Genomic DNA, 72,089 nt, shown 5'->3' on the forward strand with positions numbered 1-72,089 from the left:
ATCTTAATAAATTAGCCAGACATATTAATATGGTTAAATCATGCATAAATAAATTCGGTTCATAATATTAGGCATATTAATTGGCATATAATATATCATGCAATAAATATAAATAAAGGCGGTAAATAATAAACCTGAATAATATAAATCTGAAATAAAACTTGAATCTTGGAGTACTTGAACTTCCACCACAGGTTGGTTGGATTGTTCTTCAGAAATTATTCGGCGTAAATTAAACAAGGAAATAAAAACTGAATCTAACGTAAGGTTAGATCCGTTAAAGGTTCACAATAATTTCCGGTGTAGAAATTATTGTGAGAAAAGATGAACAAAAATTAAAAACAATTACTGGAAGAGTAAAATGCTGGAATGAAAATAATACTGAAAGCTATGGCTGGGACTAAGCATGGTCCAACCCTTTTTACGTGAACATCTTGTCCTTTATATAGTGCTACCTTGTAACTTCTGTTCCGTAAAACGTGGCCTTAAACTTCCTGAAGTGTAGCCCACTTTGACTTAGAGCGTGACATGAAAATAGGAGAATTGAAGAAGTCATTGAGACGTGTGTCTCAATTGATTCACAGCGTGGCCCTCAAAAGTAGGAGACGGGCGTCTCCATTTAGTGGGCCCTTGGAATGTTTTGATTGGAGAAGGACTTCTCAATCCGGCCCAAAATACGCATGCCGGTCGTCTCCATTATATATATATATATATATATATATATATATATATATATATATATATATATATATATATATATATATATATATATATATATATATAGGGAATGTATCAAGTAGGAGGGTTTTTAAATAAGAGATAAGAGCATTCAATGTTAACCATTAGATTAATCAAGAGAGAGAAATAATAATTATATTAATATTTTAATTAATAATTTAATTTCTCTCTCTTGATTAATCCAATCGTTAGGATTGAATGCTCTTATCTCTTATTTAAAAAATCCTCCTACTTGATACATCCCCTATATATATACATAAACAAAAATCCTCCTACTTGATACATCCCCTATATATATATATATATATATATATATATATATATATATATATATATATATATATATATATATATATATATATATATATATATATATATATATATATATATATATTATTTTCTTCATTTCTTCTTTCTTTGTGGTTTGGGCTTGCATCTTTCCACAATTGGGTCTTCTTTGCACCTCCTTTTCACTTCAGCACCCATTTTTCATCTTTTTGGCACAATTAGTAGTCATTTTATCTCCATTTCTTCTCCTTTTCACAAATAGTCCTCAAAACGAACATAAAACCTAAAACAATGAAAATACCAGCATAATACCAACATAAAACAACATAATTAAGATAAAATAGGGAAATAATATATGTAAATCAAGCCAAATATGTGATACATTTTCGCGTTATCAGAGACTGAATCCAAATAAGTGTACTTTTGGTGTGAGGTCTGGTAAGCTACTGGGTTTCGTTGTCGGCAGCAAAGGTATTGAGGTCGACCCTGCAAAAGTAAAAGCCATACAAGAAATGTCGGTTCCATGAAACGAGAAAGAAGTTAGAGGATTCTTGGGACGTTTAAACTACATTGCCAGGTTTATTTCCCATCTGACCGCTACTTGTGAGCCAATCTTCAAACTACTGAGGAAAGATCAAGCAGTGAAATGGAATGACCAATGTCAAGAAGCTTTTGACAAAATCAAGAAATATCTCCAAGAACCTCCGATTATGATACCACCTGTTGAAGGAAGACCTCTAATTATGTACTTAACAGTATTGGAGAACTCAATGGGGTGTGTACTGGGGCAACATGACGAGTCTGGTTGAAAAGAGCATGCAATATACTACCTTAGCAAAAAGTTTACCGACTGTGAAACAAGATACTCACTGCTCGAGAAAACTTGCTGTGCTTTGGCATGGGCTGCTCGCCGACTGAGACAGTATATGTTGAACCATACCACTTTGTTGATCTCTAGAATGGATCCTATCAAGTACGTGTTCGAGAAACCCGCCCTCTCAGGACGAATAGCAAGATGGCAGATGATATTAACAGAGTACGACATCCACTATACAACACAGAAGGCAATCAAAGGAACTGTGTTAGCAGATCATTTGGCCTAGCAAGCTGTAGACGACTATCAATCTATGAGTTTTGAATTTCCAGATGAAGATGTTATGCTTGTTACTTATTATAAACAACCTGGTCTGGATGAAGGACCTGAGCCAGGATCCCGATGGACTATGGTCTTTGACGGAGCTTCGAACGCACTTGGTAATGGTATTGGCGTTGTGATTATCTCTCCTGCAGGTGGACACACCCCGTTCACAGCAAGACTCTATTTCGACTGTACCAACAATATGGTTTAGTATGAAGCATGTATCTTAGGTCTCAGAGCTGCTATTGACTTAAGAGTTAAGTTCTTAGAAGTATATGGGGATTCAGCCCTAGTAATTAGTCAGATCAAAGGAGAATGGGACACGAAACACCCTAATCTCATGCCTTACAAAGATTTGGTGCTATCTTTGACTCCACACTTTGAAGAGATTACGTTTGAACATATTCCCCGAGAAGAGAATCAATTGGCAGACGCATTAGCTACTATGTCGTCCATGTTCAAGGTCAGATGGGACAACGAGGCTCCTATAGTTATTATTGGAAGACATGACGAACCAGCATACTGCTACGAGATAGTTACTGACGAGGCCGAAGAAAAGCCATGGTTTCATGAAGTAAAAAGATATCTTGAAGCTCAGGAATACCCTAAAGGGGCATCTATCAATGACAAGAAGTTCTTAAGGAGGTTTTCTTCCAAATTCTTCTTGAGCAATGGTACTCTATACAAGCGCAATCATGATTCAACCCTGCTTCGTTGTGTGAACAAGAAGGAAGCAGAAGAGATTATGGAAGACATGCATGACGGTATTTTTGGAACTCACTCTAGTGGACATACTATGGCTAAAAAGATCTTGAGAGCGGGTTACTACTGGTCCACTATGGAAACTGACTGCCATCCGCAATCCAGAACTTGTCACAAGTGCCAGATCTATGCCGACAAAGAACACGTACCTCCAGTTCCACTGAATGTTCTGACTGCTCCTTGGCCTTTTGCAATGTGGGGTATTGATATGATCGGGGAAATCCAACCTACTGCTTCCAATGGACATCGCTTCATCCTGGTGGCCATTGATTACTTCACCAAATGGGTAGAAGCTGCTTCATTCGCCTCCGTTACTAAGAATGTAGTGACTCGATTCATTAAGCACAACCTTATTTGTCGATATGGCATCCCCGAAAGGATTATCACAGACAACGGTACCAACCTAAACAACAAGATGATTACTGAGCTCTGTACACAGTTCAAGATCAAACACCACAATTCTTCTCCCTATAGACCAAAGATGAATGGCGTTGTGGAGGCCGCCAACAAGAATATAAAGAAGATTGTACAGAAAATGACTGTGACCTATAAGGATTGGCATGAGATGTTACCATCTGCTCTTCATGGTTACCGTACTTCTGCACGTACCTCAACTGGGGCAACCCCATTCTCACTAGTCTATGGCATGGAGGCTGTGTTACCGATTGAAGTTCAGATTCCGTCTCTGAGGATTATGAAAGATGTAGAGTTAGACGAAGACGAATGGATTCAGACTCGACTAGATCAAATAAACCTGATTGACGAGAAGAGGCTTGCGGCTGTTTGTCATGGACAATTATATCAAAAACGTATGATCAAGGCATTCAATAAGAGAGTCAAGCAACAAGCATACCAGACTGGTGACTTGGTTATAAAGAGAATTATTCTACCACAAGGTGATCCTAGGGGCAAGTGGTCACCCACATATGAAGGACCATTCGTGATCAAGAAAATATTCTCTAGAGGAGCAATGATACTCACTACTATGGATGGCGAAGACTTTCTGCATCCTGTGAACGCAGATATAGTCAAAAAATACTACGCATAAATACGACCCGCTAGGTCGACGTACCTAGGCAAAAGTAAGGGCATCCCGACGAACCAAAAGGGTTTGGGCAAAAGTTAGGGATATATATATATATATAAAATGTACACCCGGCAAGTTGAAAACCCAAAAGGGCGACTTGGGCAAAAAAGGGTATCCTGATAGGCTGAAAACCTGAAAGGGCGGCCTAGGCAAAAGTTAAGGATTAAAGCGAACGAATATGTCTTGTTCAGATCATCCATCATTCAATTCCATCAACAATATCAAGTTCAAAAGGCACGGACCAGTTCAATCATCTTTCTCCAACAAGCAAGGGATGAGATGCTCGAAGGCATATTAGCAATAGTAGAATTGAAACTCAATAGGATTGTTTCCACATAGCTATTTTTCTTTTTTTTTACTTCTGTACTTTTCTAAAAACACACAAATATTCTCTTATTATTCTGCCTATTCACGAATTTTCTTAATACAAGTTATCTTTCTTTATATTTTCTGAGTTTTTCTCTCTCTCTCTCTCTCTCTCTCTCTCTCTCTCTCTCTCTCTCTCTCGAATACACAGACGTCAAATGATAATTTTGAATGAACATATGCATATGAACATGATTATCATTTATCTTTCCTTTTGCAAAAAAATCCTATGATTAGTAAAAAGATAGGACAGGAAAATAGACAATGTCTAAAGTAATCCAGAAGTCCTCCCTCAGAGTCAATAATCTGAAGGAATCCCCACAGAGTAATCATTAAGAAGATATCTTCAACTGTTCTCGTCCCAACAAAGACTTAACTCCTCAACGGAAATCACGTCTTCAACACGGCCGGTTCTCCGACACTTGGCTCTCCCTCCAACATGGTTTATCAATATCTTTTATCCCCAGCCAGGGTACATCAAGTCACTGTTCATCCCCAAGCAGAAATCATAAATTCCCAGCTGTATATCTTCAAAACAAAACAACGACATCAGGATCCCGACCAGGATACTTCACATGATATGAATCAAGATCATACATCGCATACTTATCCATACATTTGCACATAGTTTCTCATGATAAGCTCATGCATAACACAAAGTTTCTCATTTATTTTGAGGGACTCATTACATAATACATGCATCATGACATTGCATAAAAACTGCTATACCTATTGCAGAATACAGGTACATACAATGATACAAATGAACGAAATTTCCAAATTTCCAAGATCTAATTCAGCTACTACGAACGGTAATGACACGATCATTCTCAAAGATCTAATTCAGTCACTACGAATGGTACTGGCACGATCAACTCTCAGAGATCTAATTCCATCATCAAGAGCGGTGTGGACACGATCAATTATCTCCTAAAGTCTAATTCAGTTACTACGAATGGTGCTGACACGACAAGAGATCTAATTCTATCATCACGAACGGTGTAGACACGATCATCTTCCCAAGATCTAATTTAGGTGCTACGAACGGTACTGACACGATCAACCTTCAAGAAATATAATTCTATCATCACGAACGGTGTAGACACGATCATCTTTCCAAGATCTAATTCAAGTATTACGAACGGTACTGACACGATCAACCTTCAAGAAATCTAATTCTATCATCACGAACGGTGTAGACACGATCATCTTTCCAAGATCTAATTCAAGTATTACAAACGGTACTGACACGATCAACCTTTAAGGGTCTAATTCTATCATCACGAACGATGTAGACACGATCATCTTTCCAAGATCTAATTCAAGTATTACGAATGGTGCTGACACGATCAACTCTCAAAGATCTAATTCATCTACTACGAACAGTAATGACACGATCAACATTCAAACAACCACTTCTTCAAGTTCAAATACATGACTTATCTTAATGCTCATCTGGATGGCATCTCTAAACCCATCCCCCAATGGTACAAATTTTTGGGTACTCTAGTGTTCAATTCTCTTCCACCTTCAGATACCGACTGGCATACAAACCACTCTACATCTTCAGGTTTAAGAAAATTGAACAGGGGCAGCTGTCATACCCCAAAATTTTCCCATACTATTTCTCTTATTCAAATTCAAAATCAAGGCACATGGCTCTAAAACACCCCTCCTAAACAAGGTCCGAGGAATTAGGGTTTTGTTGTTCTGAGGAAAAATCAATGGATCAAAGGCTCCTATGCATCTCACATGGTCTATGATATTCCAAACTATTTCCATGACAAAATTCAGGGCTCAATTCAAAAGATTGATTACTCAATTGCTCAAAAAAGTCAATAGTCGACTGATTTGACCTAAAAGTCAATTGTAGTCAAAGTACATTCAAAACTCCTGATTTTTTGTCAACATCCTTATTTTGAAGTATCATTCACCATTTGATCAAGGATTGATCATGGTTCATCAAGGAAAGATCAGAAATCAACAATTTCAAAAGTTTCTAAATTAGGGTTTTCATGGGAGAAAGTCAACTGAACTTTGACCAGCCATAACTCCTACATGGAACATCAGAAATTTCCCATCCAAAGCTAATTTTGGAGTAAATTGAATTCCCTACAATTTTGTCTCTTACATGCCAAGTCTAAAAATGCTTCATTTGAGAGATATGACTAAAAACATTATAGGTCCTTTTTGAAAGTCAACCAAAAGCAGTTTTTTGTCAAAGCCCATATCATCAAGATAAAATCCTCAAATGGAAAAAAGTTTCCAAAGTGGCTTGTAGAGGACATCTTGAGGTTTCCAAAAAGTCCTAGAACTCCTCCATATCTTGAAAATTGAAGGAGATATGCCTTGTCAAAGTTGGACAATTTTCTAGAGAAAAATGTGAAACAAAAGGGCTTCAAATTGATTTTTCTTGCAAAGGAGCCCAACTTTTTATGGCCCATTCTTGATCCACAAGTCATCCAAGGCTTCAAATTTAATTGCCACGAAAATATTATGAATATTTGATTTTATGTGAATTTTTTTTATTCATTTAAATCATATATTTAATCAATATTTGAAGAAAAATTGAAAAGATTAGATTCTCTTTTAATTTCAACCATAACCAATCATCAATAATATCCCATAATCATATAAATTTCGTGCAATTAAGTTTAAGAATGATTGAATCAAATATTGGATAAATTTAGTAAGAATTCCAAATCAAATTTTGCCAAATTGCCAATCATTGATTTAAAGGGATTCAGTCCATAATAGTTGACTTAAAAGCAAGCATTATAAATACATAGACCATTCAGATGTAAGGTTTCACGAAAATCTCTGTAGAAAGAACCCTAATCCGATCACCAAACTTCAAGAAAAAACTCAAATCGGTTTTGGAGATTGGAGGCGTTTCAAAGAGTTTCAAGCATTCCAATAGATTCCTTGGACAATTCTGAAGGTGTCCAGATCATTCACATCAAGTCATACGCTCAGAATCATCTTCCATTGCTTACGGTTTGTCAAAATTTAAATTGGATCGATTCTGTAAATTCATGCATCAATATTCAAATTCAATTGCATATATGTGTTTGCTATAATGTATTGATCGTTTCTGGAGTCTTAATTGCGTTTCTATGCACGTTTGAGCCAAACACCATTGTTAGGGTTCTTTAGCCTCAAATTAGGGATTCTAGCTACAGGTAAAATTAGGATCAATGGATGCCACGGTTAGATTCGTGAGGTCTGGACGATCCTGACCATGGCCTCGCGAAAAATTTATTTGTGTTCTAGGTGGTAATCGCTATTTGCAGGTAAAGAAGGCTACGAACGCCAGTCGTAGCAAAACCCTAGCTAATATTTGCAGGATTTTGGTGAGGAAGACGACACGTGTCGTCGTCTGATTGGCCCGGTTTCAAATAAAAGGGCGCGCAACATCTTTTGCATGTTTAGGGATCCGGTGCGTCTCGTCCCTGCTAGGCCACCATGCATCCTTTCCTGACAGCCATCAGATGTCATTAATATCTCATCCAATGGACCAAAGCCTGCAGGTGCATCATGGATCTCACGCGTGCGCCACATAGGATCAAAAGTTAAGATTTTTGCAAATTTTTTAATTTTTAATAACATGATCCCATATTTATTTTATTTAACATATATATATATATATATATATATATATATATATATATATATATATATATATATATATATATATATATATATATATATATATATATATATATATATATATGTTTATATAATAGTTTTTTTTTCATAAACTAGTTTTTTTACTAAAATTCTTTTTCTTTTACAAATAATATAATAAAACATTTATGTTAATTATTTTAATTATGTTATTAAATTGTTTTCTTTTATTCAAATAATTTTGTAAAATCATAATTAATTTATTTTAATTAATAAAAAAATTATGGTAAGGGCATATATATTATCGAAATTTATTTTTCCATCGATTTAATTAATTAGGTTGAAAAACCAATAATTAATTAAATCGATTATTTATTCTGTTAATTTTATTTAATTCGTACCCTAATCAGGGTTTACGAAGATCACTCCCTACACTGAAATTTTCTTGTTGTACCGTTTTTTTTCAGGGTTAGCACCAGGATTTCCCCCGACTACGAACCATATCAGATTAAAGCTAAGTCCCCGATTCTATTTCTTTTTTACATTTATTTTTGCCTTTTAATTTAATATATATCTTTGCCTTTAATTTTAAATAATTATTTTTGCCTTTTAATTTCAATTATTTATTTTTGCCTTTGTGATCAATGAACTGGCCATGCACTCACCCCTTTGTGTTTGTTTTTCCTTTTCCAATTTTTTCCAGGGATAACCAACCGTCAAAGCTCAATTAGTCGGTAACCCTAAAACTTAATTTATTTTTAATTTTTAATTATTACTTATGCCAAACCCTATTGGGGTTTAAATTTATTCCTTTTCTCCCCATCCCTATAATATTTTTGTATCTGCTCCGAGGTTGTATTGTGTGGCCTTGAAGGCACTTAAATCTGTCATATTATATTATTGTGTGGTTAGTAATCCTAGGGAGTGGTAACCCTGAATTGAATTAGAATCACCTAATTACAAGATAATATAATTGAATCTGATCACGTGATTGTTGCACCCACGCACCTTTTATGGTACCCCTCTTGTTGCCTGTTGCCTGTTGCCTTGTGTTTTAAAATGCAGAATAGCCAAGTCCCTCGAATACGAGGATACCTCAGCAATGTTGCCCTCAATTCATTCAAAGATCATAAGTCCCTAATGATGCTGCCTTCGATTCGCCAAATATGATCTCGTCCCTCGAAGTTGCCTACGAAGTGCTGAAGTATCCTCTGGTTGCCTAAACGAAAGGCTATTCTGATCCTTCCCTCAGACTATCTGCCTCCTCTATAGCTAGGGACAGTTTTGTGGCGAGCGATAATTCGACGACCCTTCAACCTCCAAATAAAAGGACTTCCTTACCCTCCAATGGTATGGACAACTCTGAAAGGCTAAAAGAATATTTTTCATCTAACCAGGTAATTTGCCCCTAATTGCTTTGCTCTGGTTTAAAAAATATTTTTCTTACACTTTTTCATAAACCTTCAAAAAGGCTACGCTCATTTACGAGCTAAAGTCCTTATTTCTTCTCCTTCTACATTTCTAAACTTTTGGTGTCAAAGAGCAAAGCAATTAAGAGCCCATGGAAAATCATGGATGCAAAGGGTGCCTTACACCTCCCCTTTGCATAAATTACCCCCCGAACTCAGTTTTTATTTAAAAGGTTTTTCCTGTTCTTTTAGCCTGTCTATTAATTTGGATAAAATAAAAGTCGGTGGCGACTCTTGCTTACCGCGATATTTCAATAAAGTCAGTTCACCGTATTACAACAGGTGAAGGACAACTTGACAGTTGAGACATTGCCTGTAAGGATTGAAGACCGGAAGCTGAAACAACTACGTGGTAAAGAGATAGCGTTAATCAGAGTAGCTTGGGGAGGACCGACAGGTGGAAATGTTACTTGGGAATTGGAGAGTCAGATGAAGGACTCATATCCGGAACTCTTTGTTTGAGGTATATTTTTTAGGACGGAAACTCTTTTAGTTGGGGAGAGTTGTAACACCCGTAATTTCATAAACATATTTAATTGAATTTTTAATTTAATTATTAGAATTTATGTAATTATTCGGTGATTAAATTAAAATTTGGAAGAATTATGGAATAATGAGTTAATGGGCCAGTGTTGTGGTTAGTAAGAGGGAGAGTGTTAAAACTAAGGCCTTACTAAAGTTATGTTATAATTTTCATAAAACAAGAGTTTTGGAAAAATGGAAACACAAGAGCATTTTGGGAGAAGCTGAATACGTAAAGAGCAGAGGAGGAGAAGAATCAATAAGGAAGAGAAATCTCAAGAATTGGCTAAGGTAAGGGGGGACTCTTCCAATTTACCTCTATTATCGGGTTGTAGGCGTTAGGATTAAGATTAGTATGCTATTGATTCGGTAGAGAAATGTATTCTAGGTTGGGGTTTTGAAAATTAGGTTCAATTTTGTAGATTATGTGTAATTACATGTTTTGTAATGATTGATGATGTTGGATATGTTGTTTTATTGATGATATAACATGTATTACCTGTGAATTGATTCTGTTTTTCGTGTACATTTGAAATGATTCGATTGGGTTGTGTTTGGGGAAAATAAGTTGCTGTCAAAAGTGATTTTTTTCTGTTGCAGGCTGATGTAACCCATTACGGTCGGGCTTGTAACTGGTTACGGTTGTGAAAAATGGGGTTTTTGGGCTGGTTACGAGTTCGTAACCGGTTACGGTGTTGTTCGTAACCGGTTACAGTCACGTAAAAATAATAGCGAATACAGTTACGTCAAGCGTAACCGATTACGGTTTCCTTGTAACCGGTTACACTGAAGCTGTTTTTGAAAAATTGTTGTTCGTAACCCGTTACGCTTTTTCAGTAACCCGTTACGCTATAGCTTTTGTGAAAAATAATTATTTTTAAAAATTCAAATCTTCCGTTTTGGGCGCTGAGTCAATAATTTTATTTCCTATATATCTAAATAATTCAAAGAGCATTAGCTCATTTTTATTTTATATAACCAATATTTTTAGAATGGTGAATTGTGATGGATGTGTTATACGTGCTATTGTGATGATGTAAATCCCCTGTTGTTGTGTTGGTTGATGTACTTGGTACATGATTATGAAATGGCGTTATTGTCGTATGTATTGTATGATGGGTTGAATTATGATAATGTTGTTCATATGATTGAAGTGGTGATTAGCATGTGATAGATGATGCATGCATTTCTTAATCATATGGTGGCTGAATCCCGATGTAGATGGATCAGTGGTCGCTAATTCCCATTGTGTGGAATTAGTGAGAGGAAGTAGTCGTATCCTTGATGATGGTGGATCAGTGAGGTGGGTGAAACTCATGATTGGTACCACATGCATATAGTTGCATTGCATTAGAGTATGAATTGTTATAACATGAATGGAAGGTTGTCCAATGTTATATTGCTGCATATGCTTATAGTTGTTTTGTGGATGCGTATATAATATGAATGTATTTGCTATTGGGTGAATATTATACTGTTGATGTTATATCGTTTATGAACTGATAACATTGTTTAATTGCGAATGAGACTCACCCTTACTGTTGATCATTTTTCAGATTGAAGTGTAGCGGTGCTTGCTTTGGTGAGGATAGCTTGTAGGTTGTCTCGTTAGTTAGAGTCGTATCATGCTCTGGTCTTGTAACACTGGGGAACATTTGCATTTAGAGTTGGATAATAACTCTTGTTTTGGTTTTGTTGTTGAATAATGTTGTTTATGCCTTGAATGGGGTAGGCGAAGGTTTTAAGTATTTAACTGATGAAGTATTCCGCTGTGTTTTAAACATGTTTTTAATTGTTCATGTTCCTCGAAATAGCATGACAGACGTTTTATTTTATTTGAAGTAATTGTAACGCTCTTAATTACATGGTTACTTTGAAAATATTATTTAAATTATCGGGGGTTTAGAAGTGTGTTACACCACATGTTCTTCGTCAGGACCTGAAGGGTTAAAAAACTGGACCTGGAGTTTTGGCATGATGGTCAATGAAGTTGTTGTATGTCGGCTTACGAGAGTCTCCGACATCAAACTTCAAAGGGATAGCTTCTGCGTCCTTATAGTTGAAAACACGGCCAATCGGTTTCAGGCCCGTAATGGTCGCAATATCCAGAAGGGTTGACGTGATCATACCACACTTAGTGTGAAAAGTATTGGTTGAGCCTTCCCAAAATTAAATGGCAGCAAGCAGCATGCCACAGGAGTAAGGTGGACCACAACACGATATTTGTAAAAGGGTGTGAATACCCAATTGCTTCCAAAGATCCAGCTTGCTTGCTTCTACACGCTTCATCCAAGCGCAAAACTTGGGGTAGTTCCTAGGAGGGGCAGTTCTGAAGTTTCTATCGACATAACCAAGAGAGAGAGAGGTTTTTGGAGAGAAACTAGAGGTTCCGTAAGATGGCTGGTAGGGAAGAAAGCACGTTTCTTTGTAGAAATTGCAGGTCGAGGATCCTCTGGGAGTGGACTTAGAAAGGCTAAAGGCTTGTTATTAAGAAAGAAGGGGATCAATACCTGAGATTGCTAGATTTTGGTTTTCTTTTCAATGAAGGGAGGTTCAAGAACATACCCTTTGCCATTAACAAGAAGAGGTTGTTGGAGTTCTGCAGCAGAAAAAATAGGTGAGAGACTTGCCATTTCTGAAAGAAGATGAAGATTTGAAGGTTTGAGGATTTGGAGGAAAAAATTGCTTGTCTGGTTTTTAAAGCAAAAGAAATGGCGGAAAGACTAGAATAAGGGAGAAGAAGAGTTTATAAAGGGTAAAAAAACCCTAATTATGGAGAAGGAAAAATAAAAGAAAAAGAAAAGAAAATAAGTGGAAAAACGTTAGAGTTCCTTTTGACAGCGGGTAAAAACCCACGTCCCCACATCTGTAGCCACGTGGAACGAAGTGGTGGTCAGGGGGATGCCACGTTTCCCACTCATAAGAAAGAGTAATAATGACATGACGTCAGCGACATGGAGCGAACAATTGCGCCATTAAGAAGGTGGAGCGAACAGTTGCGCCATTAAGAAGAAGAGGAAACGAGTAAATGAAGGACGGGGTCGACATCTCAAAGATGCCATTATCTCACCAAGGTCGACATTTAAAAATGGCATCACTGGGGGGCATTTTGTTAGCGCAAAAATCTAGTAAGGTATGTTGATGACGCAATTAATGGAAAAGTCTCATAGATCAAGGGTTTGAGCCTTACAAAATGGACCTATAAGGGAGTTTAGAAAGATGGAGAAGAATTCAAAGGTTCAAGTTGCCAAAAAGGGAAAAGTCGACGCAACCTAGAAAATGGGTCGATCCTTGTTCTGTCGACCATATGGAAAGTTAAGACTTACAAGAATTTGTGATTAAGTTTACGCTAAGGGATAACGTCGAAAAGAAGACTTGAGCGGGCTAATTTGAAATTCAAACTCCAGCGGTTAGCGAAGTAGTGGTTCCTAAAATGAGCGCTAGAAACATAAGGGACGGTTACTTGGATCTTGCAGCCAGTCGTTTGGCTTATGGGCAGTTACTTTGCAGTTATGTAGCCCATAGTCAGTTATTTTATTGTATTATAAATAGGAGATCCCACAAGGGGTTCTGGGTGTTCACTTGTACTGAAATCACTTGTAAAAACTTCACATTCCCAACGCGAGGAAGCAAAGAGTTTCAAGAGTGCTAATGTACGTGAATCACCATTGTTATCTAAATGCAATTTCCTTATTTATCAGTCGTTCCTCTTGAACATTTTATTTTACTTTCATTTACGTTTGAATTATCTTTTTACTTCATCGCATACGCCGTCGACTGTGATTCTGTTACGATAATGGAATTCACTATAGATGCTTACATTGTGTATCTTTTCTAAATGTTATAGCATGCTGTTGGTCACGAGTCACCTTCAGTTGATAACATTCATAACCTTTTTGTGGAAAACTTTGCTTGTTTAAACTCTTTGTAGGAAACCGATTTCTCTTAGAGTCAAGTCTGTGTCGAGTTGAACAAGCCAAATCTTAGTTGCATTAGCACGTGTCTTAGAATCAACTAGTCAATTCTGCAAGTGACCCTTAGTTTGTAGGCTTTGGGAGGACTAGCGGTTGTTTACCAATTTCCACAGTAAACACTATTCTTCTAGCCTATCAATTTTGTTTACACTATTATCTAATGTATCTAAAACAACTAATGTAGCTTAAACAACTAACTATAAATAAAAAATAGAAAGATATATAATTTCTAAAAACTTACCAAATCAAATTGAATATACGAGTTATGAGATGCAGAAAGGAGGAGTTAGAACTCCGACAGTAGAAGTTTGCTACGAAGATAAGTTTGAATGTGACAGAGAGCTCAAAAGCTTGAGAAGAGGAAAAGAACTTTATTTTGTCAAAAATGAACAAGAAGGAAGTGAGAAAGACAGTTTAACGCGAGATATGAAAGAAAAGCGTCCAGAGATGCATCTCCAGACCACCACTAATTTTTAAATAAATAGTATTTACAAAAATACATATTCAAACACATTTTTTACACATACGAGATGTATTTTCATATTGAATTTTAGCATAATAGATATGTCTCTTCAATTTAGTATGTAGAATAACTTAAATTAAAATAAAATAGGCTTAATTGCAATTTTGGTCCCCTTATTTTCTTTTTTTTTAGTTTTGGTCCCTCTATTTTAAAATCCGGAATTTTAGTCCTATTTTAAGTTTTTTTTTGGATTTTAGTCCCCCAGCCCATTTAAATGTCATTTTGCATGACGTGGCAGTTGAATTGATGATGTGGCGTTACGTAAGTAGTAAAAAACAATTTCCACATCATTTATAATTATTTTTTATTTAAATAATATATAAAATATAAATTTAAAAATTAAAATAAACTAAAATAAAATAAATTAAATTAAATTAAATGATCATAAATGTTCTATTAAAATTAGTTTAATTTGTTTTCTAAATTAAATTAAAATTGTTTTACTCTTATCTTCTTCCTTCCAAATTCATTCATGTTAATTTTTTTTCCAGATTTTTTTACAAAACAAGCAAAAATAATCACGTACCAAATTAAAAATACTAGCTTAAAATTTATATTTTATTTTATTTTTTAAACCAAAACACACAAACAAACACAATAATCTAGTAACATGAAGATTAACCTATCAAACTTGAAGAATAAAAAGTTGAAAATTCCATGGAGTGATAACACTGTTGGGTGTTCCAGGGAAGAATTTTAGATAAGGATTTTAACAACCAATCAGTAAAAAAAAGGAAAAAAAAACTTAAAACTCACCTAGAAGAAGAAGACAACCAGATCTCAGATCTGAACTAGGTATAAACATCTTTGGAGTCAAATCCCAAGATTACCAAAAACTCTAAAATTAAAGAAATCAATTTAGTAAAAGAAGAAAAAAAACTGGTAGAATGTCCAAAAAAATCGTTTTAAATTCCATCGTTAACAACTCAATTGCCCCCAATAATTTCCGCTTTCATAAACGCTTCACTTTCCACCATTAACGATTACATCGCTTTTCTGTCTCATGACGAAAACTCATTCTTCATTCTCCCCTGAGAAATCCACTTACCATATCCTTCTTACCCAATCTTGCAAATCTATTGATTCCACTTTTCCCCCAACTTATCAAACACTACATTTATTTATAGGATATCAAAATCTGGTCGGGTCAAAGAAGCTAAGAAGTTGTTATGTGTTATGGCGGAAAAGGGTCATTTCCTTGATAAGGTGACTTATATGTCTCTGATGAATGGGATGTGCAGGAACGGTGAGGCATTGGCTGCATTGGCATTGTTGGAAGAAATGGAAATGAAGAGATGGAAAAGAAAAAAGAAATCCTATAGAATGTCCAAAAAAACACTACAAATCTGGGAACAAAGAAAATGTTTGCAGATTGAAGAATTAAATTATTAAGTTTTTATTAATATTATTAAGTTTTTATTATTATTATTTTAATGAAATATTATTATTATTAACTAAAATGACTTGATTTAAATTTGTTCATTATGGAAATGACAAGTCATCACTATCCATGGCCATGTCACTAAAAATTAGTCTAAAATGGGGAGGGGGACTAAAATTCAAAAACAAAATTAAAAAAGGGACCAAAATTTAGGATTTTAAAATAAGGGGATCAAAACTCAAAAAATGAGAAAATAGGGGGACTAAAGTTGCAATTAAGCCAATAAAATATGTGTGTAACACATTTTTGAAAGTATTTTTTTTTTTCACGCTAGTGTGGGGTGCAGGTCAGGTGGCACGTCCATGATACCTTTGTCAAAATTTCATCACAAATTCACGTGTCAAACCCGACCCACATAACATGCCCGACCCGTTAGAATTTCATCGTTTCCTTTGGTGAAGGGTTTTAGCTTCCATTTTTCAAACACCTCTGAAAAGTCGAAAACCCCAAGGCGAACCCTACCACCATGGTTCGCTTCTCCAGGTCCTCCGCTCACCGCCTTCTCTACGCACTATGCTCCCCCTCCACCACCACCACAGTCTCTCCATCCCCAACCGGCTCCCTCATCGGCGGCACTTTCCACCTCCGACACTTCTCAGCCGGAAACGTGGCCCGTGCCAAGGCAGCGTCAGTCAACAAGGAGCCTTGGTGGATGGAGTCAATGGAAATGATTCGCAACATCGGTATCTCGGCACACATCGATTCCGGGAAGACGACTTTGACGGAGCGGGTACTGTTCTACACTGGTCGGATCCACGAGATCCATGAGGTGAGAGGGAAGGATGGCGTTGGTGCTAAGATGGATTCCATGGCGTTGGAGAGAGAGAAGGGAATCACTATTCAGTCTGCTGCTACTCATTGCACTTGGAAGGACTATAAGGTAATTCGTACTTGATTTGTAACTATCTATTTTCAGTTTGTATTGCTAAATTCTAGTTGATTCCAAATGAAGTAAAGTAGAGTGTGAATTTTGAAGGATTTCGCTTTTCATTCCTTGCTAGAATGTATGAAAATCTTAAACTGGGAGAAATGAGAACTATGAGGTTTTAGTTAAGTTCAGGTTGAATTTGAATTTGGAAGTGTAGTGAGTTTTTATTTTTGAAGGTTTAGGATTCAATAAAATCGTTGGTGTGCAATATTGTTTTTTTGTATAAATTGGGGCGGGGTCATCCCGGCATAAAATTGTGGGAGAATAATCATCAAGAGAACCAAATGGATGGTTAAACTCTTCCTCAATTGTTTTAAGTTTCTTGCTGCTGCTGTGACTCAGTTGAACTCGAACTTGATATGTTACCACAAAGGCATGATATGTGAGATTATGACTGTTCTATTTTTACTATTTATACTATATAAATATAAATTTGGTCATCCTTGCACCCAATTGTAGATACCAATCACCAAGAGAACCATATGAATGACTAAACTCTTCCTCAAGTCAATAGTTTTAAGTTGCATGCTTCTTTTTTTATCTGAATTTGAACTCGAGACTACAGAGGCAGAATATATGAGTGTTCAGTTGTTGCTATTACTATTATTATTATTATTATTATTATTATTATTATTATTATTATTATTATTATTATTATTATTACTATGATTATTATTGTCAATAACAAAAATGATTAATGGTTGTAGTAGTGGGTCTTTGGGAGCTTGTATTTCGATAAACAACTTAATAAGTGCTCACACAGTAAGCATTTATCTTGTGTAAGGGATTGTAAATAAGCTATTCCTACAATCAAATAGAGACATATCAATTAACGCTTATCTTATACGAGATTTCGAAAAATAAGCTGAAAATAGTTTATGGGCATATCACAAGCTATAGTAGAATCTATTCCCACTCGAAAATGCCCTTACTTCATAAGATAGGATTATTAATCTCTTTGAAATGTTTCCATTGTTATTTTAAAATCTAGGGTAATAGGAATTGGGAATTGAATGCTGAGTAATTGCCTTTTACTTGTTTGAGGGAGGAATTTGAGATTTGAGTGCTATACTGTTATCTTAGTCAGTGTAAGTTACTTTTGGTGATTATTCGTCATCATAGAAGAAGGATAAAAATTGAAGATATTTTCTGTTTTTATTTTAGTTACGCGCGACTGAAATGGGCAAGTTAAATAAATACTACTTATTTTTCCTGTTTGCAGTATCAACTGGAAGTTACAACTTACATTGATATAATCTTCAAACTGCTTTCAATATTGATTTTATCTTGTGGTTATTTACATTAAAACTTCTGCAAAATGTTTTGTTGCAGATTAACATAATTGACACACCTGGTCATGTTGATTTCACCATTGAGGTTGAAAGGGCTTTGCGTGTCCTTGATGGTGCCATTCTTGTGTTTTGTAGTGTTGGTGGGGTGCAAAGTCAGTCCATTACTGTTGATCGGCAAATGAGAAGATATGAGGTTCCAAGACTTGCATTTATTAACAAGCTTGATCGAATGGGAGCAGATCCATGGAAAGTAATAAATCAGGTGTGAATGAGATTTATAGAGGTCAGCTAAGATAATATGTTTTACAGTTATAAATTATAAACCCATCTACGCAAATTTGGTTATCTTGAAAAGAGGTGTCCAATGGCATTTTGGAGGGCAGCTATAAAATTTGTTATTTTACTTGACAACTTTTACTATTTATTTATTTATTAATTATTGATTAACAAAATTCTTTTTCATTCTTATTTTTGAATTGAATGTTTTCCATTTCTGATACCAATTTGTTTTATTTTTCAGGCTAGATCTAAGCTTCGGCATCATAATGCTGCAGTTCAAATTCCAATAGGTTTGGAAGATGATTTTAAGGGACTTGTTGATCTTGTAAAGCTAAAGGCCTATTATTTTCATGGTTCAAATGGGTCTGTTTTTAAAATTCTCCATTATTTTTTCCAAAGATTACGTCTGCCATATTTCTTCAGCTTACTAAAACATTGCTTATTGCAGCGAAAAAATTGTCATTGAAGAGGTGCCTTCAGATATGGAAGCCTTGGTGGCTGAAAAAAGACGCGAACTAATAGAAACTGTATCAGAGGTTGATGATATACTCGCTGAAGCGTTTCTGAGTGATGAACCCATTTCAGATGCTGATCTTGAGGTGAGTAGGTAGCAGTTTTTCATATTCCTGAGTTTTGTATGACAATTATTTGGTTTATGGGACATGCATCATATCATACTATCCTAGTTCTAACAATTAGTTTCTTGGTCTGTTCTCTGAATGTGTTGCGGACCATTTGGGTTGGGCATTCTAGATGTACATAAAGAAATGATATAGACAAGTCAGATTGTAATGGTCTCATTTTAACCGAAAATTGTTTGGCATAGTTCCCATTTTCCTTTGATTCACAAATCTGCCAAGGAAACTGCTCATATGCATGATTTTTTATGAAAATTGTAAGAATGGCACATCAGTTGATGCTTTTTTATGGTTTATTTTGATTAAAAAGGGCCTGTAACTAAAGTTTAGCATCAGTTGGTTTCTGCCTATCTTGATTCCTTGTAGGAATATCCTTGGTTTACTTGTTTGATATGGAGTGATCCTTATGGTCCTCCCTACTTTTCAAACCTTGATTCTTCACCAGCAGCCAATAAGCAGTAATTGGCTGCACTGACCAAATGTTCATATGTGATTAAGGAGATAATGATCAAACGGACGTTGACAGTGAACTAGAGGCAGAGCTAGAGGTAGACATGTTTGTTTTGATGCAGATAGGGCTCATTTTGGTTAAGGTCGGGCTAGTTGGTGACTTCTGTTGTTTATTTGGGTGGTCATCAGAGTCGGTTGGCGTAGTCTGAAAATCTCAGCCAGTGGCAGTGCAGCCGTTTGCATGGTCCTGGCAGGGGATAGAGCACTGAAATCACCGGTGAAGTACAATGGTGTGATGGACTATTAAATCACTGACGCCATATATATAATCAGGAAAGGATTTGAGATTAACCTGTATCTAATTGGTCCATATTATAATAACTAAATGTTTACATTACATTACTAACTAGAAGGGGAATCATCTCCTATGTTGCGCTTTTAATGGAGCTAATCATCTATAGTTCAGTAACAACTAGTAATTATGATTATACTTATGCTTACATCTAGCATATTTTCTATTAGGCCTCCACCCGCTTGCCTCTATCCACATATATTTTAATATAGTTTATATTTTCTGGTTATTATGTTTGTGTAGGGAGCAATTCGTAGAGCTACCATAGCACAAAAATTTATACCAGTATTCATGGGTAGTGCTTTCAAAAACAAGGTAATCATTGAACTCACCTTCCATTTTTAACTTCTCATATAAATTCATACTGCATAATAAACTTCTTTGTTCCTCCCATTCGGTAATGATGTATGCATAATAATATTATTCCATCAATTTGTGACTTAATGGTATGTCTTAGAATTGTAGTTGAGCCTAACACGACTCTATGAAACCGGCTTATAAGTGAGGATATATTGTCCGATGCGTGACTCTTAAAACACCCTCTCATGTCCAACACTATTGGTCTTGGTGCGTGGATATAACTGACATGTTGGAGCACAACAACAGATCTTCAATAATAATCTTCTGCAATATTCATATCTGGTCCTTGTATATTACTTAATGTACCATTTCTCTAATATAATCCCTTTAATAAGCAGTCCTCTCCCTAAATTATTATTTCACACACATGCATTCTCACATTGGCATGCCCAATCACATTTTTCAGTATGATCAAAACTTGCACATTCTAGATATAATGCATACTGTTTAGTTGTTTGAATCATCACTTCTCGTATATATTTAATCCTCCACTATTGATACAGGGAGTACAGTCACTTCTGGACGGAGTACTTAGTTATTTGCCATGTCCAATTGAAGTTAGTAATAATGCTCTTGACCAATCTAAGAGCGAGGAGAAGGTACCTGATTCATAAAAAGTTAATCCCTGTTTTACTTTGATGTTGTTTTTCTGTCATGATTATTGAAAACTTCGAATTGAATTTTAAAGCCAAAGTTTTGAATAATGAATTATAGGATTCTCTATTAAAATTAATAGTATAAAAATTGCTTTGAATGTGTGTTCTTCATAAAAAAAAGGAATCATTCAGAAAATCTAAAATATTTTTTCTTGGAGACAATTTCTGCAATGAAATCATATATGATTATGGAAATTGTCTTGGTTGTTTGCTGCAAACTCATGATCTAAATAGATTACAATCATAATAAATTGTGATGCTAGTGTTTCAGATATTGTTGTTGCCTTATTATATTTATTTTTAGGCAAGTAAAAAAGAAGTTACTGGTTATTTTATGTCTTTACTTATATAGATTGAGCTGACTGGAAGTCCTGATGGGCCCCTCGTAGCTTTGGCTTTCAAATTGGAGGAAAATAAGTTTGGGCAGTTATCATATCTAAGGTAACTCTCATTTTTGGAGATGGTTGATTTCAAATTTGTGGCAACTTTTCAGTATATTTCACATATGTTAATGAGTTGATTATTTGGTTGAAGAATTTATGAGGGCGTCATTCGGAAGGGGGATTTTGTGACTAATGTTAACTCTGGCAAGAAGACCAAGGTAAGTTTAAGGTCTTTCGGTGCTCTAGTTTGATTGCATTTGTCTTTGTTCATATTTATGTTTTTCCTTTCCAGGGTAGATAGATAACTCAATAACTGATTTATTTACGAGTTTCGGTGAAAAACCTTATATAATAATGTTTGATCCAACTCTACAGTTTTTTCTTCAATAATTTAGTCTAATATTCATGAAAATTCTATTAGTTCATCATGGATTCCAATCTCCAAGTCTAAGTGAATGGATTCAAGAATGGAATAATAGTACTGAGATATAAAGAAAATGAATCTTGTGGTGCTGAATGAAATCTGTATAGAAAAGGGGACACTTCTCCTCCCATGAGTTTCTGATAGAACACATGTTTCTGATGCAATTGGTTTATGGAAATGAAGCAGTCCTTGCTTCAAAAGTAATTAAGATGTTCAGGATATTGGATGCTAGTGAACACGGTTGAATTGCCCATATTTGATGGTTCTGATCCAATGCGTGGGGATGATAACAATGGAAACACATCTGTATTGTTGAATATAAAGCTGGCTAGTATGAGTATGAAGGGTCACACAATTCTTTAATTCAATTCAACCTACCAAGTGACAGAGGATGGCCTAACACAGGAAAAATTTAAATAAGCTCTGATTGCATTTGATGCTTTGGGTGCAAATAAATTCAGAATTTTTTTAAGGGCTCTTGAATTCTGAATAATATTGGGGATGTATCGAGCTATTTAATTTGTTTCCCCTTTTTCTTCGAAACAAAGATTATTCTGTTTTGTCCTAACAGGATCTTTCAAGCTACTGTCCTACTAACAGTATGGACAACTTTTTTAGAAACTTATCATCCTACATAAATGCTATCTTTAACCAGACATCTGACCATGCTCGTCCTGCATGTACACATAGTCTCATATGAGGATGTTTTGGGTTGTCATTTGGTATCCTTTCCTCTTCATCTTGAACTTTTTTTTGTTTATCTGAAGGCAAGTAAACATGAAAACCTAAAACAGTACCACAAATACTGGAATTAGTTTTAGTTTTTATTAGTTGGATGTGAGGCTTGATACATAATTAATAATTAATGCAGTGCTATTCCTAAGTAAGATCATTGCCATCTCCCTGCATTTTGTATGACATTTCGAGACTAGAAAATATATCCTGAGATATTAAGTTGTGAATAAAGTAATTGCACCAATTCATTTAAATTGACGTTTCTAAACCTTATGGGCTGAATACAATTATTACTTATAATTACTAATATACATTACTTACAACACTTTTCTCAAACTAGTGAATGAATATCTATTGTTCTAAGCTTGCAATGAGTTGGTTGTAACATTATGTTAGTAATCCCTTTGTTAACACATCTGCTACCTGATGCCATAAAGGAATGTAGGTTGTAGTTATCAAGTCGCTATCTAACTTCTCTCTCATAAAATGTCAATTTATCTCGATATGTTTTTCTCCTGTCATGTTGAACATGATTATTAGCAATAGTGGTGGCCTATTTATTGTCGCAACAATTTCATAAAGACTTCACACTTTATATTTAAATCTTTAAGTACGATTTTCATCTACAATAGCTCTAAATTTTTTTGTGCCATAGCTCTAAATTCTGCTTCAGCCTTTAGTCGAGAGCTACTGCACGTTGCTTCTTACTCCTCCAAGTAATAAGGTTCCTACATAGAAAAACACAGATGTGGACCTATTGTTATTCTCTGAACCTGCATAATCAGCATAACTATACACCACTATAGTTTGACTTCCACCTCTTTTAAACAAAAGTCCTTTCCTTGGAGTGGCTATGTGTGAAAAATAGAAATCAGAGTGTTCTGAATGTGCTTGAGTGAGTAAAGCACTCAGCATCCATAATATTTATACACTATATAATTAATTACATATTATGTTTACAAGGAGAAATAAATAATAGTCCAACTTCCTAAATGCATGAATCTAAATATACATGAACCTAAAACTTAAATGCTCTTTTTAATGGAAAACATACAATGTATTTTTTCTATTTCCAACACTCCCCCTCAAGCTGGTGAATAAGTATTCTCCATTCCCAGCTTGGATATAATTCGTTCAAAATTTGAGCAACTCAATCCTTTAGTGAGAATATCCGCAAGTTGCCCATGTGAGGACACATATGGGGTGCAAATCAGCCCACTGTCAAGCTTCTCCTTAATGAAGTGTCTATCAACCTCAATATGCTTAGTTCGATCATGTTGAACTGGATTATGTGCTATACTGATAGCTGACTTATTATCACAGTAGAGCTTCATGGGTCCTTCCCATTTGATTTTCAAATCTTCTAAAATAATTTTAAGCCAAAGTAATTCACAAATGCCTTGTGCCATGGCTCGAAATTCAGCTTCAGCACTAGAACGTGCTACTACATTTTGCTTCTTACTCCTCCAAGTTACAAGATTTCCTCCAAGAAAGGTGCAATACCCTGTAGTGGATCTTCTATCAACAATTGATCCTGCATAGTCTGCATCAGTGTATGCCTCAAGTGTTGTATTTCCATTTCTTTTGAACAAAATTCCTCTTCCTGGAGTTCCCTTAAGATACTGCAGGATTCTATGAACTGCTTGTAAATGGATCTCTTTAGGACATGAACTGACTAACCATGCTTACAGCATATGCAGTATCAGGTCTAGTGTGAGACAAGTAAATTAATCTCCCAACTAGACGTTGATACATTTCTTTATCTACTGCAACATCTTCTTCTGTATTACCCAATTTAAGATTTGGATCCATAGGAACGCTCGCTGGTTTACACGCTGTTTTTCCTGTCTCTTTGAGTAAATCTGTAATGTATTTTTGTTGTGATATAAAAATGCCTTTTCGGGAATGTGCCACCTCGATTCCCAAGAAGTACTTCAGCTTTCCAAGAGCTTTTATTTCAAACTCCTTAGCCAAACAATGACTCAAGATCTGTTGCTCCTTCCAATCATCTCCAGTCATTATAATGTCATCCACATATACTAACAAAACTGTTACTCCCCCTTGTGGCGAGTGTTTGATGAACAAGGTGTGATCCCCTTGACTTTGCTTGTACCCCAAGGATGTCATAACCTTAGTGAATCTTCCAAACCATGCTCGAGGTGATTGCTTTAGGCCATATAACGCCTTTTTCAACCTGCAAACTGTATTGTCAGACACATTTTTTTCATACCCTGGTGGTACCTGCATATAAATCTCCTCCTCAAGTTCCCCATGTAGGAAAGCATTCTTCACATCAAATTGTTGTAAATTCCAACCATAATTGGCAGCAAGTGACAAAATTACTCTCACTGTATTCATCTTTGCAACCGGTGCAAACGTCTCTGAGTAGTCAATTCCATAGGTTTGTGTAAACCCTTTGGCAACCAACCTGGCTTTATATCTTTCGATTGATCCATCAGCCTTATATTTTACCGTGTACACCCATTTGCATCCAACTGGCCTCTTTCCTTCTGGTAAAGTCACTATCTCCCACGTTCCATTCTTCTTCAGTGCGTCCATCTCAATATTCATGGCTTGCTTCCATTTTTCATCAGACAATGCCTCAGAAACATTAGTAGGTATGGAAGTAGCGTTAAGGTTTGTAAGGAAGGCTCTATGGGTAGGTGAGAATTTTTTAAAAGAAAGATAGTTTGAAAGGGGATATAAAGGTTGTTTGGTGCATTTTCTGGTACCTTTCCTAATAGCAATTGGAAGGTCTAGGTCATCATCTGTTGTTTGGGTCATAATTTTATCCTGCAATTCAGAAGAATTAATTACCTCATTTGAAGGAGTCGAGTCAGACTCTTGAACTTGTGTCGATTCAGGAACGGCCTTTGACTTTCTCATGTAAACCAGATTCTTTCCATATCTCACATCCACTTCAGGTTCACGTTCAACTACTGGTATATTTGATTGATTTGACTCAACTCCCAGTTCTTCAGGCTCAGATGGGTTTGGTACAAGTGTGTTTAACTCAAGACCAGAAAGATCGGGTCTATTTGACTCGAAACTGGAAGAATTAGGTGGATTTGACTCGAGACCAGGGAGATTGAGTGTATTTGAGTCATGACCAGATGTATTTGACTTAATACTAGACAAATTGAGTGTATTTGACTCGAGACCAGAAAGATCAAGACTTTCAAGCTTATCTTCCTTAAAACTCTCCCCCTGAAGATAAGGTTGAGTGAAGTACGGTTCCTCTTCATGGAAGGTTACATCCCGCGACACAAAGAATCTTTTAGATGGAGGATGAAAACACTTATATCCCTTTTGAGTAGAGGAATAACCGACAAAAACACATCTTAGGGCTTTAGGATCGAGTTTTTTCCTATCTTGACCATGCACATGGACAAATGAGACACACCCAAAGATTCGAGGTTTGAGATTACTACTTGTTGACAAATTTGGATAGAAGGAAGAAAGAACATCCATAGGACTCTTGAACCCTAATACTCTAGAGGGTAATCGATTAATAAGATATGTGCTAGTGAGAACGGCCTCCCCCCATAAATATTTGGGAACATTTTTATGAAACAATAGTGCTCGGGTTTGGTCTAATAGATGCCCATTTTTTCTTTCTGCGATTCCATTTTGTTGTGGTGTTTTAACACAAGAAGACTCATGGATAACTCCCTCTTTTTGACAGAAAGAAATAAGAACATGATTGAAGTACTCTTTTCCATTATCAGACCTAAGTCTTTTAATGTTTACTCCAAATTGATTTTTAATCATGTAGAAAAATTTTGGAAAAACAGTACTGACGTCAGACTTGTTTTGGAGTAAAAATACCCAAGTAACCCGGATACAATCATCTATAAAAGTCACAAACCACCTAGCACCTGTTACATTTGGATTAGTAGAAGGACCCCAAACATCTGAATGAACAAGATAGAAAGGGGAAAGACTTCTTTTGTTGTTTAATGGAAATGGTAGACGCTTATGTTTAGCAAACTCGCACACATCACAATGAAGACTTTCAATATCTACCTTATTGAATAAAGACGGAAACAAAACTTTAATGACTCCAAAAGAAGGATGACCTAATCGACAATGAAAAAGAAAGATTTTTTCCTTTTTGGAGAGTATTGACTCTGACATAAATGAGTGAGACAAGTGGACATTTGTACAGTGACCTGGTTCTTCAAGATAGTAAAGGCCATTCCTTTCTCTAGCACGTCCAATCGTCTTTCCCGAGTCCTTATCCTGAAATATACAACAATCATTAAAAAAAGTCACACTACAGGATAAATCATTTGTAAGTTTTTGTATGGAGACAAGGTTCATGGATAGCTTCGGAACATGGAGAACCCTTTTTAAGGTTATAGAATGATTTATTTGAATATCTCCAAAGCCAACTACAGTTACAAGAGTACCATCAGCAGTAGAAATTTTTTTATTACTGGGACAAGGGGAATATGTGGAGAACTGTTTTGAAGAGGGTGTCATGTGGTCTGTGGCTCCTGAATCTAATATCCAAAATAAATGAGAAGGTGTTTCTGAGACATGAAATCCAAATGAGAGTGGAAGCTTACCAGAATACACCACACTACAATTACTTGATGATTTTTCCATACCAGAAAATGCAGGGACAGCGGCTGGAACAGCAAACAGTGGCTGGAACTTGCAGACAGTTGCTGGAACTGTGCAGACAGCGGCTGGAACGGTGTAGACAGCGGCTGAAAAATGTGCAGAGTTGTACCAACAGCTGCAGAAAACTGTATGAAACAGTACGGACGGCTGCCGGAAAAGTATAGATAGCGTTTAATTGAATAAAACTTGACAGCATGTGTTGCCCAGTCAAGATTTATGGGTTCTGACAGCATAAAAATGCCCGGTCAGATTTCTAAACACTGATATTAGCGGAAGTAGAGTCCCCTAGATTAGGAGCTCTGATACCATGTGAAAAATAGAAATCAGAGTGTTCTGAATGTGCTTGAGTGAGTAAAGCACTCAGCATCCATAATATTTATACACTATATAATTAATTACATATTATGTTTACAAGGAGAAATAAATAATAGTCCAACTTCCTAAATGCATGAATCTAAATATACATGAACCTAAAACTTAAATGCTCTTTTTAATGGAAAACATACAATGTATTTTTTCTATTTCCAACACTATGAGATGTAGAACATAGTTGAAAGTTTGCAAATCTCACACTCTTGGTTCATGAATGAATTTACTCAGTGTACTAACTACATAAGGAAAATTTGGCCTAGTGTGTGCCAAGTAAATTAACTTATCCACTAGTCTTTGATTTTGAACCTTGTCAACTTTGACACTTTCCTCCTCAAAACTCATTTTAGATTTTGTTCAATGGGAACATTCCCAAGTTGCATCCAAGCTTGTCTGTTTTCCTATCAAAGACCAAGCACTTAATTTCTTAAAGATAAAAATTCTTTGCTTTAAATGAGGCACTTCAATTTTCAAAAAATAATTGAGTTGCTCAAAGTTCTTCATCTCCAACTCTGTTGATAAATTCTCCTAGAGCAGCTGTGTCTCAGTCAAATCATCTCATGTAACAATAATGTCATCAATTTCATTTAGAAACACGGTCTGTTTTTCAACTTGTGAATGTTTGAAGAAAGCGGCGTGTTCTCTTTGGCTTTGCATTATAGGCCAAGCTCACCATTACATATGTGAATCTTCCAAACCACTTCAAGGGGAATGCTTTAGTCCATATAAGGCCTTCCTCGATCGACACACCTTGTTTGCTCCACCTCTAAACTCTAAAACCAAAACCTAAGAGAATTCCCATATACTCTTCCTTTAAATCTTCAAGCAAGAATGCATTTTTTACATCAAAATGGTGTAGTTCCTATTTAGAGTTAACAGCAGGAGATAATAATATTCAAACAATATTTTTCTTTGCCACTAGAGCAAATGTCTTCTCATAGTCAATGCCATATATATACCCTCCGGTCACATTTATAAGCAACAAAAGTGTTTTAATTCTTGGTCACTATTATAAGCAAAAGTCAATTATTAATAAACCATTTAATGTTGTAATTTCTAATATACCTGTTGAAATACAAGAGACTAAGACACATTTGAATAAACCGTGTGTTTTGTAACGCACTACGGAGACTTTATTATATATAGAGAGATTACAACTAAGTATATGATATAGTCAATGTGGGACTATTCTATATACAAATATTCTTAACACTATATATTTACAAATATCAACACTCCCCCTCAAGCTTGAGCATATAAGTCAAATGCACCAAGCTTGCCACATATATAATTAGTTCTGAGATTTCGTAGGGATTTTGTAAACACATCTACTAATTGATCATTGGAGTTGACAAAGTTTGTGACAATGTCGCCTGATTCAATCTTCTCTCTGACAAAGTGACAGTCTATCTCAATGTGTTTGGTCCTCTCATGGAAGACTGGATCTGAAGCAATGTGCAATGCAACTTGATTATCACAAAGTGTCATTGGTCTTGCTTCTTCAATTTGAAGTTCTTTGAGCAACTATTTTAACCAAATGAGTTCACATGTAGCCATTGCCATGGCCCTATACTCTGCCTCGGTGCTTGATCTTGCAACTACATTTTGTTTCTTACTTTTCCAGGATATAACGTTTCCTCCAACAAGTACACAATACCCAGAGGTGGATCGTCTATCAATGGCTGACCCTGCCCAATCAGCATCGGAGTATCCAACTATCTGAGTATGTCCTTTATCTTCATACACAAGGCCTTTTCCTGGAGCACATTTGATGTATCTTAGAATCCGGACAACAACATCCATGTGTTCTTGGCAAGGAGAATTTAAGAATTGGCTTACCACACTAACTGCAAAAGAAATGTCGGGACGAGTGACTGTGAGATAATTCAACTTTCCAACCAATCTCCTATACCTTCGTGAGTCAGATAGGGGCTCCCCCTGATTGGGTAGGAGTTTGACACTTGGATCCATAGGAGTATCAGCTGGTTTAGCGTTCAACAAATCTGTTTCTTCCAAAATATCCATAGCATATTTTCGCTGAGAAATCACTAAACCATCTTTAGATTGGGCTACCTCAATACCTAAGAAATAACGGAGTTTACCAAGATCTTTTGTCTGAAATTGATTCGAGAGATGTTGTTTTAACTGGAGTATTCCTTGCTGATCACTGCCAGTTATGACAATATCATCCACATATACAACAAGATAGATACACCCTTGGGCAGAGTGACGATAAAACACAGAATGATCAGCTTCACTACGGACCATACTAAACTGTTGTACTACGGTGTTGAATCTGCCAAACCAAGCTCTCGGAGATTGCTTAAGACCATAAAGAGACCTGTGTAGCCTACAAACCATATTTGAGGACTCCCCCTGAGCAACAAACCCAGGTGGTTGCTCCATATATACTTCCTCTTCCAGATCACCATGTAAAAAGGCATTTTTGATGTCAAGTTGACGAAGAGGCCAATGTCGAATGGCTGCAATGGCTAGAAGAAGTCTAATAGATGCCATCTTGGCTACGGGCGAGAAGGTATCACTATAATCCAATCCAAAAATTTGAGTGTATCCTTTTGCTACCAAGCGAGCTTTAAATCGATCAATCTTACCATCTGGACCAACCTTCACTGTATAAAGCCAACGACAACCTACTAAAGATTTTTCAGGGGGTAGAGGAACCAGTTCCCAAGTACCACTGCTTTGAAGAGCACACATTTCGTCAATTATTGCTTGCCTCCACTCAGGGTGAGATAATGCTTCACCTGGAGTATTAGGAATAGAAACAGAAGACAAAGAAGACAAACAAGTATACTGCAAAGGGGAAAGACGATGATAACATAAATCAATATAATGTGGAGAAGGATTTCGTGTTTCACGTATACTTTTTCGAAGAGCAATCGGAAGATCAGACTCAGGTTGCGGGATCGGATCCAATGATGGCGAAGGTGTCGGAGGAGAGTCTGCAATGACCTCAGGGACAATTAGTGTATCAGGGATAGGTATTGCCTCAGGGATAGGTGTGACAGACGTGGGTTGACGATGCTGATATGTTTGAAGAGGGCGAGAAGTGGGGGGGTCAACCGTAGGGCTAGAATGATCGGGAATAATTGGAAACGGGATTGCCGGAAGAGGTGTGGGAGTACTGTCCTGAAGGGGTTCCGGAGTTACTTGACTGGACTCGAAATATGGAGCAGACTCGAAGAAGGTAACATCGGCCGATACGAGGTATCGTTGTAGAGTATGTGAGTAGCAACGATAACCTTTTTGGGATCGATGATAACCAAGAAAGACACACTTTAGTGATCGAGCTGATAGTTTATCAAGACCAGGAGAGAGATTGTGTACAAAACATGTGGACCCGAAGACTCGGGGAGGAATTGGATGAAGTGGAGAATTGGGAAAAAGGATTGAATGAGGGATTCTATCGTTAAGGACAGATGAGGGCATGCGATTTATAAGGTAACAAATATCAACAATACCCTTGTATTTCATTTTCCAACATTTCATTAAATTTAATAAAGAGGACATTATAGTACATTTAATAAATGTTTTTGTAGAAATTCTAAAAAGTTAACTACACTTGATTGAATTTCTTAATAATCGTGAAAACAATTTTTGTTGCTTATAAATGTGACCGGAGGGTGTACGTCTGAGTGTATCTTTTTGTCACTTGTCTGACCTTGTATGTCATATGTCTTAGTTTATCTAAAAATATCTCCAATCTGGATTTTAACCACCAATACGAACTCAAAAGGCTTTGATCTACAAATTTTCTGAAGCGTGTGTTGACCAAAAACCAATGGAAGGTGGTACATGGATTACATGTGACAGGGATGGGAAAGCTGTCTAGCTGCGCGTGGGGCTGCTTACAGTGGAAAATTTCTGGGTCTTGGCCTGATATGGGACTACAAACCTTGTGTTGAGTCAGTATTCTGAGAAGGTCGAAGGACAGTGGTGATTTGGCAGTTGAAAGAATTGAACGCACCAAAGAAACCCAAAGAAACTGTATGGAAAGAGTAACAGAATTGTAGCAAGGCAAGGCAGAAAGGAACAAAGAGCGTATAAAAACACAATGAGGCTGCAGTGAAGGTTTATTAGAGGAATATTTAGAATAGAGTAAGTAAGATTGTAAGTCAGCTATTAGACTGACAGCTGGCAGTCACCCTAGGGTGTAACCTGCTATTATAAGTCACAGCTTGCATCATTTCTATTAAGGTTGCACAAAAATTACAAAGGCAGTCACATAAGCAAGAAATTTCTATGAAGGACAAAAAATAAACCTTAAAGATGGCGGCTAGGATTCATGCGGAAGCAAGATCCAAAATATTGGGAGCTCTGATACTATGTAGAATATATTTTGATGTATATTTCAAAGTTGTGAATAAAGTACACGCACTATTTCGCTTAAATTGATTATTCTAAATCTAATGGGCTTGATTAATGAACAAATACAATTATTACAAATATACATTATTTGCAACGGAGACTAATAATTTGTGGTTGAAGCTTTTGTTTTGTCAATGCAGATTTCTCGCTTGGGTCGGATGCATTCTAATGAATTGCAGGTTTGTTTTTAGGCTTTTTAACGTTGATCTTCCTGTATAATGAATACCTCCGGAAACTGCAATTTTAAAAAATAAGGAGTTAGAGTTATTGGTATTTCACAGGAAAGGGAAAACATGCACAGTTTTATCTCTTCTAAATTCATTTTGAAGATTTTTAATATTAATTTATTCTCTGCCATTTGTTAAACTTCTAATTGAACATTTTTCCTCTACAGGACATTCAGGAGGCCCATGCTGGCGAAATAATTGCTGTATTTGGTGTTGATTGTGCATCAGGTTCTTCTTTTCACATTGCTTGTGGAATATGCATTTTTAGAACTCTATATTTCTCTTTCTCATGCTTTTTTGCTGATTATATGTTTGCTAGAATCTTGTGGTGGTGGTTTAGATTTTTTAAAATGTTGCATAATAAGCCAAGGGGATGAGAGAGAACCGAAAAAATACAACAGCTGTACTTCAAAAGTCAAAACATAATAAGCAAATCAGGTTATAAATACAATAGTTCTAGCAAAACTTTCAGCTTGCTGGAAATAAATATTCACAATCCCTTTAACCACTCTCTTCCTCTTAGAATTTTGGGGTGAGCCTAACTCAACATTAGAAAACCAGCGTGGGACTTTATAACACACCCCTCAGTCTCACGCCCAACAAAATTGAGCTTGGTGCTTAAATATAAATGGTGGGTGGTTCGATAGCGAAAACATGATATCAGGTGGCCCAATGGATCTTGTAGTTATCATTCGTAAGTGAAAGCTTGCATGGGAATATTTGAGAAAGAATTCTGGGGAACTGAACTTGCTACTTTATTCTGATTCTCCGTCAACTTGTATCTTTTACAGGGTATATGCTGTTAGAGCTTAACTTGTCCTTTATTATCTCGACCTCAATTGTATGCTTTCTGTCTAGGTTTTGGAGATTGAACCCAAAGGTCATTATGAAGGACAATTAAATTAGATATAAATAAACATTTCAAAGTTGTTTGGCTCTAAGGTTTGAAATTTAGGATGATTAACACATTAATTACATGCTTAAGGATTAATATTAATATAAGTTCTGTGTAGTTCTTTCTGGGTTACTCTCCCTTTGTCCCTTATTATGATCCACTTAGAAAATTTATTGATATTAAGAAAAATAGTTATACAACAAATTTGTAAAAGTTATTTTTTTCTTTTCCGTAATTACATCTAACAACTAAGGATATAAGAGAGAAAAAACAAATTTAATTTTCGAAAATTAAATGGGGGTATTTTTGTATGAAAATTATTAATGCACGAGTAAGTTTGTTAAGGGTATTATATCAAGGGACAAACAAAAAATATGAATAAAGGGTCTTATGATTAGGGACAGAAAGAGTTTTAATAAAGATTTGTTGTTGGGTTGGGACAATCTCTTTGTTTCAAATTTATTTCCGCCTCTTCTCATATTTGTTATTATAATTTTATACTGACCATAATATATATTTTTTGAACATCAGGAGATACTTTTACTGATGGGTCGGTTAAATACACAATGACATCTATGAATGTTCCTGAACCTGTGATGTCTTTAGCTGTACAGCCTGTCTCAAAAGATTCTGGAGGGCAAGTGAGTAATCTCTTTTTTGTAACATGCCAACCATGCAGTCCCAGCTTGAAAAGTTGTATATTCCACAACTCAATTGACTTTATCCATGCATTGCTTATAGTTTTCAAAAGCTTTGAACCGCTTCCAAAGAGAGGATCCTACTTTCCGTGTTGGCTTGGACCCAGAGAGTGGGCAGGTTGTCCTTTTTCCTTAATAATCTTCCTCATTTAATCGACATAATTATTGTTCTTATATTAACATGAACATACTTTTGATTGTAGACAATCATTTCTGGAATGGGAGAACTGCACTTAGATATCTATGTTGAACGCATTAAGAGAGAGTACAAGGTACCATTTTACTCAACATGTATATTTTTTCCTATGCTGTTGATGCATGACAAATGTTTACATCTAAAATTTCTTTCTGTTAGAACTGGTATATATATTTGAATAAAGTAGGATAAGAACAGAATTTATACGATAATTCCTCTGCAGAATTGTCGTAAAACTGAGGATATAGATTTATTATAGCAATCACACATAAAAGCGAGTCTAGAGAGACTAGGATAGGAAAGTTACAAGTTTATGTCCTTCCAAGAAATTAGAGTCTTGGCATCTCCCTTCCAAGAATTAGAGAACTTGGTCTCTCCCTCCCAATACCCAATTGATAATTTTCCCCTTAACCTTTCCCTATTTATTTCTAAACATATACACACCATAAAAATTAATAATATGACTATAACTGCTACAGTTATTGTTATATTGTGCTACTCAACTGACTTTATCCCTCTCCTGTAGTATGTTGTTTGATGCAATGTCTAACTCATTCTTATATCTATACCTGCTAAGGTTGATGCTACAGTTGGAAAGCCCCGTGTGAACTTCAGAGAAACTGTTACTCAACGTGCTGAGTTTGATTATTTACATAAAAAGCAATCCGGAGGGCAAGGACAATATGGACGGGTGATTGGGTAAGTATCGATGAGCCATTCTTATTATATTCAAATAAGATTTAGTGTTTGATTCTGGTAATAAATTTTACAAAAAGTCAATATAAGTGACCAGTCCTGCTGATAGAAAGTGTCTTTCTGAGAAAATGATAAACAGTGACGGAAACTTCGACTGGAGTTTGAGATAAAATGAGAATGTTAGATTTTAGAAGATGAGGATATCTTAAACTATCTTGATATATTTATTTTAATTATCTCTTAGGGTCAGTTTCTTATTTTGGAATACCTCTTGAGATAGTTTCCGCACACTAGGCTCAATAGTAGTTTGAGGGATTTTATTGGAAAAACTCAAGTTGTTAACTACGAATAAGAGATAAATATTGCTTCTAGGGTAGACGAATTTTGTCATGCAGGTTTTCAAATAATCTTTAGGAATACAAAGTTGTAGCTTGTATTTGTCTTTTTCGTGTTTTTATAGAATGAGATCTTGCTGTTTGAAATCAGCTATATTCTTGAACATACAAATTTGGCTTATTCTGATTTAGAATATGTTAGGATTCTGAGCTAAAACTAGCACAGATGAAATTATTCATCCCTATAGTTTATTAAATAACAAAAGAAATAGGGTAGACGAGAGGGAATACTCTCCTTATACTGGTTTTCCAATCAAATCTATCAGTTAGCTAAAGATCCCGAAGGCATCATGGGAAATCTTTTTTCTAGAATTTCTGTACATATAAAGGCCTAAGGATGCCAAATAGAAAACTTCCCTGACAACCTAACTAACTAAACTGCCTATCTTAACTAATTCCTATTTTTCCTCCTTACTTTTGCACTTCTTCCTGTGGTATAGAGGTCTGGCTCTTGATTTATTAACATCATTCCTAACATCATGTATGTTATCTTATGTAAAATATTTATTATCATTCGCTTGGTAAGAAGCTAGTTGTGTAAATCTTCCAATACTCCTATTTCTTGATGACACATATTGTATTCAATATGAACACAGGTATATTGAACCACTTCCTGCTGAGTCGGGAACTAAGTTTGAATTTGAAAACATGCTTGTTGGCCAAGCTGTTCCATCAAATTTTATCCCTGCAATTGAGAAAGGTTTTAGAGAAGCTGCCAACTCGTGAGTGAAATTTTACTAGTTTCTTAATTTTGTTGTGTACAATTTTGGTGTGCAGTTGAACTTACTTTTTTGTATGGCAACCCTAACCCAATATTGCTCTTCACACAGTGGTGCCTTAATTGGACATCCAGTTGAAAATCTCCGAGTTGTTTTGACAGATGGTGCTGCTCATGCTGTTGATTCCAGCGAACTTGCCTTTAAGATGGCTTCTATCTATGCTTTTAGACAGGTTATTTTCATTCACCACTTATTTTTAATAAATTGCATTGCACATATTGTAGTTGTGTATTGATTCCATCACATCGGTATGATATGATGGCCTCATTCCCTAACAATTTGTGGTGCTGTCTTCTGTAACAGTGTTACACAGCTTCCAGACCAGTTATATTAGAACCTGTTATGCTTGTTGAGCTGAAAGTACCAACAGAATTTCAAGGAGCTGTTGCTGGTGACCTCAACAAGTGAGAATTTTTTACCTTTTTCTCCTTCTGGATATCATTTACTTATGGTAAATTTCAGAATTTTCTGACATACTTTTATTACAAATGACAGGAGAAAAGGTCTGATTGTTGGCAATGATCAGGACGGGGATGATTCTGTCCTTACAGCTCAAGTAAGTACATACCTAGCAGGTCTATTTGAACATTTTAAATATTATCGAAATTAGTTCCCATGGTTGATTTTGGTGGTATGAAATCAATTAGTTATGATTTGATTTGATGACACAATGACTAAAATTTGCCTAAATAAAATGTAATCTTGGAAACCTTAGTCATCTTCATTGTGGGCCCACATTTTCTGCTATTAACTGCAGCCTATAACACCTTCATTGTGTTGGGTGTGAGAGGTGTTAACATCCCACGTGACATCGACTAGCGATATGGCAAAAATAGTTTTTTAAGACTTAGGAAATCCTCATTTCTAGAACTAGCTTATGTAGTTGAGATAGGCCATTCTCTTCCCTAGAGCTAAGTTTATGTAGTTGAGTTAGACCATCCTCTTCTCTAGAGCCAGCTTATGTAAATGGGTTATGCATAGCCCAAATTCTAAGACATAACGTCTATCCTTTGTTAGTTATTGGGTCACCTGTATTGTTTCATGTTACCGGTGTTAATTGTAGGGCATCCCTAGAGCTAGCTTTCAAGATTGACTTACTTTTACTCTGAATTCCAAGATGTACGACAAAAAATTGTAGGTGTTCAAAAACTAAATTAGTTTTAAATTCTCTCTTCCCCTCCCCGTCTTTATACACTTGGTTGCAAAAGCTTAACATGCCAACAGGCAACTGGTTCAAAGTTTTTTTAGCAGAATTGGGTGGAGGTGCAGTTATGGCCGAGTTGATGTATTATTGTGTTTTTAACCTGTTTGCGAAATATAATGATGGTGGAAAATTGTTATTGATTGAAATTTACTGGTTATTGTGATTCCCCCTTGTTTATTTTTAAGGTTGATGTAGTTCTTACTTTAGCCATTACTTTTTACCAATTTAACATGGCTAATTTAGCTGTTGCTGTGTATTATTTCAGGTCCCTCTTAACAATATGTTTGGATATTCTACAGCTCTTCGTTCCATGACACAGGTGGATATCCTGCTACCCACTAACCATAGATATTTCATGTTTTGATGGCAATTTATATCTGGTTTTTGACTTTGTGCTGTTTTCTTTCTTTTTAATGACTGCAGGGAAAGGGTGAATTCACAATGGAATATAAGCAACATGCACCGGTTTCTCATGATGTACAAACCCAATTGATAAACGCATACAAGGGCACTCAGGCGGCTGAATGATCTGGCCTTGTTGAAAGTACACGGTCCTTCATTTTTTGGGAATACTTTATCTAGTAAAGGAATTGTGACAATAATATAGGGATATAGGTTTGGTTAATTTCTTACGGTCAACCAAATTGTGAAAGCAAATAAGAAGTTGCTATGATTGTGATAGTGTACGATAAAAGTAATGTTTAGATGAAATAGGCCTCAAAAAGATGTAAGTTTTCAATATTACATATTATTTAAACAAGAGAATACTACCTCAGTACTGCATTTATTTGTCATCTAAGACATGCTTTGATGACATTAAAAGAGAAAAATTAGAGAATGAGAGGCATAGGCTGAAATAATATCATACAAGTTCTTTTGAAATTGTTTAAGATTGACTTTTTAAGTTTATCTACTAATATAAATTTGTAAGACTTATATAGGATGTGTTTATGAGTTGGTTTTTAGAGGGTTCTAAATGAAATAACTTTGAAGGAAGGTCTATATTTAAATGTATATTTGATATTTTAAAAAGGTGAAATTATATGTTTGTCATTTTTTTAAATATCAAATATTATATCAAAATGTTAATGTAGTTCTTCAAAATATATATTTTTTAAAACATTGTAATAAGCTACTAATATTGGTGCTATATGATCAAGAGCGTTAATTACAGAACATTGTAAATAATTTCCATCCGTCTCAAAATAATTGTTAGAAAAAAAGTTGTCTCAAAATATTTGTCATTTTAAATTATTAATGCAATTTTATATTTAATTTTTCAATTGTACCCTCTAATAAATATTTAATTTATTGTTTTTTCACTTAACATTAATGTTAATTTGAATACATCAATAATTAACTAGGATAATTGGGTAAAGTAATTATTCTCTCTTTCATTTATTACTGTTTCTTAATTTGTGTAAAATGTTCAATTGTGACAAATAATATGAGACGGAGGGAGTAATAAATTTATTGTTTATTTTTAAATAATGTAAATAATGTTTATATATTATAGAACATTGTAAGTAGTGTTCACTTCCTTACAAGGATATTCAAATACACCAAACAACAACTAAGTCTTATCCTATTAGGTGGAGTCGTCTATATGGACCAACTTTCGCTATAATATTCTATCACTGATCATATTTCTGTTCAAATTATTAATCTCGATATCTTTCTTAATACTCTCATAATTTTTCTTGGGTCTTTCTCTTCCTCGAATTGTTTGCCTTCTTTTCACCTGGTTTACTTTCCTTGCTATAGCATCTACGGGTTTTCTCTCTATATGTGCAAATCACTTAAGCTTATTTTTCAATTTCTTCTCTACTATAGACTCTACTACGTCACTCTAATAATTTCATTTTTAATTTTATCTTGTCAAGTCTTACCACATGTCCACCACAATATTCTCATCTCTGCTACACTTACTTTATTCTCGTGTTGATTCTTAACAGCCTAACATTTTGTCCCGTATAAAATTGTAAGTCTTACCGCAGTCAATAAAACTTCTCTTTTAGTTTGAGCGGTACCTTCGCATCACACAAAACACCTGATGCATTTTTCCATTTCAACCATCCTGCTTGAATTCGATGATTTATATCCCTTTCTATCTTCTCCATCATCCCATATTACGAACCTAAGATATTTAAACTGTGTAACTTGAGGGATAATATTGTTTCCAACTTTCACCTATAGGTTAAAAACACTTCTTCTTTTCTTGAACTTACATTCTATATACCCCGTCTTACTTTTTCTCAGGCGAAAATCTTATGTTTCTAAAGCTCGTTTTCAAGTTTTCAACCTCTCATTTAAGTCCCCCTTTGCCCCTCTAAGAAAAACTATATCATCTGCAAAAAGCATGCAACTCGGTGCCATCTCTTGGATGTGTTTAACGAAAACATCCAAAATTAAGGTAAAAAGGTATGGGCTTAGGGTTAATCCTTAATGCAAACCAATTGTAATGAGAAAATCGTTTGTCTCTCCACCCTGTGTCCGAACACTAGCTGATATCCCTTCATACATATTTTGGATAACTCGAATATATGCAATCCTAACCCTTTTCTTCTATAGGGATTTCCACAAAATCTCTCAATGCATTCTATCATACGTCTTTTCCAAGTTGTAGCGGGAAAAAATTGAGATCAAAGCCATTGAATTGACTTGACTCATTATTTCAGTGAAAGTCCCCACCGCGTTTTATTGTTTCCCAAGGAAATGGGAAAAGAGCGAAATAAACCCAAAAGAAGTTTTTTAAATCAAAAACTAGAAAAAAGCAGAGATCTAAGGTACGAGTGTTGGTTATACAAGGGGAAAATATTAGCACCCCTCATATTTGTGGTACTCCACATGAACCTTTTTGAAAATCTGTATAAAAAAGAGAATTGTGTGCAAAAGAAAAAAGTTTTGTTTGATTTTAAAATATGTTCGGCAAGACATTACATCTTTTGCCTACATACCTCCTCAGTGCAATGGAGAAGTCAGAGTAAATGTAGTTCCACTTAAAGGGAAACAAAAGGTTTAAAACTGGATAGACACTTTATCATCATAGAAGAGAATACTCAGCCAATTATCTTGAACATGAGAACAAATGGACCTTTTTCATCACAAATGAAAGAAGGGCTCCAACTTGGATAAAATCAACAAGTATACCACTATCGGTTTCAAGTGGAAAGGGTTCCATCATATCAATCAATACCAAGACTGTGGGGTTTTACATCTCACCATAACAATTAATCATGTCTAAAATTTTGAGGAAAATCCACTAAGGGCAAAAGATATTTTTAAAGAATTTGCAAACATAAGAAGGTTTTGGGAAAAAGGGAGAAGATTTTGAAAATTTAAGAAGGGGGAAGGAGATAAAGGGACTATCCTAAAGCATAAAATAAAAGCTAAGGATAAGAAAAATCTAACCAAACAAGAAGCCAACACTTGACATTACGAGTCAATGTAGATTTCCCATCCTTTGGACTTAAACCATAACCAAGCAGGTACAATACCAACTATAGGATCCAGATGAACTTGACATCTTCATAGATAACTTGCACAAAGCCTTGGAGATACGCCATGAGAACTTGAGACACAAATTGGGCAGAGTAACAACTGTGTTCAAATGAATTCCTTATCACAATGCCTTGGAATTAACCATCAAGGACTTTCAAAGAATCACCTGCATACACAAAGATAAATAACCCAATGCCTTGGAGTAAACTCCAAGGACTTCCAGACAAACAAGCACAATACAGTCAAAGTATCAAAAATTCAAATGAAACTCCAAAGTGCCAGGGTCAATGTCCTAAATCTAAGTCCATAGGTTCATCCTCCAAGCTTAGGGTAAAGTAACCAAAGTCCAAATCCACATTAAATCTTGTGATTCAAGTTGATTATTAGTATTTTAAGCACAAAAGTAAAGTATAGTCCAAGTGGACAAAAGAAAAAGTACATACACATAAACATAGGTCCAAGTGGACGAAGGGAAAATAGACATAAACATAAAAATGATGATGAATGCTAGATGGTAAAGTATAAAGCATAAAAAATAAAGGCAAGATTATAAAAGGCATACAAATAAAAGTTAGAAGTTAGAAGTTAATTGTTAGTTGTTAGCTTGAATGATCAATAATGGACGACCAGTGAACTTAGGTCAAAGTTTATGAAAACTTGTCAGAAGATTGATAGAATCAAAGCTTCTACACAACAAGCTTTCAAAGTTTTTGAACCAATTGTCAAATAGTCGACAATCCTTGGGCTTGTAAACATAGGTTTAGGCCACGAATGATCATTCTCCAATATGTGACCAAAGAAAAAGAAAGGGGAAAAAGTATATTAGAACCATGGTATCAAGATGAATTTCTTTTGATTTTAATGGGATTCCATCTTCATGATGTGTTAACCCACATTTTGTGAATTAATACAAGTTTATTTTAGTATTTAGTTTAGTGTTATTTATGTTTGTTCATTTAGTTTCTCTGTTTATTTGCTGTTTTAATAAAATTAGTATGGAGTACATTAGGTGCTCCCTTTTTTTAGTTTAATCTTTATTTAATGTGCAAAATTTAACAATAGGCAAGTTGAGGCACAACTGGGCGAGTCTGCTGATGAGCCATGAGTGAGGAAGCTTGTTTTGAAAAGGAACAACATTGCAAGCTGGTACAATAGTGGAGAGAGTGGGAAGAAATATTGAATGGAGTGAAATCTCAAATGGCACTGAAAAAGATAGTGGAATGAATTCAAATTCATAGTGGAAGCAAACAGCGCTATAAGACACAAATATGGTAAAAAAGGATGCTGCGCGCCGCCTGCTTCTGCTGTCTCAGACTAAGCATTTCGCCTTGTCCCTCCACTACTGTCGGATAGTACAAATATTCTTATCTATGCTAGAGACGTTGAGGATTGAGTGTGCTAGATGATTTTCTTGATCCTAGGCCCATGATCCGAGAAAGTTGAGAAACCCTAATTCCTTGGCCTATATAAAACACTGAAAGCATCATTTGAAAGGATTCAACATTTGTTCCAAGTTCATACCTCCACAAGAGTGTTTGCAGAAGAGTGTTGTAATCTTCTCTCCTCACCCATCTTTGTGCTAGCTGATGAATACTGGTGCGACTGGAGTTTTCTCTTGAAGACCTAACCGTCTCAAGTTCTGCTCCAAGTTTCTCTTAAGTTGTTATCTTTTGTGCATTTCCTTGTCTTAAGATGTTTCCTTTGAGAACCATGTTCATTGTTTGTACTCGACTCACTATGAGCTAAACTTCTTTTAGTTGAGAAATGTGATATTAATATTATAAGTGTGTTTATGTTTTATGTTTGTGTGATTAGTTCTTGATTTATCATGTGTTTATATCTCCAATACTTATTTCTTACATTAATCACCTTAGAGATAGGTATAAGCTTGTTATTGTGAGAGATCTAACAACAAGTGTATTTCATGAATAAAAATGGTTGAAAGAGTATAATAGATATATTCGCTTGAATTAGTTTGCTAAGATATAAGGAAACTACAATCATTAAGGAAAATCAGAACTTTTAATAGACGTGTATTAGGGTTACAAGTGGAACTTAGATATTTGCTTTCCTTACCCTCTTATGCATGCCACTGATTGTTGTAGAAATACACTTTTAGATCCTTCTGACCTTGCATGTCACGACTTCACACATCATTAACACATGAACACATAGAAAAAATATTAATTGATCAAAACTCAACTATCTTTCTCTCAACACTCTTATGACACGTTATTCTCTTTGTCTATTTTAATTATTACAAGAAAGCTGGACTTAAAACCATCACCTATTGTTATTTTCCTACTTATTCTTAAAGTGAGAGAATAGTTTTAATACAAAGTCATATCTAAGTGGTAACACTCCCTGTGGGTACGATACTCTATACTTATTACTTTCTGCGATCAAAACGTGTATACTTTCATGTGACACCTTTAAAGATTTTAATCGAACAAGTTTCTGGCGCCGTTTTCGGGGATTGATTTTTACTACATTTATGTTTTTGTATTTGATTCTATTTGTTTTCATTTTAAGCATTTGTGTTTTTGACATTCTGCTGTAGTTTGGTGTCATGACAGGTGTTAAGCTATTGCATGCACTGATCGTTGTGCCTTATTCACATTGGATTTCTTGAACCTGAAAGAACATTCAGGGCGCTAAGAAGGCAAAGACGTGCTAGACGTATCCCAAAAGTGCCTGCAAAAGTTAATCTGACCGATATCGATCCACCGGATCCACCTCCACCAATACCAGAGGATTCAGACGAGGAGAAGCATATCCCAGTCATTGCAGAAAACATTGACATTATTGGTATTGCCAATGATAGGGCAAGGAACATTAGAGACTACGCTGTCTTTGACCCTACATCAATGAATATTGGCATTGTATTGCCAGAGATCACCGTAACTCAATTTGAATTCAAACCAATGATGTTCCAAATGCTGCAGACTACTGGCCAATATTCTGGATCTCCCAATGAAGACCCTCATCTGCACTTGAGGAAATTTCTAGATGTAGCTAGCAACTTCAAAATTCCAGGCATAACTGATGATGCCTTCAGGCTAAGGTTATTTTCGTACTCTCTAAGGGATAGAGCCAAGAGTTAGTTAAATTCCTTGGAGCCTAATTCCAATGCCACATGGAATGACTTGACTGGAAAGTTCTTAGCTAAGTACTTTCCTCCTTCCAAGAATGCAAAGATGAGAAACAAAATCACATCATTTAGGCAAGGAGATTAAGAATCCCTATTTGAGGCTTGTGAACGGTTCAAGGAGTTACTTAGGCAATGCCTTCACCATGGCATCCATATTTGCATCCAACTCGAGGCATTTTATAATCGGCTAGTTCCTTCTTCAAGGAACATGCTTGATGCATCTAGTGGAGGAGCGCTTTTGCCTAAATCCTATGAAGAAAGGTATCGATTGATTGAGAGTATCATGCCTAATACTTATCAATGACTTGTTTCAAGAGCTAATGTGAGCACAACTTAGAAAAGATGTGCTGGAGCTCATGAAGTTACCGAAACTGATGCGCTTTCTGCTCAAGTGGCACAAATTCATTAAATGATGAAGAATCTGATGACTCTAGAAGCGCCTAAGCCTAAACCAGTAAAGGTGGTTACCGTCGCATCAGAAGTTGCCTGTGTCTACTATGGAGGGGAACATTTGTTTGAAGAATGCATAACAAATCATGTTTCTGCTAACTATGTGGGCAACAACAACATGTACAACAAACCTTACATGTACAACAAACCTTACAACAACACTTACAACTCTGGATGGTGCAACCACCCAAAATTTTCATGGAGTAACAATCAAGGTCAACCGAGGCCTCAAGCTACTAAAGCAACTCAAGCACCACAAGTTCCTCTTAATTTTGTAGCACCGGCTCAAGGGAATAACCAATTGGAAAACATACTGAAATCATTCATTCAAGAGACCAAGAATCAGTTCTTAGCACAAGGAGTGAGCATAAAAAATATTGAAAATCAAGTGGGGCAAATTGCAACCGCTTTGAGTTCAAGACCACTATGGACACTTCCTAGATCGACTGAAACTCCTTATACATCTGGAGTAAAGAATGTAGATACTTGTATGGTTATCAAGCTAAGAAGTGGAAAGGAGTGTGAAACACCCACTAGCAAAAAAGCTGAGACTAGTGGAGTCATGCCTATTGAGGACAGCGCTGGAGAAGAAGATGTGTCTGTTAAGAAATCGATCTCAATAGAGACTAATGAAGAAAAAACTGATGGAACTGAACTTGGCAAGACTACTGGGTCAACTAAGCAACCTGAAGTCCAGACTTCAGTAGTCAAAGAGAAGAAATTTTTTCAAGAACGACCATCACCTCCTTTTCCTCAAAGGATTGGGAAGGAAAAAGAGGAGCAACAATTTGGAAAGTTCATGGAGATACTCAAGCAACTTCAAATCAACATACCTTTGATAGAAGTTATTGAACAAATGCTAAATTACGCCAACTTCATGAAGGATATGCTTACTAAAAGGAAGAGAGTGGGGGAGTTTTCCACTATTGCACTTACTCAATAATGTATCCAATTGGTGCGAGGAAAACTCCCTCCTAAGTTGAAGGATAATGGAAGTTTCACCATACCTTGCAACATTGGTGACTCATTTTATGAAAAAGTACTATGTGATTTAGGATCAAGCATTAATCTTATGTCCATATCCGTGTTCAAGAAGCTAGGGATAGGCGCAGCCAGGCCTACGACCATCACTTTGCAGCTGGCTGATAGAAGCATTTGCTATCCTCAAGGGAAGATTGAAGATGTTCTGGTCAGGGTTGACAAATTTGTATTTCCTATTGACTTCATCATAATGGACTTTGATGCTGATGAAGACATTCTCATTCTGTTGGGAAAACCTTTCCTTGCTATGGGAAGGACGTTAATTGGCGTGGAAAAAGGTGAACTCACCATGAGGGTAAATGGTCAACAAGTGGTATTTAATGTGCTCAATGCATTACAATACCCAAATGAAGAGGCTGCTGATTGTTCAATGATTTCCAACTGGGACAGAATTGTTCACAAGAGTTTGCTAAAGTTCACTGATGTCTTGACTTAAGAGCTAGGAAAAGTGAAAGAGATATTGTAAGAAGGAATCATGTATGGTCCTATGAATCAATTAGTCGTGAGGAAGGAACATATGGAAGTATTTGATTTAGAGGCTGACCAAAGGCCACACTCACCATCCATAGAGGTTCCTCCCGAGTTAGAACTGAAGCAACCTCCTGCTCATCTTCAATATGCATTCCTTGACGCAGGACACAAGTTTATTGTGATTGTGGCGACAACCTTGGCTGAAGAGCAGAAGAGCCATCTGTTGGATGTTTTAAAGAAGTATAAAAGGGATATTGCTTGGCAAATTGCAGACATTAAGGGTATCAACCCTACTGTTTGCATGCATAGAATCCTTTTGGAAGAAAATGCCAAGAATAGTATAGAGAGTCAAAGAAGGCTGAATCCCATTATGAAAGAAGTGGTCAAGAAGGAAATCATCAAATGGCTCGACGCTGGGATTATCTATCCTATTTCTGATAGCGTCTAGGTTAGTCCTGTCCAGTGTGTACCAAAGAAGGGAGGCATGACAGTTATCAGCAATGAAAAGAATGAGCTTATCCCCATAAGAATAGTCACCAGATGGAGGATTTGCATGGATTATTGGAAGCTGAATAAGGCCACAAGGAAATATCATTTTTCTTTACATTTCATTGATCAGATGTTGGATAGATTGGCGGGAAATAAGTACTCTTGCGTATTAAATGGCTACTCGGGCTACAACCAGATAGCTATTGCACCCGAAGATCAAAAAAAGATTACATTTACTTGTCCATACGACACATTTTCCTTTCGAAGAATGCCTTTTGGATTGTGCAATGCACCAACTACTTTCCAAATGTGCATGATGGCCATTTTTTCTGATATCATTGAGAATTCCATGGAAGTCTTCATGAATGACTTTTCTGTATTTGAGGAGTCATTTCAAAATTTCATAGACAACCTGGATATAGTCCTGACAAGATGTGAAGAGACCAATTTGGTGTTGAACTGCGAGAAGTGCCATTTCATGGTATAAGAAAGAATTGTGGTAGGGCATAAAATTTCAAAAAAGGGTTTGGAAGTGGATTAAGCTAACCTGTGAATTTAAAGGTAATTATGTTAGAACAAGATTCGTTCTGATCAATATTCTATGTTTTAATGATAACATTATATATGAATTTTGTATAAGACAATGTGGTACTCTAATCCTTTGCATTTTCCATTTCAGGAAATATATAAAGAGTATGCACAATTCAGCGCTAAGAAGCACTGACTCAGAAGGTTCTGGATGGCTGCATCAGAACATGCTCTGGCAAGACATCAGAAGATGGTCAAGCAGAATCAGAACATGGACTATGAAGCATCAGAAGAACATGAAGTCAGAAGCAGAAGCACGGAAGTTCTTATGGTATCACGCTCAAGCTCTTCAAAGTCAGAAGACAAGAAGATGCTCTGCACCAAGCTGTTGACTCTGATATTCAAACGTTGTTGTTCACAAACATGAGTCCAGAAGCAAGTACAAGATGACAGGCTATTAAGTCTAATCTCTGACTGACAAAAGGAACGTTAGAAGCTACAAAAGGCAAAGTCAGTAAAAGCAGCAAAAGCATGGCTCGAGGTAGTTGACAAAAGTGTGAAACATTAAATGCAAAGCTGTACTATTCACGCAATGCATTAATTGCAACCCAATAGTCATCTTCTCAAACACCTATAAATATGGAAGTTCTGATCAGAAGCAGCTAACCAACTCTTGCGCAAAATACCAAAACGCTGTCAAAATCAAAGCTCACGAACTTCATCTTCAACCTCACAAACTCTTGTAGTATTTAGTGAGTGTTAAGCTTAGAACTTAAGAGAAATATCATTGTTGTGATTATAGCTTTATAAGAAGAAATTCATACTCTTGTAAACTTTATTTTACATTGATTGAAAAAGGTTCCTAGAGTGATCGGTGTGATCAGTAGACGCTAGAAGACTTAGAGGTTATCTAAGTGGTGATTTCCTAGAGTGACCAAGTTGTGATCTGTATACTCAAGAAGACTTAGAAGTTATCTAAGTGGAAAACCATTGTAATCAGATTGATTAGTGGATTAAATCCTCAGTTGAGGTAAATCACTCTAAGGGGGTGGACTGGAGTAGTTTCGTTAACAACGAACCAGGATAAAAATAATTGTGTTCATTGTTTTTATCTTACAAGTTTTTAAAGTCACACTTATTCAAACCCCCCCTTTCTAAGTGTTTTTCTATCCTTCAATTGGCATCAAAGCGCCGGTTCTAGGTGCAAGCACTTAACCGTGTTAGATAAAAGATTAAGGGAGAAAAACACAAAGTCAATATGGTTGAAACAACTACATCTACTCCTACACCTGAACAGAACAACAATGGAAATGGAAGTAGTAGCTTCAATGGCTATAATAGACCACCAGTCTTTGATGGTGAAAATTTTGAATATTGGAAGGACAGACTCGAAAGTTACTTTCTTTGTCAAGATGGTGACTTATGGGATCTTGTCTTGTATGGTTACAGACATCCAGCAAATGCTCGTGGAGTAAAGATGTCAAGACAAGAAATGAGTGATGATCAAAAGAAGCAATTCAAAAACCATCACAAGTCAAGGACTATTCTGCTGAATTCTATTTCTCATGTTGAATATGAGAAAATAACAAACAGAGAAACTGCCTATGACATCTTTGAATCCTTGAAGATGACTCACGAAGGTAATGCCCAAGTCAAGGAGACAAAAGCTCTTGCTTTAATCCAGAAGTATGAAGCTTTCAAGATGGAGGAAGATGAAAACATTGAAGCAATGTTCTCAAGATTCCAGACTCTGACTGCTGGATTAAGAGTGCTTGACAAGGGATATACAAAGGCTGATCATGTCAAGAAGATCATCAGAAGCTTGCCCAGAAGATAGGGCCCAATGGTGACTGCATTCAAGATTGCTAAGAATCTGAATGAAGTCTCTCTTGAAGAGCTGATCAGCGCACTGAGGAGTATTGAAATAGAGCTGGATGCTAATGAACCTCAGAAGAAAGGTAAGTCAATTGCTTTAAAATCAAATAATAAAAAATGCACTAACGCTTTTCAGGCTAAAGAAGAAGATTCTGAAGAGTCAGAATCAGAGGAAGAAGAAGATGAAGTCTCTATGATCTCCAGAAGAGTAAATCAACTCTGGAAGAGCAAACATAGGAAGTTCAAGAACTTCAGAAGTTCCAAAAGGCCTGAAAGAGGAGAATCTTCTGGACACAGAAGATCTGACAAAAAGAAGGTGACATGCTTTGAATGCAAGGAGCCTGGACATTACAAGAATGAGTGTCCAAAGCTTCAGAGGGAAAAGCCCAAGAAGAAGTTTCAAAAGAAGAAAGGCCTTATGGATACTTGGGATGACTCAGATTCATCAGAATCAGAGTCAGACTCATAAGACGAACAGGCAAACATAGTGCTGATGGCTACTGTTGATGCTGAATCAGAATCTACATCAGAATCAGACTTAGACTCTGAAGAGGTATTTTCTGAACTTTCTAGAGATGAGCTAGTTTCCAGCCTACCTGAAATTTTGGAAATCAAGGCTAAACTTAGTATCAAATACAAAAAGCTGAGAAAGCTCTTTGCATCTGAAACTAAGAAGCTTGAAATAGAAAATGCTGAACTCAAAGAAAAAGTTTTAAAATTATCCAAAGATGCTGAGTCATCTTCTAGTTCATAAAAGTCTATTCCAAGTATGAACAATATTCTTAAGGAATATGACTTGAGTTTCAGGAAGTTTTTATCTAGAGGTATTGGAAGAAGTCAACTTGCCTCTATGATATATGCAGTTAGTAGAAACAAGAGAGTTAGCATAGGCTATGAGGGTGAAACCCCATACAAACTTGAATCTGTTGATGATATGAAAATCACATACAAACCTCTGTATGATCAATTCAAGTATGGCCACTCCCATGATATTAGGCTCACATCACATGCTAAGAGTTTCCACATTACACACACTAAGAAGCATGTGACACATACTAGAAAATATCATGTTGCTCAGAATAGGGAATATCATGCTGTACCTCTTGTTAATTTTCATGCTAAACCCAAGTTCAATCAGAACTTGAGGAGAACTAACAAGAAAGACCCAAGAAATTGTGGGTACCTAAGGAAAAGATCATCCCTGTTGTAGATATCCATGGCAGCCAAGAAGACAAAGCAAAACATGTCATGGTACTTGGACTCCGGGTGCTCGCGGCACATGACGGGAAAAAGGTCTATGTTCCAAGACCTGGTGCTTAAATCTGCTGGAGAAGTAAAGTTTGGAGGGAACCAGAAGGGCAAGATCATCGGCTCTGGAACCATAAGCATTGGTAACTCTCCCTCTATAACTAATGTTCTTCTAGTAGATGGATTAGCTCATAACTTATTGCCCATAAGTCAATTAAGTGACAATGGTTATGACATAATCTTCAATCAAAAGTCTTGTAAAGCTATAAGTCAGAAGGATGGCTCAAACCTATTTACAGGCAAGAGAAAGAACAACATTTACAAGATTGATCTTCAAGATCTTAAGAATCAGAAGGTCACTTGCCTTATGTCTGTTAGTTAAGAGCAATGGGTCTGGCACAGAAGATTAGGTCATGCTAGTTTGAGAAAGATTTCTCAGATTAACAAACTTAATCTGGTCAGAGGACTCCCTAATCTGAAATATAAATCATATGCTCTTTGCGAAGCATGTCAGAAAGGGAAGTTTTCCAAACCTGCATTCAAATATAAGAATGTTGTCTCTTCCTCTAGGCCGCTAGAACTTCTGCACATTGATCTGTTTGGCCCAGTCAAAACAGCATCTGTCAGAGGGAAGAAATATGGATTAGTCATCGTAGACGACTATAGCAGATGGACGTGGGTAAAGTTCTTGAAACACAAGGATGAGTCTCATACAGTGTTCTTTGACTTCTGCACTCAGATCCAATATGAGAAAGAGTGTAAAATCATAAAGGTCAGAAGTGATCATGGTGGCGAATTTGAGAACAAATTCTTTGAGATTTATTTCAAAGAAAATGGTATTGCCCATGATTTCTCTTGCCCTAGAACTCCACAGCAAAATGGAGTTGTAGAGCGAAAGAATATGACTCTACAAGAAATGGCCAGAACCATGATCAATGAAACCAATATGGCTAAGCATTTCTGGGCAGAAGCAATTAACACTGCATGCTATATTCAGAATAGAATCTTTATAAGACCTATTCTTAATAAGACTCCTTATGAATTGTGGAAGAACAGAAAGCCCAACATTTCTTATTTCCATACATTTGGATGTGAATGTTATATTCTGAACACTAAAGATCATCTACATAAGTTTGATTCTAAGGCACAGAAGTGTATCCTTCTTGGATATTCTGAACGCTCAAAAGGCTACAGAGTATACAATACTGAAACATTGATTGTTGAAGAATAAATCAATATCAGATTTGATGATAAGCTTGGTCTTGAAAAGCCAAAGCAGTTTGAGAATTTTGCAGATATTGAATGCTCTAACTCAGACTCTGAAGAACCCAGAAGCAAAGTGTTAGAAGATCAAGTTGCTGCTTCATTAGAGAATCTCATAATTTCTGAAGAGCCAACTATCAGAAGATCTTCTAGACTCAACTCTGCTCACTCAGAAGATGTTATCATTAGGAAGAAAGAAGATCCTATCAGAACAAGAGCATTCCTTAAGAACAATGCAGAATGTCAATTTGGTCTAGTATCACTTATTGAGCCAACTTTTGTTGATCAAGCTCTGGAAGATGCTGACTGGATAATTGCCATGCAAGAAGAACTAAATCAGTTTACAAGGAATGATGTATGGATCTTGTTCCAAGACCAAAAGGATTTAACATCATTGGAACTAAGTGGGTCTTTAGAAACAAGTTAAGCGAAAAAGGAGAAGTTGTAAGAAACAAAGCCAGACTGGTTGCTCAGGGCTATAGTCAGCAAGAAGGTATTGACTATACTGAAACCTTTGCACCAGTGGCCAGGTTAGAATCTATTCACTTATTAATTTCTTTTGCTACTCAACATAACATCACTCTGTATCAGATGGATGTTAAGAGTGCCTTCTTAAATGGTTATATAGATGAGGAAGTATATGTCCATCAACCTCCTGGTTTTGAAGACTCTAAGTCTCCAGAACATGTTTTCAAATTAAAGAAATCATTATATGGCCTGAAGCAAGCTCCCAGAGCTTGGTATGAAAGATTAAGTTTCCTTCTGGATAATGGTTTCACTAGAGGACAAGTGGATACAACACTCTTCTGTAAAACCTTTAAAAAGGATATTTTAATTTGCCAAATATATGTTGATGATATTATCTTTGGAACATTTAATGCTACACTTGGAAAGGAGTTTGCTAAATCTATGCAGGCTGAGTTTGAAATGAGCATGATGGGAGAACTCAAGTACTTCCTTGGGATCCAGATTAATCAAACTTTTGAAGGAACTTATGTTCATCAGACCAAGTATGTGAAAGAACTTCTGAAGAAGTTTAATCTTTCAGAAAGCAAAGTAGCAAAGACTCCTATGCATCCAACGTGTGTTCTAGGTAAGGATGAGGTAAGTAAGAAGGTAGATCAGAAGCTCTACAGAGGTATGATTGGATCTCTTCTATATCTTATTGCTTCTAGACTTGACATTTTATTCAGTGTTTGTCTGTGTGCAAGATTCCAATCAGATCCTAGAGAATCTCACTTAACTGCTGTTAAGAGAATTCTGAGGTATCTGAAAGGTACTACTAATGTTGGTTTAGTCTACAGAAGATCTGAAGAATACAACTTAGTAGGATTTTGTGATGCTGATTACGCTGGAGATAGAGTTGAAAGGAAAATTACTTCTGGAAGTTGTCAATTTCTTGGAAGTCATCTGATCTCCTGGTACAACAAGAAGCAAGCTACAATTGCCCTCTCTACAACAGAAGCAGAATATGTTGCTGCTGCTGGATGTAGTACACATATGCTCTGGATGAAGAGTCAGCTAGAAGATTATCAGATATATGAGAGTAACATTCCTATCTTCTGTGATAATACTTCTGCTATTTGTTTATCTAAGAATCCAATCTTACATTCCAAAGCTAAACATATTGAGATCAAACATCACTTCATTAGGGACTATGTTCAGAAGGGTGTTCTATCTTTAAAATTTGTTGATACAGACCATCAATGGGCTGATATCTTTACAAAACCCCTTGCTGAAGATAAGTTTAAGTTCATTCTGAAGAATATCAGTATGGATTTATGCCCAGAATGAAAGGATGAGAAGTTCTGATATATGGATTAGACTTGAAATGATTATTCATTTTTCTTATAAGAAGGAAGACCAGAGGGGAGACTCTGATTGAATGCTGGTGCGAAATAAACGCACTGAGCAGAGAGTTTCTTCAGGCATGTTTTGATTTCTCTCTTCTCGTATCTTCTCCTTCTCCCACTCTTTCTGATTTTTCGGTTTTCTTTGTTGCCGTATGCGGTTGTTCTTGTTGAGTATAGTAGAGCAATAAGAGACTTATGCTGAGAGATTGAGTGATGCTGAGAGAGTGTGGATTGATGAAGGCTAAGCTCAATTGAATGGAGCTTCAGAGGTTGAAGCTCATTCAATGGTGAACGGAGCGTGTGGTAAGGGTGAGGGAGATGAAGATGAAGGGAAGATTGAAGGAATTCTGAGATGAGAGAATGAGGATGAAGAATAGTGAAGTGATGAAGGTGGAGAATGGTGCGTGAAGGGTGAAAAATGGGTGTGGGAAGAGAAAAGATTGAAGGATGAAGATGAATTTGTGAGAGAATGACTTGAGGGTGAAAAACGGCGTGAAGATTTTGAATTGTGGAGGGAGATTGATTTATATAGAGTTCATGAGAGGATGTGAGCCATTGGATTGGAGGGCAGTTTGTTAGGAATTGAAGGGTGAAGATTGAGAGTTGGTTGGAAAGTTGGTTACAGTTAGTTATAGGTTTTATGAAGTTAGTTATGGAAGGTTAAAAATTAGTTAAAAGTAGTTGGGGAACTGTTATGACAGTTATTGGTTAGTAGAGAAACTGTTATACCCCTAGTGAAGTGTTTGTTATTGAGGTTAACTTTTAATATCAGCTGCTTTGAATTTGAATCCGAATTGTGACACTTGGTAGGAATAATGATTTGCATAACCAAGGTTACACACGTTAATTAAGTTCGAGTGACACCTTTAATATTCTCAGAATTTGGAAGATCAGAAGATCTCCATATGATCATAGATGTTTCTGACCGAAACATCTTTCAATAACTGAGGTGTTGAATAAAGAGAAAATGAAATATATTTCTTGTTTAAATCAGAATCTCATTTTGTCAGATTGTGACTAAAACAATTAAAACACTTCTAATTCTAATGAAATCTTACTCTGGACAAAGATCCATTTTCAGATTCTTCAGAATAAACAAAAATCTATCTTCAGCTAAGGGTTTTGTGAAGATATCAGCCCATTGATGGCATGTATCTATGAATTTTAAAGAAAGAATCTCTTTCTTAACATAGTCTCTGATAAAATTATGTTTTATCTCTATGTATTTTTCCCTAGAATGCAAGATAGAATTTTTACTTAAACAGATGGCAGCAGTATTATCACAAAAGATAGGGATGTTACTCTCATAAATTCTATAATCTTCCAGCTGACTATTCATCCATAGCATCTAAGTGCTGCACAGAGAGGGTGAGATGTATTCTACTTCTGCTGTTGAAAGAGAAATTGTTGATTGCCTCTTGCTTGACCGTGAGATCAAGTTGTTTCCCAAAAATTGTCAGTTTCCAGAAGTGCTCTTCCTTTCTAATATGTCTCCAGCATAATCTGCATCACAGAAACCAAAAAGAGTATACTATGATATTTTCTCATACATCAAGCCCAGGTTAGTGCTTCCTTTCAGATACCTAAGAATTCTCTTAACATTAGTTAGATGAGTTTCTCTAGGATGAGATTGGAAACATGCACACAAATGAACACTACATAAAATATCAAGTCTAGAAGCAGTTAGATAGAGAATATAGCCTATCATATCACGATATAGCGTCTGACACACCTTTCCACTTACCTCTTCTTTTTCTAGAATGCATGTTGGATGCATCAGAGTCTTTGTTAATTTGCAATCAATCATGTTGAACTTATTTAGAAGTTCTTTAGTGTACTTGCTCCGATGAATGTAAGTAGCTTCTAGTCTTTGGTCAATTTGAATTCCAAGAAAGAATTTCAATTCTCCCATCATACTCATTTCAAACTCAGCCTGCATCATCTTAGAAAATTCCCCGCAAAGGAAGGGATTAAAATAATCGAAAATGATATCATCACCATAAATTTGAACTATAAGAATGTCATTGTTGAAAGTTTTACAGAATATTATGGTAACAACCATACCTATGATGAATTTGTTTTCTAAAAGAAAACTACTCAATCTGTCATACCAAGCTCTTGGTGCTTTTTTCAGACCATAGAATGATTTCTTAAGTTTATAAACAATATCTGATTTTTCGGAGCTTTCAAATCTCGGAGGTTGTTTGACATATACGTCTTCAGATATGTAACCATTCAGAAATGCACTCTTAACATCCATATGATAAAGGATGATGTTATGGTTAACAGAGAAAGAAATTAATAAGTGAATTGCTTCTAACTTGGCGACTAGAGAAAAGGTTTCTGTATATTCTATCTCTTCTTGTTGAATATAATCTTGTGGAACCACTCGTGCCTTATTTCTGACAACTTCACCTTTCTCACTGAGCTTGTTTCTAAACACCCATCGTGTTCCAATGACGTAGATACCTTTAGCTTTCTGAACAAGATCCCAAACATCATTCTTTGTAAATTGGTTCAATTCTTCTTCCATTGCCACAATCCAGTCCTTGTCTAAAAGAGCTTCTTCAATAGATGTGGGCTCAATCAGAGATACCAATCCCAGAAGAGTTTCTTCAATCGGTTTGAAGGATATCTGGTTTTTGACAGGGGCATCTTTATTTCCCAATATCAATTCTTCAGGGTGTGAGGTTGCAATTCTGTTCTTCTTCTATTGTGGGGGATCAAATGAAATATTAACATCTTCAACTACAGAAGCTTCTGATTCTTTGACTTCTGACTCCTTCTCTATGGGTTTAGAAAAGGTTATCTCTAAATCTGCAAACTTTTCAACTAGCTTTTACTTTTCAGAGTCAAGATTATCATCGAATCTAACATGAATTGATTCTTCCACAATTCGTGTTTATGTGTTATAGATTTTGTAGCCTTTGAGCGCTTAGAGTATCCTAACAACAGACACTTTTGGGCTTTGGAATCGAATTTACTCAGATTTTCTTTAGTATTCAACATAAAACATATACATCCAAAAGGATGGAAATAAGAAATGTTGGGCTTTCTATTCTTCCACAATACATATGGAGTCTTTTCCAAAATAGGTCTTATAGAAGTCCTATTCTGAACATAACAAGTTGTATTCGCTGCTTCTGCCCAAAAGTGCTTAGCCATGTCAGTCTCTTGGATCATGGTGTGAGCCATCTCTTGCAAGGTTCTATTCTTTATTTCTACAACACCATTCTTTTGTGGAGTTCTAGGGCAAGAGAAATCATGTGATATTCCATTCTTGTCGAACAGAATCTCAAAATCTTTATTCTCAAATTCTCCACCATGATCTCTCATGACTTTGACTATCTTACAATTCTTTTCGTTTTGCACTTGAGAATAGAAGGTGGCAAACACATAGTGTGACTCATCCTTGTGCCTTAAGAATTTTACCCATGTCCATCTACTGTAATCATCAATAATGACTAGTCTATATTTCTTTCTATTGAGAGAAGCAGTCTTCACTGGTCCAAAGAGATCAACGTGAATGAGTTCTAATTGTCAAGAGGTAGAGACAACTTTCTTAAATTTAAAAGACGTTTTTGTAAGCTTGCCTTTCTGACATGCTTCACAAAGAGCATCTGAAGAAAACTTCAGATTGGGCAAGCCTCTGACTAATCCAAGCTTATTTAGTTGAGAAATTTTTCTCATACTAACATGGCCTAGACGTCTATGCCAGATCCATTGCTCTTCATTAACTAACATAAGAAATTTTACATTTTCATTTTTCAAGTCAGATAACCTTATTTTGTAAATGTTATTCTTCCTCTTACCATTGAACAGGACTGAGCCATCCTTGTGACTTAAAACCTTATAGGACGTTTGATTGAAAATGACCTCATAACCACTGTCACTGAGTTGACTAATTGACAATAGGTTATGCATCAGACCCTCAACAAAAAGAACAATTTTAATAGAAGGAACTTACCATTACCTACGGTTCTAGAGCCAATGATCTTCCCTTTCTGATTGCCTCCGAAACCAATGACTTTACCAGCTTTAAGTTCCAAATCTTGAAACATGATTGGTGTTTCAATGGCGCCATCTATCACACCCCAACTTTAGAATTTGTATTGTTTTGATGAATTGTTGTGGATAAATGTGAATTTCGATGTTTTGATGACGTTTGTTAAGGGTTAGAGGTATATGTCCTTGGGTTGAGAGGGTAAAACCTTGGATTAAGTGGTATGTTGAGTTGATTAATTAAATAGAGTTTAATTAGTAATACTATTGTTGGGTTAAATAAATAATCATTTATTTTTACTAATTAATGGAGTATTTTATTATTAGAGAATAATAATAATAATAATAATAATAATAATAATAATAATAATAATAGAAGTAATAGTATGGTATAGAGACTATGATGGTAAAGTAGTCATTTGTGAAGTGTAAGTGAGGGCAAGATGGGAAGACCATAGAAAGGTTCCAAGGGTTAACCTAAGGAAAAGAGTTAGTTGTTTCATTCTATACGATCAAAGTTTGGAGAAGAAGCAAAGGAAGCGAGAGCTAGGGCAAGAAGAGGAGAAAGAAGAACCAACCGTAGAAATTGGGAAGAGAATCAAGTTAGCCAATAACCTAAGGTAAGGGGAGTTATCGTAATTCTTATAATTGATATAAGGTTTAGATAATTGCAGGTTGGGTTTGTGTTTGGGATTTTATAATGAATTTGATGATATTGATGAACTACCATGAAGGATTGTTTGGTTTGTATGATCTATGTGATGTATGATATTGTTTATTGTTGTATTGGTGAATGATAACATGAACTAGGGTCAAATCCATCATGTTTATGGGTTTGAAGGTCTAGGTTTTGATGAAGATTGTTGGAAGTATGATGAACCTTGGTGTTTCTGTGTTAAGAATAATTAATCTCTGCTAGAATTAGGTTAATATGCCTTAAATCGCAGAAAAATAATGATTAAAATCAGTTTTTCAGTAAAGATTTGGGTCTGGTATGATGCAGGTCGCAAAGGGAAATTCTGCAAAATTGCAGAGCCCACTTAGCGCGGTGGAGCTTGCTTAGCGCGCTCTAGAAAATAGAAAAGATGGTCGAGGCAGAGAGGAGTCTGCTTAGCGCGGCCTAGTCGTGCTTAGCGCGGTCCCTGAAAAATGAAAATTATATTTTTGAAGATTGATTCCAGAATATGGTAACTTATATTTTATTAAAACTTTTGGGAATTTCTGGAATTTACTGTGCATGTTTGGGTAGGTTTATAGAGCATTTTGTATGTAAATCGACACGGTGAATTCTTATGTTTTGTGCTTGACTTTGGTGAATGTTGTGGTGTTGATTGATAACATGATTAATCGATCTCTGTGTGTTGTGTTTATCAAGATGTTTATGAAGTTTGTATAATTGGAAACAATTATGCTTTGATATAACATGATGTATGCTTTCTATGATAAATTGAAGTCGTTATGACAAGGATGATTATATGATAATATTTGTATGATGATGATTATATGATGATTTTTGTATGATGATGATATGATGATATTTGTATGATGATGATTATGTGATTGAGAATGTGTGATGTGTGAAACAAGTGATATTAAGCATTCCTTAATTCACACACATGCTATGTGGAATATGCGTTTTGTTGAGCTCCGGTTCCAAGTGGGAATCGATCCTATGGTGGGGATCTTGGAGGACGATGACTGAGTCATCAGTGATGAATTGGCACCACATGCATGAGTCAACGATGATGCATTGCATTCTTTGCGACATTGCATGATTTAATGATGTTTGATTAATTGTGAATTGAATAATGTTGATTTACTGTGATTTGAACGATGCTTGATTAACTGTGAAGTGAATGATGAATTAAATGGTGTATATGATTGAATAATATGATGATGCTGTGAATAGGTGATGATGTGTAGGTGGGAGTAAGTATGTGTATATGTAGGATATGTCGTATTGGCATATGTGTGACTGGTTGATTGTATACCACTACTATATTCATTCCTTATGTCTTTTATAATAATTATAAAATACTCACCCTTTCTGTTTGAATGTTGCCTCTACGTGGGTAACGCACAGGTAATCAGGAATAGTCCGTTGAAGCTTAGAGGATAGATTCATGGAGTCTTTTAGCGTTTTAATTAGAGTTAAGGGAGTCTTGCTCTGATACGTAACATCAGGGTTGGGAACGTTGAATTTGAACTATATGTTCTTTGTTGGCATGTTGTATTGAGATGTTTTACTTTGTTTAAAGATATTCTAAGCATGGTTTATGCGTTATGAAGTGTGATGACATTTTACTTGAAGTATTAAATAAGGATGTTTTTAAGATTAGAGTTCCGCTGCGATGTTTGAAGTTCTTTATAACACTATCAATGAATAAAATGGTTTAATTTTTGAGAACCCGTGTTACGGGGCAGGATTAGTTGTTATGTGAAGTTCTATGAAAATGTGACACCCTTGTTGGTGATTCTTATTTGATTTTAATTAATATTATATTGCGAATATTCCTTGTGGGTTAGAAGGGTGTTACATTAGTGGTATTAGAGCAAGTCGGTCTGTCCGGCCAAGTTTTCTAATGTTGTCTGTTCCTTGGTACTTGAGTGTTTTTATAACTATTCATCTGCAGGAGTGGGTTTGAAACAAGTAGAGGAGAAGAGTTTGCTTATTTGAGATGGTTCTGTTGAAAAGTGTTGGTTCGGTGTGCCGCTGATTGCAAGAATGCAAGTGTTGTTTAACCAAACTTGTTTCCGAGCCTGAGGAGAGTACGTATTTGTGATTCTTGTCTATCAGACAAGTTGGGATATCTTTGAGGGGGAGTGATCAGGTATCGTTGATGTTTGCTTCTCGAAGGATAGAAAACAATGTGACGGCTAGTGGTATGGCAGTGAATACTAACCAACAGGTCTCTTGAGGCACAATCAAACAACTATTTGAATAAGAGTTTATTTACAGTATAAATGCTTCTACATAAGCTGAATGTAAACGATATATTTCAAATTCTAGACTTAAGAGAATAAAGCTATGAAAAGTCTTTCAAGAATGGATATGATCGTGAATTAGCCGCTTTCTATTGAGTCTTCAAGCCTTTTATATAGCCAATATAATAGTATATCCGTTGGAGGACAGTTCTGGAATTTCCAAAAGTTTGGCGGCTTGAATGTAGTGGGAGACAAGATAGTATGCAACGTCTGTCCTTTCATAGTAGTGGAACGAAACATTTGTCTGTACCTTGTACCTCGTACTACATAACGTTATCTTCTATTCTACTTGAACTTCCCAAGCTGATAGCATGAGTTGGAAGAAAGAAAATAAGCATTAGGGTCTTCAGAACTTCAAGTTTTCATAGTGTTTAGAACCACGTCTTCAGAGTCTTCAGCACTTGGTCTTCAGTACCCTTTATCTTCAGAAACATGAATCTTCAGTGCTACAAGTCTTTAGAGTCTTTCGAACTGCGTCATCAGAACTTGTGTAGCACAGATGCGGAACTTGGTATCTTCTGATGTATTGGCCACGCCTTTCATCATACTTAGAACCTGATTGTTAAAAGATCAAAGCAACAAACATTAGAGTACCAAAATTGTTCATACAAACATACTCATTGTTATCATCAAAACTCAGAGATATATGCAGAACAAAATCTTGATCCAATAGGTAATCCGCAAAATTAAGGTACCCACTGGTATTTCACTACAAAAAATGTTCTCTGCAGCGACGTGGAATACACGTCGCAACGTGCAAAATCACGTGGCAGCCAAAAAGTTGCGACGTGAGCATGTATGTCGCAGGAGCACGCGTGGCAACATTGTAGCGACGTGGAGACCACGTCAGAAAGTAGCGACGTGACTCCCACGTCGCAACAGGATTACATAGGAAACAGCTCCCTGCACACACAACAGGTGTGGCAGGTGTGGGAAAGTGTGTTTGTTGACCAATGTAGCGACGTGTTTCCCACATCGCTACATTAAATGCTTTTTTTTTTAAATTTATTCACGCTAGATTTGTTTTGTTTTATATATTTTATATAATTAATTAATATATAATAAAATATATATAATAAAATATATATAATAAAATTTATATATAATAAAATTTATATAATAAAATTTATATAATAAAATCTATAAAATAAAATCTATAAAAACTAATTTATATAATAAATTTGTATACAATAAATTCATATAATAAATATTATATAATAAATTCAATTAAATAAAACTAAAAATTTAAAATTAATATTTTAATGAATTAAAATGTAGAATATTTTACATAAAAATAAATTTAAAACAAATAAAATACAAAATGTTTTTAAGAGGCATCATCCGGAAAATAATTATCCGGATTAAAATCATCAGCTACCCCGTCATCCTCCGGTTCTTGAGGAGGAGCATTACTATAATTTCCTCCTCCTTGCATAAACCGTCTCATCTGCTCCTCCATCTCAGCTTGCTTCTTCATAATGCCCTCCATCTGTCGCGCATGCTGCTCCTCCATATCAAACTGCTTCTTCCGCATCATCTCGATCTGGGCCTCACTTTCGCGTCTCGCCAATTGCCTTACTAATTCAGTTTGTTCCTGTGTCAGATTTGGTTGACGCGATCCACCCTCTCCATCCTAAAGTCTTTGAAACAGATTGCGGTCACCACGTCTATAGCTGGCCGCCAAATTTCCAGCACCAAAAAAGCAACCATTAGGTCCTTTTTCTTTAATAACCTCACACCAAATATAGTGATCAACATCCGCGTTAAGCGGCTCCCCCTCTGCTGGCATGAATTGAGGATTATTTTCCAGAAAAATGGCAAGCCGTCTATCATATTCTTCCTGCACACATATTCAATAAAAAAAATTTAAGTTAAATATTTAAATGCATATTTAATTATACTAAATAAATATGTACATACTATAAATTAAAATATATTAAAAAGTTGCCACGTGATTTTCACGCCACAACTTATGATTTGCCACATGTATTTCACGTGGCAATTTATCAATTGCCACATGAAATTCACGTCACAAATTTTGTATTAATTTAAAAAAAATAAACAACGTAAATTTCACTTACAAGATACGACTTCGTGCGCTCGTCGACAAATCCTCCCGATCTCCTTGTCCGGGTCCTCGAAATCAGCTCAGGCATCAATGGTTTTCTCCCCAACTCCTTAGCCTAAATAATATAATTAAAAATAATTAGTAAAATATATTATGAATAAAGATGTAACTTAAAAATTTTAAAATTTTTACCAATCGTCGGGCATGCTCGGCGGTGCTAATACTTCCAACTGTGTTGACACAACCGCCCTTTTCAGATGCCCTCATCTTCTTAAAAGTTTCTGATTTAGCCCGGAATTCTGGACTCCTCCAATATGTAACAAGCTCACGAAAAACCTCCTCGCCTATCCAGTTAGGACAGATGCCATGAAGCTCATAATTCTCCCTTACTCGCCGCAGCATATCAGACATTCTTTTAGAGCATCTGGTATTGAAAACTTTCTGAACACTTTTTTCACTCAAAGGATCCCACACACATTTCTCCTGCAATAATGTTGTATGACATTAAAATAAAATGTTAAGTAATTATAATGAGAATTTTATTTAAATAACTATAACTAAAACAATAAATTAAATGCATAACCTATATAAATAACAATACCTTAAACATTCTAAACCATTCATCTTTATTTTTGACGTCCCCATAGCTCTTAAAAGCTGATTTATACATCTGCTGAATTATATAGTTAACAATCCTAGCAGCAGTCCGACTCGGCGTAAAACTGAAACAAAAAATGAAAATGTTAAATATAAATTTATATAAAAAATGAAAATGTATACATACTATAAAAGTTTTTAAATAGGAAACTTACTTGCTTCCTTCGGGATGAATCCAAAATCTACCGTCAACGACATGAATCTCATCGGGATCATCCCTCCCACGAAGATCAGCTCCGTCTATCTCATCAACTGCCTCATCAACCTCACGGGCTGGTACATGTGTGGGATGTGGGGTGCGTGAGCCTCCAACCTGTGTGGGGCGTGGACTAGGAGATCGTCCAGCCTGTGTCGGACGTGGACGGGGAGATCGTCCAGCCTGTGTGGGGCGTGGACTAGGAGATCGTCCAGCCTGTGTCGGATGTGTACTGCTGGATCCTCCCGTCTGCTGAAAGGAGGAAGTCATCTGCATGGGATATGAAAAACCAGATCCTCCAGTATGCTGGAAGGATGAAGGCATGCCAGTATGGGCGAATGGAAAGCTGGGCGGGGGCACACCAGTATGTGTGAATGGAAAGCTAGGTCCTCCCGCCTGCTGGAAGGACGAGGGCACACCAGGATGCTGGATGGATGGCGGTACCGCTGAGTATTGGAAGGATGGTGGTACCCCAGACGGGAACGTGTGGGAGGAGAGTAATGGGGTAAAAGCCCGAGTACTGGCTAAAGACATAGGATCAACACTCTGAAGTCGGGAAGACACGGCCATGTGAGGCGCCTCACATACTACTATCCTCGGACGTTGGGACTTCTTACCACTATCTTTACTCTTAGGTGGCATTTTACCTATTTTATTATTCATCAACACATAAATATTCATTAACACATAAATAGATATTCATTAACACATAAATATATATTTAATAGATATCCATTAACACATAAATAGATATTCATTAACACATAAGTAAATATTCATTAACACATAAATAAATATTCATTAACATATAAATATACATTCAATGTTTAGTTATTCTTCATCTTCGCTATCCACATCATTCTCTTCATCATTCTCTTCATCATTCTCTTCGTCGTTCTTTTCGTCGTTCTCTTCGTCATTCTCTTCATTGTTGTCATCGGATTCAAACTCTTCATCATTCTCTTCATCCACATTATTTTCAACCAACAATATAGATGCATCAACTTGATGTCCCTCAACAATTGTATCAGACAAACTTGTAATGTCTTCAGCTGCAACCACTTCATTAATTTGATCAACATCATCAACTTGATAGGCAACATCTTCTACTTGATCGCCATTTTCAATATGACCTTGCGGTTTTGTTTTTATTACAACACACCATCAGATGGATGCCGCATAGTGCCTGGACTTGTGTTATTTGTGTGATGCCATGTCATTTGACTTGCACTGTGCATTGAAGCAAACATTCTTTTTAACCTTGGTATTATCGGAAGATAAAACATGGACTTTACTGCTACACGGTCTTGATTAGTGTTAACGGCTCTACTTGGAACTTTATATCTTGGACTCATACAAAACTTACATTCCTCCAACAACCCATCTTGAGTACCAAACTCATTGTCGTAGAACAACATACAGCCATTAATGCAACAATCAATCTTTCTTACTCTTAAGCCCAACTTCGACACCAACTTCTTTGCTTCATAAAATGTTGTAGGCAAGTTGTCTTTCATTGCAGTTGAGTCCAACATCATCTTTACGAAGAATTCCAAACACTGATCAGGAACATTCCAATTTGCCTTGGCGGCCAACAATCTCACACACATTGATAACTTTGAGTCAGACGATCCATCAAACAACGGCGTATTCATCTCATTCAACAACTGATAAAATTTCTGCGCTTCCTCATTCGGCAACTCTTCCCCACCAAAATCTTCAGGTTCATCATAGGTCACGTTCACACCAAAAGCATCCTCAACCATGTCACCAATCAGATTAAAGTTTTCCTCATATTCCACTGGCGGCCGACTACTTGAAGCATGAGAGTTGCTAGTCTCTGGTACGTTACTAGGCAGTTCTTCACCGTTAAACGTCCAAACCCAATAATTTGCAATGAAACCCCTTCTATGCAAATGAGCTGTTATTTCCTGTGGGTCACTAATTATTGGTCTACATTCACATTTAAGACAGGGACACCTAACTCCTCCTTCGCTTCGACATAATTCCTGAGCAAACGCCCAACTGATAAACCCTTCAACTCCTACTATAAAATTGGGTTTAAGTCCCATTCTTCCTGGAAATGTTCTATCGTACATCCAACTACGATAATACCGATAATATTCCATACTGCACATTTATACAATCATTGTCATTTTGAGTTAGAATACTAATCAACTTAATATTATTCTTAGACGTATACTAGTTAATATTTACTATACTAGTTAATATTAACTACACATTTTAAGCTACACATATTGAAAATATTCTTTAATAAAAATACTACTATTATGTTTTTGTTACATATATAGTAATAAAAATAAAAAATAAGAAATAAGAAATATTACTATTATATTTGAAAATATACAAACACATACATATTATGTTTTTATAACATATAATAAATAATATATATAATAAAAATTAAAAATGAAAACTTTATAATATATAACTATTTTATTAGTTTTGAATATATAAAATTTGTTTAAATTATAATAATCTATTTTTTAGAGTGAGAACTTTATAATATATATCTATATTATATTCTTAAAAATGAAAACTTTATAATATATATAACTATTATATTATTTTTAAAATTATATTAATATTTATAATAATCTATTTTATATATTGTAAAATATTAAACAAAAAATTCGTTTTAATAATAATAATAATATATAATAATTTTAATAATAGTTTTAATATATCAATTTTTTTCTAATAGTTTTAAAAATATTAATAAAAAATATATTTAATTTTCGTTTTTATTTTATTTACTATATTCTGTTTTATTTTTTAAGATTTCATAAATAATTATTAAATTTATAATTTCGTTATATTTATAAAATAACCTAATTAAAAATAACCTAATAAATCTATTAATCTAAACAAAAAAACAAAAATCTATCAAAAATCTATACAAACACATACATATTATCTTAATAAATCTATTAAAAAATTAAAAATTAAAAATGATATATAACTATTATATTAGTTTTGAATATATAAAATTTGTTTAAGTTATAATAATCTATTTTTTAAAGTGAGAACTTTATAATATATATCTATATTAGATTCTTAAAAATGAAAACTTTATAATATATATAACTATTATATTCTTTTTAAAATTATATTAATATTTATAATAATCTATTTTATATATTGTAAAATATTAAACAAAAAATTCGTTTTAATAATAATAATAATAATATATAATAATTTTAATAATAGTTTTAATATATCAATTTTTTTCTAATAGTTTTAAAAATATTCATAAAAAATATATTTAATTTTCGTTTTTATTTTATTTACTATATTCTGTTTTATTTTTTAAGACATAACAAATTTAATATATCAATTTTTTTCTAATAGTTTTACAATATATAAAAACACATTATAAATCTATACAAACACATACATATCTTAATAAATCTACTAAAAAATCTATATAAACACATACATATTATCTTAATAAATCTTCTAAAAAAAATCACATTATAAATCTATACCAAAAATCTATACCATAAATCTATACCAAAAATCATTATAAATTACATTAAAAATCTATTTTATTTACTTACCTCTTCTTCAATCTACTCCTCCTTCTTCAATCTACTCTCCTCCTTCTTCAATCTACTAAATCTATACCAAAAAAAAATCAAAAATTAATAACAGAATAAAGAATAAAATTATAAGATAACGTACTGATGCAACCTCTTAATTACCTTTGATATCAAAAAAATATTTGGATTGATGCAGTTGGATTTTTGGAGAGTGAATTTCTGGTTTTGGTTTTGGTTTTGGGGGAGAATTGCAAACGGAAATGGTTGATTTCTTCTTTCTGAAACGAAGGTGTGGTGGAGTGAAGTGAATTGCTTTTATTAATACACAATGTAGCGACGTGACTTAAACCTCACTATTTGCCACGTGCTAAACACGTCGCAACAAGCAAACGGTAATATTTAATTAATGCCTCTGCCATAAATGCTGTTACCTAGTCATTTCAGTGGAACGTTGTAATTTGGTTTAAATGTTGCGACGTGATAACAACGTCACAACTGAATTTTTGAAAATTTGATTCTCCCCCCCCAATCTCCTCCCATGTGAACGTTATAACTTTTTAAATTTTAATTTATACATTTAATGTAGCGACGTGTAACCCACGTCGCAACTATATTCACGTAACCCAACACCTGACACCTCATTACTTTATGTTTATAAAGTTACTTTAAATTTAAAAGCATGTTGCGACGTGGTTGTCACGTCGCTACAGGCAATAATTACCCACGTGACTTCCACGTCGCTAATTTATGTTGCTGGGGGGCACTTTTTTTGTAGTGTTTCTAGATATCCATGGATAACATTTTTTTCCCTAATTTTTTTCAAATTCTTTGAAAGATACAAAAAGTTATTGTCACATAATATTAGTACAATTTGATCTCAATTTAACAACAAAATTTCAGCACATTAATTTTTTCGTCTTCACCAAAACATAATAACATCTAACATAATATCCATAGAGTTAAGTTTTAACCATAACAAATGAAATTAAGATATTGTGATCGTGAGTTATAGTGGAAGAGTGGATGACGAAGGAGTGGAAAGGGATACACTGGTTAGACGGAGGAAGGGTAGTACTGGTAGGTTGAACAATGGAATTGAGAAAGTGAGGTATGAAGTATAGAAGAAGCTTAAATATGAAATGTTCAAATAAGATTTGTATGGAATATGAAATATTTTCTTCAAAGAAAACTTCAAAAAAAAATGATAAGAATGATTTTTTTAGAAGATGAAAAGACAAAGTATGATAAACTAAGGATATTTAAATGATTTTTTTTAATAATTTATTGATGTATATGGATATCTGCGGGTAAGAGTATCATTAATCTCGCATTCATATCCATTAAAATGGATATTTAAATTCCCGTTTTTTCATTCACGTATACACATTAAGCTACCCGCCCTCTACCCATAATGGATTTTATCTGTGGATACTTGCAGGTACATGTTTTTTTGACATCTCTAACTGCAATTGATGATATATGCTACACACTATATGAATTTCTCCTTCAGATGTGTCCCTTGGATAACATAACTTTCTACTCTTGATGGTTGACTTGAGGATCATGCATAATGTATCCACATCTGCCAAACATGCGCCAGTTTGGATTGCTCTTCACCTGAGTGGGAAAAGCAACTCCCATTATTATTACCTTCCAAAAGCATTGGTGCCCCTTGCAAATATTTTAACACATCCGTCAATGCTATTGTAGGCACCCCATTTAAAACAAGGTTATTTTGTTTGTTTACTATTTTTTATTATTATTTTATAATTACTATTAATTTAAATATTATTAATACAATAGTTAATGATTGATAAATAATTATTAAAATTAGTTCTCTTTAATAATTAAACTATTAAATTCAAAATATTAATTATTATAAATTTAATTTTAAAAAATATAATATTAAATTAAAGATGCATTACAATGAAAATTTATTATAAAATTTGAAAGTATGGTTGTAATGTATATTGATTTGATGTTACAATTGAGGGTAGTAGAAGTTTTGTTGTTGGGGTCGAATTTAGGTTAACGATTGTGTTGGATTAAATGGAAATTATTGTTAGGGTGTTTGAAATTTATAGTTTGGCTAAGGTGTTGATTGTGCCTATGAGCATGAGTTAGAAGGGTTAAATTGATAATGTTGATGGGTGTTTTGCATGTGCTAATATTAGGTGTTAAAGAAATGTTTAGGTGATTTAGTGTAGGTGGGTTGAATTGGGATATAGGTGTTTGTGGATAGTTGAGTGTGTTAGAAGTTTAAAGAAGAAAATTGTTTATGGGGTTCAACTAGTAGATTACTTTGAGAGATGTGGAATTGGAATCGATCTATATATACCAAGCCATGTATTCATTACTCTGTTTAGTTTTTACGTAGACATGATATAGTCTCTTAAAACTCAATTATGGTGGTTCTTCCATTCACGATGCTCTTCTTTCTAAAGGATTTTCATTTGTTGATTTTTTATTGGTCCATAATAATAATTTTATCTTGTTTTCTAAGCACATCGGTTGATTCGAAATGTCTTAAAGCATGTCAAAATATAGTTTAACTATATCGGTTATATCAGTTTGATGCATGTTTACAATGTGGAAAAAATCAATGTAGTTAAACTTCAAATCACTATATCATTTGTATTAGCTTGATGGAGACCAATATAGGACCTCCGAATAAATTTGTACATATAATTACATTCTCAGTGTAATACAATTTAATATAAATAAAAAATGAGTATTTAAATGTTAGCATTATTTTATTTTGGATCTTGATATCATGATTTTCACGGTGTTTTAAATTCTATGAAGAACAATAAAAGCGTACCCGGATCCATAACGGAGATTCTTGTCTGGTTCTCGATTCTTGATTTCAATTGTTCTCTCCTCTCTTCCTTCTTCCTTATGTGTATCTTTGATGATGGAGATACTTTTATGTATTTGTGAGAAATGAGAAGAATAACATTTGGCTTAATTACCAATTAAACCCAAACAATCATCACATTTAGATATCTTTATTTAAATTAATATTAATCCAACAATCTCCCACTTGACTCATGTGACAACTTGATGTTTCAATCTTATACCATAATTATGCACCATTCATTGAAAGCACCAAGTCATTATCTTTAATGAATTGAAATAATCGGATTATGGAGGTCACAAATTATTCATCAACTTGATTCCTTCCATGTATCACAAATCAATTCAATTCAAATAACTTTAGGGGATACAATAATGTGTCTTTCATGTCTTTTCAAAGACACCCTAGTCATCGCATATTAACAATAACATCTATAACATAATATGGATAACAAACTCAACAGAAACATAACCTTAATTGAATTCACAAGTGTCATACAATACGAACATTAAACTATACATGCATATATACCAAATGTTAACAAGGACTTTTACATAATGCCCATACTTTCTACATGGCCAACAAATGTCTTGGACGGTAAACCTTTAGTTAACGGATCTGCTATCATTAAATTTGTACCAATATGTTCAAATGACACCTTTTGTTTCTGCACTTCTTCTTTCACTGATAAGTACTTCAATTCATGTGTTTAGCACCTTTAGAATATTTATCACTCTTAAAGAAGAAGTCAGCTGCAGAATTATCACAATAAATCCTTAGCGGCCTAGCTATACCGTCGACAATACCAAACCCTAAGGTGAAGTTCCGCAACCACAATTATTGAATTGTGGCCTCAAAGCATGCCACAAATTTTGCCTCCATAGTAGAAGTAACAATTATGGACTGCTTTCCACTCTTCCATGATATTGCTCCTCCAACCAGAAGAAAACATATCCAAATGTGGATTTTCTTGAGTCCACGCATCCTGCAAAGTCTGAATCTGAGTAGCCAATCACTTCAAGGTGATCTGATCTTCTATATGTGAACATGTAATCTTTGGTTCCTTGTAAGTACCTAAGAACTTTCTTTGCATCTTTCCAGTGATTCATTCCAGGATTACTTTGATATCGACCTAACATACCAATAACAAAACTAATATCTGGTCGGGTACATGTTTGGGCATACATCAAGCTCCCAACCACTGATGCATAGGGAACAAACTCCATTTCTTTTCGTTCTAATTCATTTTTAGGACATTGTATTTGACTAAACTTGTCCCCCTTTTGAATAGGAACTATCCCTGCAGAGCATTTATCCATTCTAAATCTCTTTAATATTTTATTTATATATCCTTTCTGAGACAATCCCAATAGTCCTTGTGATCTATTACGAAATATCTCTATTCCTATCACATATGATGCCTCACCCATATCCTTCATTTCAAATTTACTGGATAAAAACTTCTTTACATCATGTAACAAAGCAAAATCATTGGCATTAAGTAAAATATCATCAAAATAAAAAACTAAAATTATGAATTTGCTCCCACTGACCTTCATATAGATATACCAATCTACGGTGTTCTCTACAAAACCGTATGACCAAATAGTATTGTTAAATTTAAGATACCATTGTATGGACGCTTGCTTTAGTCCATATATTGACTTCTTTAATTTACACACTAAATTTTCTTTTCCTGTAGTAACAAAACCTTCATGTTGAGCCATATAAACTTCTTCCTCTAGGTCACCATTTAGAAAGGCGGTCTTCACATCCATTTGGTGAAGCTCTAAGTCATAATGAGCCACCAAAGCCAAGTATAGCTTTATAATCAACAAGTATAGCTTTGAAACAGGAGAAAAGGCTTCTTTGTAATCAACACCATCTTTTTGAGTGAAACCTTTGGCGACAAGTCTAGCTTAATATCTTTCAATATTGCCTTTCGAGTCCCGTTTGGTCTTAAAGATCCATTTACAACCAACTCGTTTTGAACCTTTAGGCAACTCAACTAGATCCCATACATTATTGTCATCCATTGATTTTAACTCTTCTTTCATAGCATTGAGCCAATTTTCAGAATTGTCACTTTCTATGGCTTGCTTAAATGAGACTGGATCCTCATCAATGCTCAAGTCACATTCATGTTCAAGTGAATAAATAACATAATCATTTGAAATAGCTGGTCTTCTTTGCCTTTCAGACTTTCTTACTGCTATTTCTTGTGTTTCTTCAATCACTTATTCTTGCTCATTTGTGACTTCTACATTGTCAACCGGTTCATCAACTATATGTTCATTTTGTGGGTTTTGAATATTAATTTGTTGTCTATGTGTGTTGTATGAAGGTACCAAAACCACAGGGACAACAACTTGATAAGATTCTTTAGTTGAAAAAGATTCTCCATGACTCTCCATAATATCCACTTTACGTGATTTCTCACTCCCTTCTTCTTGAACCAACATAGCTTTAATTTCTTGAAAGTTCCATTTTTCTTTGATGGTGTTGTAGTTCACCTGGAACTGTCCAAACTCAAGAGGAAGCGAGTTAATGATAAACTTGTTAGCTGAAGATTTCGTTTTATGTTGTTTATCCTTCGAAGGAGTTGAGAATCGAAGGAAAGATGGTTACTGATGGCCATCCCTTAAAAAGTAAAAGAATGGCTACTGATGGTCATGCTTCGAAAAATAAAGACTTCTAAGTTCGATGAAGATAAGTGAACGATGAAAGATTAATGAAAGCATATGTCTTCGGGACTTAGACAAAATTCATAGAATATGTATTCAAGTATTACTACTTAGCGTGTTTTTTAGTAGTGTTTGTTTAATACACTGCCACGCGTCGAAGATGGACTCAGGCGGGAAGATTTGAAATTCGAAGACGGTTTCGTAACCGTTCAACAACAGATGGCTTCGCTGGAAGTTCTGATGAGTAACGTGGCAGCAGATTAGTATAGGACCGTTAAGGTCGAAACTAGTATAAATA

General features: G+C 35.3%; 1 protein-coding gene and 1 non-coding gene across 2 annotated transcripts; one reads left to right on the forward strand and one right to left on the reverse strand.

Annotated features, from left to right (window-relative positions):
* The first annotated feature begins 16,274 nt into the window (after window positions 1-16,274).
* On the forward strand, window positions 16,275-37,791 carry LOC131609151 (elongation factor G-2, mitochondrial-like). The gene is made up of 20 exons (XM_058880810.1): window positions 16,275-16,815; window positions 18,196-18,417; window positions 18,676-18,797; window positions 18,883-19,033; window positions 20,118-20,189; window positions 20,738-20,833; window positions 21,243-21,331; window positions 21,425-21,491; window positions 31,960-31,998; window positions 32,214-32,274; window positions 33,473-33,582; window positions 33,683-33,757; window positions 33,843-33,911; window positions 34,413-34,534; window positions 35,523-35,648; window positions 35,757-35,877; window positions 36,009-36,109; window positions 36,201-36,261; window positions 37,175-37,228; window positions 37,333-37,791. Exons 1-20 carry the CDS (start codon window positions 16,402-16,404, stop codon window positions 37,435-37,437), a joined length of 2,277 nt encoding a protein of 758 aa, XP_058736793.1. The 5' UTR covers window positions 16,275-16,401; the 3' UTR covers window positions 37,438-37,791.
* Window positions 37,792-43,604: 5,813 nt separating this feature from the next.
* On the reverse strand, window positions 43,605-43,711 carry LOC131615345 (small nucleolar RNA R71). Its single transcript, XR_009287765.1, has one exon. It is a non-coding gene; the product is annotated as a small nucleolar RNA R71 (small nucleolar RNA).
* Window positions 43,712-72,089: the final 28,378 nt, after the last annotated feature.

The sequence above is a fragment of the Vicia villosa genome, linkage group LG6 (genome assembly GCF_029867415.1).
Source record: "Vicia villosa cultivar HV-30 ecotype Madison, WI linkage group LG6, Vvil1.0, whole genome shotgun sequence".
Taxonomy (NCBI): Eukaryota; Viridiplantae; Streptophyta; class Magnoliopsida; order Fabales; family Fabaceae; genus Vicia; species Vicia villosa.

Coding starts and splice junctions, on each gene's coding strand:
- LOC131609151 (XM_058880810.1), top strand. CDS start 16,402: ATGGTTCGCTTCTCCAGGTCCTCCGCTCACCGCCTTCTCTACGCACTA. Junction 16,816..18,195: donor GCACTTGGAAGGACTATAAG/GTAATTCGTACT, acceptor GTTTTGTTGCAG/ATTAACATAATTGACACACC. Junction 34,535..35,522: donor CAATATGGACGGGTGATTGG/GTAAGTATCGAT, acceptor ATATGAACACAG/GTATATTGAACCACTTCCTG.